We start from the raw sequence: 72,089 nt of genomic DNA, 5'->3' as shown, positions 1-72,089 counted from the left end.
ACTCATACGAGACGAAGTAGACTCCGCTCGAGGATTCTTTTTCCTAGGCTGGACGGAAGGAGAAGCCATTATTCCCGGAAAACACCAAGGCTTAACGGCCGGAGCAGTACCGGAGACAGAAGTAGAAAGAGTTTGACTTCTGGTTGAACGGGTTTGATAACGATTACGCACCGAGTTACATAACCCAGCTAAATCGGAGCTAATTGTGTCCTCAGAGGGAGATGAATTTTCCGATGATAAAGTGGTCCAACTAAAATTAACTACAATTTCAGGAGAAGGGGTCGAATTAAAGAGTTCAGAGGTTGATCTAGAAGATGATGAAGAACTCCTAAACATTTAGAACAATTAGAGTAAGGAAAGATGAACTTACATGAAATCGTAAAACTTTGAACTCTGAAATTCCTAGAAAAAGCTTCGAGCAAATGAAAATGAAGACGGAATGGGGAAAAGAGGGAGAAGAAGAAGAAGGCGTCTTCTCTTTCCTTGAACAAAGCGCATGTTACACGTGTCACTTTACGATTGGCATCGAACAGAGTGCTCATTAATATAGGTAATCATGACGGCGCCCAGAAGTTCAAAAGCCCTAAAGGACTTTAAAGGAACTTTGGGGGGGGGGGGCTTCTGATAACATTGAGATATTATCCCGAGGACTTAAGGGGATATTCACCAAAGGAAACGCCGCGTATTGATGAGATCCGACTGGCGGATCACCGGATCTCCAAGGGCCCATTAAAAGAGATCCACCGGTGAACCTATGAGGCGAATCTCCTTGGATACTCATTCGCCATTATAACGGCTGAGCCGACCTGGCCATAAAGACCATTAATGAGCTATCAATTAGCTAACCGCCAGCTTAAGGATAACTTATAACCGCCATTAATGGGGCATTAATGGAGGCTTTCTAGTTTCTGAAGGTTACGACTTTCTAGCTATATATAGCCTACGTCTCAGGCTATCCAGGTACACACACACATATCCTTACCCTTTGTCACTTCAGCTTGCCTTTCTGTTCATCCTTACTGACTTTGGCATCGGCGCTTCCCCCCATCGAACCCAACGATGCCCCCACAGGGACGGAGGTTGATCGGAATTTCTCTACTTGTCATCAAACTATATCCTTTCGGTCAATTCCTTATAACCATGGAACGTGTCAAGGTTACATATAACGAAGAGTCCGGTTTTACTTGTACAGGTTGAATTCACTCTGAAAGATAAGTTAAGTGAACTGTTTATTTCTACTCTTAACTGTATCACCTTGCAAGGATTTCAGTCAATTCACCACAAGCGGCCCTTTGGATATATCTCCCATTTATCGGGAGTGACGAATGCTCAATCTGACATTAACCATTATGTAATTACTTCGCGTGACACCCAACCCTGCTCTCACACACCCTAGGCTCTCACCTATTGGATCGTGCTCGCACAGAATCAAAGTATCAGACTTCCAGAATTACTAATTAATGAATGTTTGAGTCTGAGGATTAGTTATACCTACTAATACCGATGAGATGAACAGTTGACACATTAGATAAATCATTCCATTCTGTTATCTCAAGTCGGGTCCCAATCCTAATGAACTCCTTCATCAGATCCATGTAACTGTCTAGATATCAGAATATCTAAAGCTTGTGAGATCAGCTTTCTGTCTCGACAGAAAACACTGTTACATGCAAGTCTCAACAGCAATATGCCAATCCCTATAACATATTACTTGACTTGGGTTTACTTTAAGTCTATCAGTCTATTATAAAGTATAGTCTCACTTCATGCTTGTATGAACACTTTATAACTACTTGAATAAACTTAGGATTACTTCCTTTGCGAAAGATTCGTGCCTTTATATATAGTTACATATTAATGCTATATATCTGATTAAACAAATGACCAAATAAACAATTTATTCATTAATATTATATCCAAAACAATTGTATTTAGGACACTAAATTCCAACATTCTCCCACTTGGACTAAAGCCAATTGTTTCTGAAACTAATACCAGAAGAACTAAGATGTTTATCGTGAGCTCTTTGTGGTAATGGCTTGGTCAATGGATCTGCAACGTTGTCCTCAGTGGGCACCTTTTCTATTCTCACATCTCCTCTAGCTATGATCTCCCTAATGAGATGATATCGCTTGAGATAATGTTTGGATGCATTATGAGACCGTGGTTCCTTTGCTTGTGCAATGGCTCCATTGTTATCACAGTACAAAGTAATGGGATTTACAATGTCAGGCACAACTCCTAGTTTTGTTATGAACTTTTTAATCCAAACAGCTTCCTTTGATGCTTCTGCAGCTGCGATGTACTCTGATTCAGTCGACGAGAAAGCTACACTTCCTTGTTTGGAACTCTTCCAACTAACTGAACCTCCATTCAGGATAAACTGGTATCCTGATTAGGATCTGTAATTATTTTCATCAGTCAGATGACTAGCATCTGAATTTTCAATTCTCTTTGTCCATATATGAGGAACATGTCTTTAGTTCTTCTAAGATACTTAAGAATGTTTTTGACAGCAATCCAGTGATCAAATCCTGGATTCCCTTGATATCGGCTCGTCATACTTAATGCGAATGCCACATCAGGTCTAGTGCATAGCATAGCATACATGATCGAACCAACCGCGCTGGAGTAAGCATTTGATATAATATTGTGTCAATTGAACTAAAAATGTAAGAATTATTTTTATTATTAGATAATACTAATTCTTATTTGCCGTCAAAATATTTAATTTTCATATTATGTGGTATTTGCAAGGACCCTCTAATTAGATGGTTTAGAATAAAGATATAGAAATGGTAAATAAGTAAATTTTAGAATTATAAATAAAAGAGTTGAATTGTTTGATACAAAAATCAATATCTGAATTTGTATATTGTATTGGTGAGCATCGATCCATTAAAGTGAAATATGAGATGCTTTATTATTAGATAAACAAAAATAACATTTAGATTAGTTAGTGTATTTAAGAATGTTGGTGCTTCTTGGACAATGAAGAATCAGAAACAACTTGAATGTCAATCAATTCATTTTCGTTTTGAGTTGGAACAAGTTTAGCTTTTTCCTTCATCTCCTTGCATTGGCCCCATAGGACCATGTATAATCCACACACTATCAGTGCTGCTCCAACTACACTTCCGAGGTGAAGTTGTTCTTGTAGAAGCAAAGAAGCAATAATGGCAATGAGAACAAGAGACAGAGGACTAAAACTTGCCACAAACACAGCTCCTCTCATGTATACGCACCACGCTATAAAGGTCAGCACTAATCCTGAATTTATGATTCCCGAATAGAAAACAGTAAGCAGCCTAACATTCCATCCCAATTTCCAGTGGCTCCAATTTCTTTGACTGCAAACTGAAAAAACAACACACTGAATGGATGCCATTATAGAGGTCAATGCTGCGTTTGTGTAATGAAGTGGGTATATTTTGCTCATCTTTGTCTGAATCATCAACCAGACTGCATAACATACGCAGCTGCCAAACGCAGTCACAAACCCAACAATATAATTGCTCGAAACGTGGCCGTTTTGCGCTGATGCCTTTGCTTTAAGAAGATGTACATTTGTCGACCATAATTTCAGCTCTACACCTCTATACAATGTAATAAGCATTGCTCCACCTATTCCTATTAATGTTCCTAACGTCTTTGCCTTCCCTACTCCTGTTTTCAATCCCAACTTTTCATACCTACACATTCATAACCGTTACAACTAATTTAAAGAGGAAGAAGAGGATAATCAATTAATAAAATTAAATTACCCAAGAAAGACTGCAAGTATTAATGTTACTGCCGGAGTAAGATTAGCTATAGCTGCAGCAAATGTTGCTGATGTTACTATCAAGCTTTCCACGTACAAATTTTGGCTCAACGTTCCCCTATCAATCATCCATTTATCATGTATCATACATTTTTTACATGTAAAAAAGATATATACCCAAAACAAAACATATCATACCCAAAAAGGCCACTTAGAAAAGCTAACCAAAGTAAACCCCAACTGAAGTTTGGTCTGTTCTTCCTGAAACCACAAACTTATCAATCAGATTCAGATACAAAGACAAAAACAATAATATTGTATTGTATAAATCCAGAAACTAACCTTTCAATAAAAAGAGCAAGAGGAATAGTAAAAGCAGAGGCAAAAATCCAACGGTAAGCTACAAGAATCCTCATGTTCATACCATCATTTGCAGCCAATTTGTAAAACACATTCATCCCTGTATATATTATTTGTACCAAAATCATCAGAATAACTGGCCTTAACCCATGCAATACTTCTATAACATGCCTCATTTTCTCCTCTCTACACACAACTGTCAAAATTCCCTATTTATTTATTTATTTTTTAATAGTTTACATCTGTTTTCCATACCAAAAAAAAAAAAAGAGAGAGGGTTACATCTGTGAATGTTATGTAGTGTACGTATGTGTTTAATTATATGGGGAAAGTAAGAAAGAAAATCAAAACAAGTACAGAATTCAGTTGCACGTGGAATTCATCTTTAGGTCTTATTTTACACTTGTGGATCACAGACAGTAAATATGTGGCTTCTTAGTGCTATCACACCTCCACCTTCCTAAATTCTTTTCTTATTTTTTTATTTATTTATATCAGAGTGCATGTCTCAACGTAAACTTTGACAATCAACTCAAGTGAGGAGAGAGATTGAGACACTTTCAGTACGTATTTTTAAGTTTTTACTGTAGATAAAACACCTGTTTACCCTTCAAGTCCGACTCCAGTCCAGATGGCACCACATCGTTCTTGTGGCTCATTGGGTTGGAGCAAATGGGCTTCCACCCTCTTTCTAAATGGACCTTCAAGCTTTTAGGCTCATTTTTCACATCAACAAGTCCAAGCCCCCCTTTTGACTGGGGGCTATTTGATACGAGTTGTCCTATCGTTGTTGCGGAGGAGGAGGAAACAATGAGAGATGAGCCAACTATTAAAGAAAAAGAAAGATTCGAAACCTAAACCTAATCTGTCGCGACCCAATGGTGTAGTGCGAGAGAAATTGTGCTCGGTGTCCATTACCCTACCAGAGGTGTATATGGGAGTAAAGTCGAAAAAGCTTGAAGATGCATACAACATCATAATTGTTGGAGATCTGGGGGCCATCTTGACCATGTACAAGATAGGTAGGCCACTATGATTGTCATCCATATTTCAGGCTAAGAGGGAGGATGACCCTATTAATCGAAATGAAATGGTGATACTGTTGGATCAAATAAATAAACTTTCATAGGTAACAGAGGAAGAGTATAATTGATAGAAGAAAAATCTCTTACCTTACTACTTTGTATTGATAGGTATTTATAGATTACAAACATGACTCTTAGTAAACCACATTAACTCACTATAAATACGGATACAGACACAGGTACAGAAATGACTCTTGTATAATACACTGAACCAAATTAAAGACTATTAATTATAAGTTCATTATTTCAACACACCCCCTTAAACTTATAATTTTTTTTATCCCTTAGTAACACCAAGAACAGCTCTCAATCTGCTGAAATCTTCCAACTTCAAAGCTTTAGTAAAAATATCAGCAACTTGATCTTTGGATGGTACATGCTTGAGTTGAATTTCTTTCCTTCCAATGCATTCTCTAATAAAGTGATACTTGGTGTCAATGTGTTTGCTTCTATCATGAAAGATCGGATTTTTAGCCAACGCAATAGCTGACTTATTATCAACAAAAACATCAGTTGCTCCATCTAGAGCAAACTTCAAACTTTTTAACATCCGTCTCAACCATATTGCATGACAAACACAAGAAGCTGCTGCAACATACTCTGCTTCACATGTTGAAAGTGTAACAATTGCTTGTTTTTTAGAACTCCAAGCAAAAACAGCAGTTCCCATAAAAAACACAAAACCAGTTGTGCTTTTTCTATCATCAACATCTCCTCCCCAATCACTATCACTGAATCCATACAATCTGAAATTGTTCTGGGAAGAGTAAAATAAACCATAATCCAGTGTACCTTTGATGTATCGAAGTATTCGTTTTGCTGCCTCCATATGAGTTAAAGTTGGAACCTCCATGTAACGACTAATGAGTCCAACTCCATATAAGATATCTGGCCTTGTACATGTCAAAAATCTCAGCCTTCCAACCAACCTTCTAAACAAAGTTGGATTCACCTTTTCTTCATCATCATGCTTTGACAATTTATTTCGACAATCCACTGGCGTAGAAGCTGAATTGCATTTATCCATCTTGAATTCTTTTAAAATAGCTTCTGCATATGACTTCTGAGACAAAAAGACACCTTCATCACTTTGCTTAACTTCAATGCCCAAATAATATGACATCAGCCCCAAATCCGTCATCTCATAATTATTTGTCATCAACTTCTTAAATTCTTCAATCATCTTTTGATCAGATCCTGTGAAAATTAAATCATCAACATACAAGCATACATACATTATTTTTCCATCCTCATTCTCCTTGATATACAAAGCATGCTCATATGGACATCTTGTGAAGCCATTCTTCTGGAAATAGTCATCGATGCAAGAATACCAAGCCCTTGGAGCTTGCTTAAGGCCATACAAAGCCTTTTTTAACTTCAACACCTTATCTTCTTGCCCTTTCACAGTATAACCCAATGGTTGATTGACATAAACTTCTTCTTCAAGAGTTCCATTTAAAAATGCTGATTTGACATCCATTTGGTGAATTTTCCATCCTTGTTGAGCTGCCAAAGAAATAACTAATCGAATTGTCTCAATTCGAGCCACCGGAGCAAAAACTTCTTCATAATCAATTCCGACCTTTTGAGAAAAACCTTTTGCAACAAGGCGAGCTTTATACTTCTCCACTTTTCCTTTGGCATTTTTCTTTATTTTAAAAATCCACTTCACTGCTACAGCTTTTTTTCCCTTTGGCAGTGTTGCCAATTCCCAAGTGTCATTCTTCCTTATGGAATTTATTTCTTCATCCATTGCTTGTCTCCATTTCTTTTCCTGAACAGCTTCTTCAAATTGTACAGGTTCTGTATCAGCAAACAAACAGAATAACGTAGCGTTATCTACTTCTTCAGTTTCTGCATAAATCTCACTCAAGCTTCTCATTCGAGGCTGTCTCTCTGATGAACTTTCTGGGGATGAGTCTGTCACATTTGTCTGAGATGTGGAAGGTGAGTTTGGTGGTGTGATAATTACATCTTCATTTTGACCTGCAAAATCATCATCATATACAGGAAGAAAATCATAATTTTCATCTTCTGGAATCTTCCAATTCCAAGAGCTTTCTTCTTGAAATTCTGCATCTCTGCTTATCACAACTTTTCCATTCCGAGGATTATAAAATTTATAACCTTTGGAATTTTTTGCATAGCCAATAAACACCATCTTCTCACTTTTATCATCCAATTTGCTTCTCAATTCGTCAGCAACATGAACATAACCAAGACAACCAAATACTTTTACATGAGAAATATTTGGTTTCTTTCCACACCATGCTTCATTGGGGGTCTTTTACAAAAGCTTCTTTGAAGGACTTCTATTATTCAAATAGACTGCACATGTTACTGCTTCTGCCCAAAATTCTTTTGGCATACCTTTGCACTTCATCATGCTTCGGGTCATGTTAAGAATGGTTCTATTTTTCCGTTCCACGACACCATTTTGTTGAGGAGATCTTGGAACAGTAAGCAATCGACGAACACCATTATAATCACAGAACTGATTGAATTTCTCAGATGTGAATTCTCCTCCTCGATCGGTTCGCAATGCTTGAATCTTCAAACCGCTTTCATTCTCAACTAGTGCTTTAAATTTTTTAAACACTTCAAATGCTTCAGATTTTGCCTTCAAAAAATAAACCCATGTTTTCCGAGTATAATCATCAATAAATAATAAGAAATACCGGCTTCCTCCATGTGAACTCGGATTAATGGGACCACAAATATCTGCATGCACCAATTCAAGTGGTTTTGATGTGCTTGACAAAGACTCCTTTGGAAAACTCCTTCTGAATTGCTTCCCGTACATACACCCTTCACAAATCTGATTGGGATGATTTATGGAAGGTAATCCATACACCATTTGTTGCTTGCACATTTGCTCCAGTCCACCAAAATTCAAGTGACCCATTCTGAGATGCCACAGCCATGCAGAATCTGATGAGGCTTTCAAACACATAGGACGATCACTGTTGATTTTTAATTTGAACATCTTGTTTGCAGACATAGGAACTTTTGCAATCATTTTTTTCTTTCCATCTTTCATAACCAGCCCATTCCTGTTCATCTCCACTTCATAACCTTTCTCCAAAAGTTGTCCAATACTCAAAATATTGGATTTCAAAGCTGGAACATAATAAACATGAGAAATAAATTGATGATCTCCATTCTTCAGTTTGATAAGAATGTCACCACTTCCCACAATTGGAACTTTTGTTTTGTCACCGAAAGAAATACTTCCTTTCTTAGATTCATCAAGCTTATAAAAAAGTTCTTTATTTCCCGTCATATGATTGCTTGCTCCCGAGTCTAGATACCAAGACTCCTTGCTCCTTGCTTCTTCATCTTCGCTACATGTCAGTAACAAAGTTGATTCTTCATCTTCCTCCTCGGCAAAATTGGCATGTTCGTCTTTAAAAGGTTCAGATTTACACTCAGCAGCATAATGCCCAAATTCTTGACAATTGTAACATTGCACACGAGATTTATCACAACCATGCCAATTATTTCCACGGCCTTGGAAATTATTGCCTCTACCACGTCCTCTTGTATTCCATTGCTGATTATTTGTGGCTTCATTATTGTGGAAATTTCTGCCACCTCTACCTCTTCCATTATATCCACGATTCCAGCCACGGCCACGGCCTCTACCTCTTGATCTTCCTCTTCCTCTTCATCTTCCATATCCACCTTCAAATTGCTTCTTTTCTTCTTTATCATTCAAATCTAGTTTCGCCTGCAACACCTGAGCGACAGATTCTTCTCTATTTTTTAATCTCTCCTCATGGGCTTGTAACGAACCCAAGAGTTGATCTACAGACATAGTCTCCAGATCTTTTGATTCTTCAATGGCAGTCACCACGTAATCAAATTTCTGAGTCAAAGAACGAAGGATTTTTTCTATCACAAGAACATCCTCCATTTTTTCTCCATATCTCTTCAACTGATTGACAATTACCAAAGTTCTATTAAAGAACTCATCAATTTTCTCTGACTCTTTCATCTTGAGTTTCTCATACTCACTTCTCAAGGTTTGCAAACGCACCTTGACTACTTTATCTTTCCCCTTAAAGGAATTTTCGAGAATCTCCCATGCCTCCTTGGCTGTTGTTGCAGTCGAAATTTTCACGAACATATTCTCATCCAGACACATGTGGATTAGAGAGAGTGCTTGTTGGTCTTTCTTCCTTTTCACTTTTTGAGCATTCGTCAATTCCTCCTCATTCTCTGGCTGCTCAAATCCAGTTTCTACCATTTCCCATACATCTTGGGAACCCAACAAAGCCTTCATTCTAATACACCAATTATCATAATTTTCCTTTGATAATTGTGGATATTTGTATGGAATCATTCCATTCAACATTGTAGAGAATTTTTGCTGGCTCTGATACCAATTTGTTGGATCAAATAAATAAACTTTCACATGTAACAGAGGAAGAGTATAATTGATGGAAGAAAATCTCTTACCTTACTACTTTGTATTGATAGGTATTTATAGATTACAAACATGACTCTTAGTAAACCACATTAACTCACTATAAATACGGATACAGACACAGGTACAGAAATGACTCTTGCATAATACACTGAACCAAATTAAAGACTATTAATTATAAGTTCGTTATTTCAACAGATACATATATGATAACCAACTAGATCCGGGGATGGAGTTCCCCTTTTTCCCTTCTTTGTGGAGAGTTTGAAAGAGTTTAATTACTTTGGCTACAGGGAAGATTACACGTAATGGTTGGAGAATGATAGTAGGGACGTACTCCTCATGTCGGGAGGTTGGAACCTTAATCTCGAAAAAGTGCATCTTGCAACTAAGGCAAGTGCACCTTATCGTAGCAAGTAATAGAGAGTAAATAGAGTATCGAGCCTATAACTATTGACTTTAAATGAAATTCATATGATCCAAGCAACATAAAATAAATTGTTTGTGTTTGAAAACTAAGTAATCCAAAATTATAAACGAAAAAACGAGTAACTAAAGGTTTAATTCAAAAGATAAAGACACTAGATCTTGGCTTCCACTAATATTCGTTTTATAACTCACTAACAATCCTATCCAAGTTCATTTAGTAAAATCTAGAGACGATGATTATTCCCTAAGTGATTAGTCTAGCTTTAATTTGTCCAGTCAAAACTAACCTAATTATTGTATAATTATATTAGCTTTGGTTCAGTCAACAATGAAGATACAAGTTCTCGTGAAATAACCTCGAAGTTGAAGTCCTAAAACTAAACCCCTAAAAACCGAATAGCATCGACACGAGTGTAAACTATGTTCTCCATTAATTATTCTAGTGTCAGTCAACCAGAATTATTAACTATAACTAGCTACATATCGGCCTAATATCCAACTAGTAAATAATTCTTATAGTTTAATTCTCCTAATTTGTACCTAATTCTTATAGATTACCAAGGTCTTACTGTACGGGGTGCGTAGATGAGGGTTAACCAAGACAAACTCTTTAGTTGGTCCTTTCTATTTCTTTGTTTGGAGAAATCATCTAAATATGTGGGTGCCTATTCCTTAATAGTTGTATCTCACCTTGGTATCAAGGGCGTTTAGTTCATCTCTATGAAGGGTTGATTCCTGCTAGTGTGCGGTTCCATCTTATTAGGGGCTCGATCTTGTTCCTAAGCCTTGTAAGAGAATTTTCTCGACTTCCCTCGAGAAGTTTTTGCATTCATCTATGTTTTGTCCATTTTGTTTGCGGAACTTGCAATAATTTTCCTTTCCCAGTCTAGATTTCAGATGCTGATTGTTGGGCGAATAATAAAAGATATCGATCCCACAGAGAACGTTATGATAAAAATTATTGATCTGATTAAACTCGTTTTCTCGAGGTTTATAAGAAAATCGTTTATGGTTTAAATGGTTTCTAATTCTAATTGTAGTTACAGTTAAAACTACAATTTACAGAAATTATATTTAGATTAAAGCTTATTTCAAGAGTAAATTACACCAAAGGTACCTGAACTATACATCAACTCACACTTTGGTACCTAAATTACATTTTGTCCTAAAAATATACCCTAAGTATGGGTGACCGGACATTTAAATGCATTTCTCCGGTAAATGGTTGGCCAATGACTGTTTGACCACTTTTACACAAATAATGGGTCCCATTTTACACTTACAATCATACATTTAAATGAATTAAAAAAATCTATCTCATTTGAATCTTTCTCTCTTTCTCTCTCTTTGTGTTTCTCTCTCCTCCTCATTCATGGCTATCATGGATTATTAATTTTCAAATTCTAATTCTCATCCATGATTATTAATTCCCAATAGAAAATTTATGAAAACACCAATTGTGGGCAAATGCTTTCTTTCTCTTTTCTCTCTTTTCTCTATCTCTCTCATTGTCACTGTTCTTCTTCCACTTTTTATCAATCAACAAAGCTTCCTTTTGTCCTTGCTCTATGGAGTTCTTCCACTGAGTGAAGAAAAAAGTTGACCATCTACATTGAAAATATATGGAGATGAAGTGACAAACAACTTGTAAATTAAACGGATCCATTAACTGGATCAGTTTTGTAAAACTGGCTCATTTGATGTTACTTCGGGTATCTCCTCTTCTGTATCTGCAATGTCTGCTGCTGAATTCTCAAGAGTTGCAAAATTTGTATTGATAGGTTCAGGAACTAAACTATCTTCTGTGTTGCTGATATCCTCCAACTCACCTGCACTAAGATCATCATTAACAATTGCATTCTCTGCACTTGAAATGACTATGGACTCAGAAACAGGAGATGCATCATCATATGTACACTCAGTTCCTGCTGTATATCCTCCATTATCTTGAGGAGCTGTCAAAACAAAAGATTTATTACAGAAAATGAAGTCTGTTTCAATGAAATGTACATCTCTTGATACACATATTTTATGTGTTTTCAAGTTGTACAATTTCCACCCTTTCTGACCTGGTGATTCTCCTAGGTAAATGCATCGAAATGCTCTATCATCAAACTTCCCTTTCTTATCATTTGTATTCAATGCATATGTTGCACAACCAAATACCTTCAATCTGTTGTATTTGGGTTTCTTCTGATACAGAATCTCACAAGGGGTGTTCCAATTTAATACTTTAAATGGATATAGGTTTATCAATGTGGTTGCATGAAGCATCGCTTCTCCCCAAAATTTCTATGGTAGATTGCTTTGCTTCATCAAAGCTCTTGCTACAGTTGTCAGACTCATGTGCCTCCTCTCAACTGTGTTATTCTGCTGTGGAGTATTCACACAAGATCTCTAAAGTATAATCCCCAAATTTCTGAATATCAACTGAGTTCTTTGGCTAGTGAATTCAGTTCCATTATCAATTCTTATAACCTTGATGGACGTTTCAAACTGATTTTTGACTAGTTTTGTAAAACTGTCAATCAAAGTTGATACTTGATCCTTAGATTTGAACAAAACAATCCACAAAGCTCTAGAAAAATCATCCACAATGGTTAATATGAATCTATCACCTGTTAAAGAAACTTTCTTGTAAGGCCCCCAAACATCCACGTGAACCAATTCAAACAACTTTATTGATTTAGTAGGGCTATTACAAAATGATTGTCTTACTGTTTTGCTTCTCAGGCATACATCACAATGCTCAAAATCTAAAGATTTACTCATCATATTATCTTGTATAGAACTCACATGCTTCATACTACTACTTGACAAATGTCCTAGCCTTTGATGCCAAACATTTGCATCCAAATCATGCTCCTTAGAAATCAAACTGCAATCTATATCTTTAGTTTGACTACAATAAGCCTTTATTATAGCTATATTAAAGGATCTTCTAGTGAGTAAGTATAATTCTTGCTCCATAAAACCCATAGCCAACACCTTCTTACTTGTTTGGTCCTACAAAACACAGTATTTAGCAAAGAATCTAATGTTAATATCCTGGTCTTGTAACAGCCTACCCACAGAAAGTAAGTTGTAATTGAATTCTAGTATATACAACACATTTCTTAACACAAAACTTTTCCCTATTTCAACATCTCCTTTTCTGGTTACCATTTGAGAAGCACATGTTGGCAGGAAAACGTTTTTGTGTTGTGTTGGCAACTTTTTTTTTTACCTGCAGAACTCATGCCAGTAAATGCAGAGAATTCATGACTTTTGCCATCAGAATGCCTTTTCCCTTTGTTCTTCAATGCTTTATGAACTTCTCTGACTATGGTCTGCATTGAATCTTCCTCATCACTTTCTAAATTAGACTCAATCAAAAGAGTTGACTCTTCTTTAGTCATGTGAGCCTGCTGTTTGTAGCTGTTTTTCCCTTCTCCCTTTTCCTTTTATACCATTCTGGATATCCCACAAGTTGGAAGTAGTCTGCTTTCTCATGTCTAGATTTTCTGCAATGCTTGCAGAACTTATCATCTTTATCACTCTTTTGATTCTTCTTGTTTCTATACTTATTCCCTGACTTGTTGCTTTGAGACTTTGACACGGTGACATTTACAAAATCATCTCTGGCCTTATTCTCTACATTTATCTGTCTCTCAATCCTCATCGACATGGAATATGCTTTGTTTACTACATGAAGTGGCTCCATCAAGAGAATCGATTATATCTTATCTGATCAAAATCACTATGCAAACCAGATAAGAATTGCATTAATTGCTCTTCTTCTAGTTGATCTTGAGCATGTTTCCTAGCTTCTCCACAAGTACAACTGAGTAAAGGCTTAATCTCAGCCAACTCATCCCCTTTCCTCTTAATCTTGTTAAAAAAATCCACCAGACTTAGACTCCCCTGATTCATACTGCTAATCTCTCTTCTTATTTGAAAAATCAGAGGACCATTACTCTCACCATACCTCTGCTCAATTTCTTTCCATAGAGAAAAATAAGATTTTGCAAATAAGAAGACATCGGCTAGTTCTTTAGTGAGAGAACTACGAATCCATGAGAAGACAATATCATCATCCTATTTCCACTTGATGTATTCTTCAGATCATTATCACTAGGCTCAGTATTTTCCTGAATGAACTTCAATTTGCGCTTTGCACTTAAAGCTAAAACCATAGATCTTTTCCAAGCTATGTAATTACTTCCATTCAGGAAATTACTGACTAAAAGCATGCTTGGATTATCGTTAGAACTGGTTACCTGTTGATTTGTTGAATTCTTAGTTGAATTCTGATTTTTTTGCTCTGAGTTGGTGTTTTGATTATGGCGAGTGTAATGAAGTATCTTCGGCCTCCGATCTGGATTCCGATCGGAAATGTCGTTGGAATTATCATCTGAATCTTCTGATTCAGAATGTGATATTGAAGCACTTACAATTTCTGCAAAACTCTTTGATTTCGATGTTCCTGGACGCATTCCTTCCAGAAATCGATCGAAGAGTTATCCCATGCAATTATGTCTGCTCTGATACCATGATAATCGGAAAGATTGAGAAAAATGTATCATTCATCTCTTGATCTGAAGAAGATACAAGCAGCTTATATAGAGTTGTTACAAGGGTAAAATGGGAAAGAAACAATTACAGATGTTGACAGCTGTGTAACAGACTAACAGACTAACAACTAACTATTTTTCCCGCCAACTATTAGTTGACTAGTCAATTACAAAACTAATTATTTCTTACAAATACATTTGTGAATATACTTCAACACACATATTTTCCCAGCCTCCCATCACACCCCTACTCACCCGCGCCTCTTCCTGCAACCGATATCCCGACTTCGATGAGTAAATGTGGTCCTTTGTAAAATGCCATAACAACCAATTTTCCTTTAATGTTTTTGGGAGAGCCATATTTAGAACATCTCTAGCTTCCTCTTCATCAACCACCGACTCTCTATTCCAACATCTATTTTCTTCATTAATCAGATCTGATACCTTCAACAATTCATTAGCTGTTGCACATATTGAGGTGGTATGAAAATTAGAGTTCCTACTAATCCAAGGGTCACTCTAAACCCATATCTTATTTAATATTCGTAAATTTCACCAAAAAAAGTTTAATATTCGTAAATATGTATCATTTCATTTTAATATGTAACTTATTCATTCTTTATATATATATAAGGAGTGATAAATGTTATTGTTTATGGTCATTTTAATTGGTGCAAGACAGATTATGGAAATCAATGTACTGTTTCTAAGTGACCAAACTCTCATATTTCTCATATTTTATTGATGAGTTTGCGATGGAAAAGGCATTGCTTTATGAGAATATAATCAGGTAGATTAAACATGCCATTGCGCCCATTTGGATTCCCAAATTAAAGCTTATCAATTCAGATCTTAAACTATCAAAATCATCAATCAGATTTCTGAATTAAGCAAAAAAAATCAGAAATTGAGTAACCATTCTATTCTAAAATTAGAAACTGTGACTATAATAATCTCTGTATTGGTTCAAAATGAGTTTGAGGAAAATGATCTGAAGCTGCTCAATGAAGCTGCTCAACAGAATGATTTTTGATGAATCTTAATTAATGATTTTTATTTAAAAGAAGACTCAATTGATAATTTTTTATTAGTTTAGAGATGTGATTTTGATAGTTTAAATTTGTAATTGATTTAAAGCCTTAGTTTATAGAGTAAACTGGTTATTATGCCATTAAACATCGAGTATTACTATTTTACTATTAGAGGTTCAGTTCAGTACCTTACAGCTGGCCACCAAATTTTTCTCATTAACATATATATATATATGTATATATTCAACAACAACAATGTAGATTGAATTCCCTTATATGATGGAGTCATACGAATTATTCTGCCTTTAGGGATACATAAAATTTTGGGGGAATTCATGTGTGTGAGTGTATTCACATATAATATTATTTGATATGGTATGTAATCTTGTTTAACCAAGTAACTGATAGATAGTTCTAAGAACTTTCCTCGGTTTGAAAATATCTTCTGTAATTAAATTCACCTTATAAAAAGTAAGGATTATCTTACAAAGGATTTATACACATACAATCCCTATCTATTTCTTAAGGCAAGGAAAGGCGAATTCACATCACTATCCGAATATAAATATAGATAATCGAGTTATCTCCCGTAGCACATATTACTATTAAGTTGATGCAATAGAGGAAACGAACCATGACCTCGTATTATCGTTTAGACAACTCATACGACAAAATTATTCGAGAGGAGAAGCGATAAATCAATGATCTAATAGTGCAATCATTTTGAGAGAGAGGCGACGTAGAGTAGGGAGAGAAAGGGAGACAACTTTTGGCTCTCTACTGTGTTATGTCTAGGTTAGGATTAATGTGGTATAGCTATGTATTTACAGCTTGTAATTATGCCAAATCCTAAATACCCACCTAACCATGATCCGACCATCCAAGTTACGGACGAATTATGTTCGACCCGAATATATTTCTACATTTCACACTTGCACGTAATTGAACATACTTCTTATCTCGTCTGATTCATATTTGCAAATAGTTCATACGACCGACATACCAGCAAGAGTTTTTGTGTTATACACTCGTTGAAGACATATAGCCTCTCAATTGACATGTATCAAATCTAGTACTATACACTCGTTGGAGATATATGATCTTTTGATTGAACGCGTATCATAAAAGGTTGTATGTTTTATCTTAGATTTCATATCACATCCATTATAAAAAAATTTATTTCTATAGTTTTCTATTTTCAAAATTACGTACATGCGCATAACTTTCCAGATAGTGAAAGATAGAAAATTTAATATGTCAACAAATGGAAATCTTTCGTTTTTACTATATTCATTCTATCATAATCTAACTCAGTTGTCTGCTTTGTGCCTTCTAGACCAAATCAATCATGGCTCTTATAGAGCATCCTTCCAAGATAGCAACAATAAATTATATATACTTTCAGAATAAATGAAGAGTCATGAAGATAAAATTTTAAAAACCCTTAGTTTTACGAAGCGAGTATCACACTAAGAAATGTTGAGATCCTTCTATTTCCATCTCATGGTTGCTAAGTACACATAGTATGAAATCATGTATTATTGTTGTAGACATTGGAGTCGGGGAACACATGATCAAAACATTCTTAAAAAGTCAATAGACGTAACAACTAAAAATGATTGAATTATTTACGCTCAAAAATAAAAGTAATAAATAACAAATAATAAATAAAGAGAAAACTAGGTTTCGCACATTAGCATTGCCTAAGCGAAGGCTGGACCGTGCTTGAGCGCACGCCAATTTTTGGATATCTATACTAAACTTGCACTTGTGCTGAAACTAGTCACCTTTGTTGAAACACCTTTCCACATGATTTTGATTTGACAAAATTATTTAAATTAATCCATGATTAAGAGGCAATTAAATTTAAGTGCTTTGATTTAATTATACTAATATGTTTGTTCAATGTTGAGTATAAATATAGATAAAAAGTAAGACATGACACAGTCAGCACAAACAGCACAGCACGAGCTGAGTAAAGAGCAACTCAACAACGTAGAAGATAAGTCACCTTCAGAACAGAAGTCTGAAGATAAAGCTAGATAAAGAAGCTGAGTGGAACGCAACTCAGTATCAAAAGAATTAAAGTCTTCTATACAAATAAGGCATGCAGACCAAGCTGACCACGAAAGTTGAGTAAAGGCAACTCAGAAAGAAAGAACAAGAAACTACGACAGAGTCAAGCTGAGTGTTCTTCAGAACATCATGATTTGTCCGTTTACTAAAGGACAAATCCTGACATCTGTCTGCACCAATAATAGAAACTTTGGAACCTTGCAAGGTAACGGTTTCGAGAGACATGGGTCAACTGCCCGATTGCTAAAAGACAAACTGCCACTAGAAGACATACCTGTAGAAAAAGACAAACCTGACATCTGCCTGATTCAGACGACAAGATTGGCCTGCACAGTGAAGCTGACCAGAACGTTGTCTGAAGATAGAGCCGTTTGGATTCAACGGAAAGATCCAAATTCAAATCATTTGAACCTCTGATCTCAACTATAAAAGGACGAAGATCACTCTTGGATCAAATGCACAAGTACAATAGACAGCCGATCATAGAAAGCCAAAAAGAGCTAAAGCCAAAGCACACAAATACAAAAGAGAGATCTTACACCAACTTTCTTATTCTGTGTAAAAGCTAGAGTGAATTTGTATTCATCTAAAGTGTTCTTCTTCTAGAAAGAACAGTTTTTGTATCAATTGTTAAGATTGAGAGAGTCAAGCTGAGTGCTCGGTTTTTGTACTCAGTGGTAGAGAAAATCTGAGTGTTCGGTTATAACATTCAGTAGGATTGAGTAGACGAATAGAGGACGGTACTCTTGCATACTCAATTGCTTGTAAAGGGTTTGTGCTCTACCTTAAAGAGCTCAGTATTGGATTCTAAAAGCCCGGAGAAGTTTGGGGACTAGACGTAGGCGAAGAGGCCGAACCAGGATAAGTCATACTGAGTAATTTCTAACTCTCTTAATATATATATATATATATGTGTGTGTGTGTGTGTGTGTGTGTGTGCTTGTGTTGCTTGTTATATTTACTCAGCATATAAACTGTTTAAAGCTGACACTGAGTAAATTAGAGTGCTGAGTTGGAAGCTGACTACAAAAGTGTCAATTCCCAACTCACAAGTGAAACAGTCTTAGTCAACATCTGACTAAAGCTGTCTTACACTAAGATCGGCCAAGCTGACCAAAGCTGAGTTGATAAACTCACTAAAATTATCAAGTCAGCAAGATTAGTTAACGAAAAAGTTACATTAGTTCCTAACCCCCCCCCTTGGAACTAATCACACGGGACCAACAAGTGGTATCAGAGCCATAATAGCTCACTAACTCAAAGATCTAACAATCTTGAGCTGATCCCGAATAAATGGCTGAGAACAGCACTCGTTTCCTTCCCGGGAATCAAACAACACAGATACTCCCTGAGGGATTATCAATTAGTCGGCCTCCCCTATTCTTTGGATCTAATTATACATTCTGGAAGAATAGGATGAAGAACTTTATCCAAGCCACAAACATGAGTGCATGGCTTGCAATAGTTCAAGGCCCATACGTGCCATATAAAACTATTAGCAATGAGAAAGTTGTTAAGAGTGAAACTGAGTGGTCAAAAGATGACCTTAGAAAACTTCAAAACAATGCTTCGGCTATCAATATGCTTCACTGTGCTTTAGATGCTGCAGAATACAATAAGATTTCAGGTTGCGAGTCAGCACAGGAGATTTGGAAAAAGCTTGAAGTAACCTACGAAGGCACAAGCAAGGTCAAGGAATCAAAAGTAAATCAGTATATGAGATTATATGAGTTGTTCGAGATGAATGATAATGAGGACATCTCGGGAATGAATGCTAGATTTACCAACATTATAAATGAGCTGAAAAGACTTGGAAAGAACTTCACCGAGGAAGAACAGGTGAAGAAGATCTTGAGAAGTCTTCCCAAAAGCTGGCAGGCCAAAAAGACTACAGTGGAGGAAGCTCAGGATCTGACTATGTATAAGTACGATGAGCTGATCGGATCGTTGCTGACTCATGAGATATCAATGAAAAACTTTAAAGAAAAAGAGAAGTCAGAAGACAAGAAACAAAAATCACTTGTCATGAAAGCTGACTCCACCGAAGCTGACTCATCTGATGATGAGGAAATGGCAATGTTCACCAGGAAGATGAAGAAGCTGTTCAGGAAGAATGATAGGAACAGCAAAAGGTCATTCAGAAGAAATGACAAATACAAAGCTGAGCCCAGCGACAACAAATATAAGGAGGACAGCTGAAAGCCTGTCACATGTTTCGAGTGCCACCAAATTGGGCACATCAAGTCAAGCTGTCCCATGCTGAAGAAAGACAATAAGGGTAGCAGAAAGGCTATGGTAGCCACATGGAGTGATAGTGATGAGTCAACCTCATCAGAAGCTGATGCAAATGAAACAGCAAATATATGCTTCATGGCCGATGATGCTGACCGCACTTATTCTGAGCAAGCTGACCTCTCTGATGAAACTGACCAGGAGGAACACAATAATGAGGTAACATCCTTACTTTTGCTTAGAAATGAGATGATAAACGCCCTGAGTGATTTATATGCACTAGCTAAAAAGTGCAATAAGAAAGTAAAGGCACTCAGCAGGCGGTGTGATGAGATTGAAGAGGTCAAGCTCAGTGACCTCCGATATCTTCTCCAAGACAATTCAACTTTGCACAATAACATAGAACTTATGCATAAGTTTGTCTCGGAGGTCCAATCAGATTCAAAGAAACTGAAAAAGGATGTCACTACCGTACAGAGCCAAATAAGAGGCTCAAATAAAAATAAATCCCATGTTGAGTACTCAAGTACTAGTCAGCATAAACAGTTCACGCAGTGTGACTGTTGCGGGAAAAAGGGGCACACAAGAGAAGTGTGTTGGTACAATAAGCAGATTGTCCAATGTGACTTCTGCGGAAAGAAAGGACATACTACTAAGGTATGTTGGCATGCTCAGCACAATAATGCTGACCACACTCAACATCACCCTCAAAGGGTAATTCACTGTGACTTCTGTGGTAAAAGTGGCCATACTATAAAAGTATGTCGTCACAAATTAAAATATGACTTTGCACCTATTTATGCTAACAAACGAGGACCCAAAAAGAATTGGGTACCGAAAGATGAATAGTCTAAAATGCAGGTGAGCCTGAGATGCGTGGAGAAATCAAAACTATGGTATATAGACAGCGCATGCTCGAGGCACATGACTGGTGATGAAACTCAATTCATCACACTAGAGCTTAAACGAGGTGGAAGTGTAAGCTTTGGAGACAATAAGATAGTCGGCTCAGGTACTATCGGAAGTAACCCTACTATTGAGTCAGTCTCCTTAGTTAAAGGTCTCAAATACAATCTGCTGAGTGTAGCTCAGCTTTGCAAGAGCGGCAGAAAGGTTGTATTTGATGATACTTGATATTTCCATATTTCATAGATGTTTAGGTGCATTTCATTCACTGTTCTTAGTTATTCTCAACTGTTTTGTTTATTGTTTTCGTGTTTTAGGTCGGTTTTATGTTTCCTTTACCTTATGGTATGATTAGTGTCTTTCAGGACTTTTTGGACCTCCTCGGAGCTCTAGGAAGCAATCAGGCATCAACCGAAAGAACGAGGAGCTGAAGCGGACCCGGCCACATGCTGTCTCGCCGAGACAGCCACTGTCTCGCCGAGACAACTACTGTCTCGCCGAGACAGCCACTGTCTCGCCGAGACAACTTCTGTCTCGCCGAGACAGAACGCGAATCAGCAACGCAAGTCCGGCTCTTTTTGCTAAATTGGCCCTATGAAGACCTGGAAATGCCCATTTTTATTCCTGTAATTTACCTTTTTGCCCTTTTAGCTTTTGTTGTGACTATAAAAGGGAATTAGGTTATCTTCTTCAGGGATCATCTTCTCTTTCTGAAACATTTGAGCAGCCATTGTTATAGCAAACCACATTTTAGAAGCTAGGCTCATTTATAACAATTGGGATTTTCAATTACTTTCATTCCATTTTCTGGCGAATTTCAATCGAGGATTCATCGACGATCACTAGAGTGACAGTCTAGTTTTCTTCTCCTTTGTACTCTTTTATTGAATTTCAATGTATATTTATGGATTTCATCTTTATCATTATGATTGTGTTGATTTACATATCTATGAGCTAATCTCCATCCGATCTGGGATGGAGGTGAATTTGGTGTGAATGATTATATTTGGGTTTAGAGTTAGGGTATGATTTGATTGTCAACTGTAATCTGATTGTCTGTATAAACCTATCCCAATTCTATATATCCAAAAAAACTTGATGCTCCTTGGATATATAGCAAAATTAAGGTCAAGTATAAACCTATGGCAACAAGTAATAAAGTGTGCAAGCACAGGTCAAACCCACAGGGAGACAGGATTGCAGAGCCACTAAGTCTAATCAAACGTCCAAATGTCAAGACAAATAGAATTGGGATGGAATTGGCATTAACTAAACATGCAATTAATTATAAAGAACTGAAAATTAATGCTAGGGATAACAATTGGTGAGATTAATGGATGAGAAATCTGGGATTTCGGATCCTTTGGTTGAATCATATATCTAGGTCGAGAGTTAAGAGTTGCTAAATCATGTCGGAATATAACGGCAACCATTCTAGAGAAGGTATGAATGTGATCAGTATTCTAAAACCCCTATTCACATGTGTTCAAACAATAGCTTGGTTAGGCAATATGTTCTACAACGTGTAAAGCATTACTAAGTCCTGTTTGGTTGAACTCTAAGCCGTAGCCCGAGTAAGAACCGCACTCCTAGTGTCCTAGCGAGGTCTGACTGTATGGGTTCAGTATAGATTCTATCCTCTCGGTCTCGAATCTATCTAAAATTCTATTTTCTTTCGGATCAAGACATTAAGTACAGACAATCAGATTACAGTTGACAATCAAATCATACCCTAACTCTAAACCCAAATATAATCATTCACACCAAATTCACCTCCATCCCAGATCGGATGGAGATTAGCTCATAGATATGTAAATCAACACAATCATAATGATAAAGATGAAATCCATAAACATATATTGAAATTCAATAGAAGAGTACAAAGGAGAAGAAAACTAGACTGTCACTCTAGTGATCGTCGATGAATCTTCGATTGACTCAGTGTCAAATACTCGAGGGAAAACAAACAAATTGATTTTAACTGCCCCTCATGTAGACAATGTATACATGCTGAGTTTAGAAAAACAGTTTTCTAAAAATATATGCTTAGTGTCTAAAGAGGATAACTCCTAGCTATGGCATAGAAGACTTGGTCATATAAGCATGGACCTTCTTGCCAAATTAGCTAGAAAGCAACTAGTTGAGGGATTGCCTAAACTTAAATTTAAAAAAGATCAATTGTGCAATGCTTGTCAGCAAGGTAAACAAACTAAGAAGTCATTTCAAAGTAAAAATATTGTCTCAACCAAGAGACCATTGGAATTACTACACTTGGATCTTTTCGGACCTGTCCAGCCACTCAGCTTGGGAGGTAAGAAATTTTCCTTAGTCATTGTAGACGATTTCTCTCGGTACACTTGGATCATCTTGCTGAGTAGCAAGGATGAAACATTTGAGATGTTCGCAACATTGATTAAGAAACTTGAAAATGACAAAGACCTAAAAGTAGCTCATATTAGAAGTGACAATGGTGGAGAATTCAAAAACCAACAGTTTGATGAATTCTGTGAAGCCAGTGGTATTGACAACAATTTCTCTGCTCCTAGAACACCACAACAAAATGGGGTTGTTGAAAGGAAGAACAGAACAATTGTCGAAATTTCTAGGACAATGCTGAGTGAAAATAGGCTTCCTAAGTATTTATGGGGTGAAGTTGTCCACACAGCATGCTACATTCTCAATAGGGCTTTAGTTAGACCTATTCTTAAGAAAACCCCATATGAACTTTGGAAAGGACGAAATCCCAACATTGGCTACTTTCGTGCTTTTGGGTGTAAATGTTTCATACTCAACACAAAAGATAATCTTGCAAAATTTGATGCTAAAGCTGACGAAACGATCTTTTTAGGGTACTCAACTAACAGCAAAGCATATAGGGTGTATAATAAACGAACTCAGGTTGTAGAAGAGTCTGTCCATATTGAGTTCGATGAAGCTAACCCTGTAGGAAAGTCAACTCAGCTCGATGAAGATGAACCAAGCTCAGCTTCCGCTGATCAAAATGAAGTCTCTGAGTCATCAGTATAAGGGCTGACCAAAGGTAAGCAATAAATTGAAATAACCTTTGCTGACCAATCTATTCCTGCAGAGATTGTAGAAACACCTGTTCCAAACAACTCAACATTGCCCAAAGAAATAAAAATCCCAAGAGGACATTCGGAGAAGTCCATTCTTGATGCTGCTGACAACAAGCTGATGACGAGAGATCAGCTTAGGAAGTATCTCAGCAATGTTGCCTTCGTCTCAATGCATGAGCCAAAGAATTTTGCTGATGCCGAGCATGATGAATATTGGATCAACGCTATGCAAGAAGAGCTTGATCAATTCACAAGAAATGAGGTATAGGATTTAGTACCTAAATCTAGGAATCAAAAGACCATAGGAACTAAGTGGGTCTTTAGAAATAAATTAGATGAGCAAGGCAATGTAGTCAGAAATAAAGCCCGACTTGTAGCCCAAGGTTATAGTCAGCAAGAGGGCATTGACTACGGTGAAACCTTTGCACCCGTTGCTAGGTTAGAAGCTATATGTATACTGTGTGCCTATGCTAGTTTTATGAACTTTAAATTATATCAAATGGATGTTAAGAGTGCATTTCTTAATGGCTTTATAAACGAAGAGGTATATGTTAGTCAGCCTCCAGGGTTTGAAGATCCAAAATTTCCAAACCACGTTTATAAACTCAAAAAGGCCCTATATGGCCTAAAGCAAGCTCCAAGAGCTTAGTATGAGAGGTTGACCAACTTTATGCTGACCAGGAATTATGTCAGAGGCAAAGCTGACACAACCTTGTTCATTAAGAAAAAGGGTAAAAATACCCTACTTGCACAAATTTACGTAGATGACATAATTTTTGGTGCTACTGACGATTCTATGTGCAAAGAGTTCAGTAAACATATGCAAACTGAGTTCGAAATGTCTATGATGGGCGAACTCAACTTCTTCCTTGGACTTCAAATCAAGCAAGGTAAGAATGGAATCTTCATTAGTCAGTCTAAGTACGCCAAAGAAATGCTAAAGAAGTTTGATATGGAAGAATGTAAACTCATATCAACCCTAATGGGTACTGACAATGTCCTTTGTGCTGACGAAAAAGGTAAGTCTGTAGATAGCAAATTATATCGAGGTATGATAGGCTCTCTACTCTATCTTACTGCTAGTAGACCTGACATTTAGTACTCAGTATGTTATTGCGCAAGATATCAAGCTGACCCCAGGGAATCTCACTTAATAGCTGTAAAAAGAATTTTCAGATATTTGCAGAGCTCAGTTAATGCAGGTTTATGGTATCCAAATACAAGTGACTTCACACTGATTGGATATACTGATGCTGACTATGGGCGAGATAAGCTAGAACGAAAAAGCATTTCAGGAGGATGTCATTTCCTAGGAAGCTGTCTGGTTTCGTGGTTTAGTAAGAAGTAGTCATCAGTGGCCTTGTCTACAACTGAAGCTGAGTACATTGCTGATGGAAGCTGTGTGGCCCAAGTCCTATGGATTAAGCAACAGCTTGAGGATTATGGAGTCAAAACAGAAACAATAGAGGTCAAATGTGACAACAAGAGTGCCATTGACTTATCTAAGAATCCAATCCAACACAGCAGGATGAAGCATGTCAATATAAGGCATCACTTCATCAGAGATCATGTACTCAAGGGTGAGATCAAGCTGACCTACGTATCAACAAATAAACAGCTTGCGGATATCTTTACGAAACCCTTGGCTCGTGAGCAATTTAACATATTAAGGGAAGCTATCGGTATGTCTAATCCTCTTCAATAATTCTATGTGCTTAATTGAATGTTGAGTGATTACCATGCTGAGTGATTTATGCTAAATTAGTAATCATTGCATGCTGAGTCAAAATCACCCTATGCTGAGTAGACATACATACGAGTGATTATTCCTATGCTGTGTTACTAAGCACGCTGAACAATTCATCCACACAAAACTGACTACTCAAAGTTCCAAAACGTTTGATATTCTAAATGCTGAGTAAAGTTTCGTTGCGTAATTAATGCTAGCACGTGTATTGAATATCCACCTAGGATGATGTAAGCATAATTATTGGAAAGATACATACGCCGTATGTGTCATAAATATCAGAATGATTGTCGATTTATCATCTCGAGGAAAAACGGCCAATTCAACGAATCAGATCTCCTCAGTAATAATATAAATAGTGGAAGAATCCCCATTTCCTACTCTTTACGCTCAAAAATTTCTGGCATTCTATTTCCAACTCTCAAATATCCCAGATCCTTCAAAAACTCTTAAGAAAATGTCTGACTCCCAAAATCTCTCCGGAGCTAATTACGATCAAAATCACTCCGATGAAAATCCTTCATCTTCTACTCAGGAGGAATATGAAGAAACATCAATAGAATCCCAAGAAGGTGGTCAGCTTGACCAAACTCAGGTCAGCACCGTCGCCAAAAACCCCAAAGCTGACCAAGCTGGCTCGTCGAAAGAGACTCAGAAGGAGAAAGGCAAGAAACCTAGAACCTACTCACTAGTATACAACCACGTTAAGGGGGACAAGATTGATCATTCACGTTGGTTCTCAAAAGGGTTTGTGGAAGCAGAGAAACCCTTCTGCGAGTGGATATCTAAGAATGACTGGAAAGGACTATTCTTCATTCGTGAGGCAACTTATCCTGAACTGGTTAAGGAGTTCTACACCAACCTGAAAGTAGCCAACGATAATAGGGATTACTTGGTCACTGAGGTCCGGGGAAAGGAGATTTTCATCAATCCTCCCTATCTGGCTAAGTTGCTGAAGCTAAAGAACAAAGGGACAGAACTTCGAACCACAAACGACCATGGTAAGATTAAATTCTCAGCTGAATTCTGTAGACCTCCCGGTTACGTAGGAGAAGTATCTAGTACTTGCATGGGTCGAGACCAAAAGATGGCCCATTACATCCTGACCAATTTTATCTTTCCAAAAGTCAACTGTGCCTCCTCAGCAACGAATTTCGAGTAGTGCTTCATCTGGCACATGCTGACATACCAGCCTCTGAACATGCACGTCTTTCTCATTGGAGGATTTCTACGAAGTTCTAGTACGCTTAGGTTAGGATCCCTCATCACCAAAATCCTCAAGGATTATCAAGTCAGTTTGGTTGAAGAGATCGAAGTCTGGGGAACTGAGATCACTGCTGGTATCCTGTTTGGTTTGGCTTTTGACCAACCAACAAAGTTGAAAAAGGGAAAGAAGGTAGTAGGTGAAGCTGAGGAAGACACGGGTATGCTGACCAGGAAGGGAAAGCAAGTGAAAAAGGTTGATGCTGACCGAAAAAGGAAAGCTCTGCAAACCTGTTCAAAAGATGTGCTTGATGTCCCAAAGAAGTTTAGAATTGTGTCAAGGTCAAAGCAAGTTGCTGCAGAGGAAGGTCAGGAAACACCTAAGTCAGCAGGCAAACTCAAAAGGCAAGCTGAACCTGAAGAAGAGAGTCAAGATACTCCTGAGATGCCCCTGAAGAAGAAGAAGAAGTCCTCTGAACCCAAACCGATCGAAGCACTTCCTACTGACTTCGTCATACCTGAAGACTCATACTTTGTGAGAAGTCAGGAGGACAATGTTGAAAAATCATCTACTGACCAATGTGATGACTTTGAAAATCTTGGCGGTCAGTTTAATGATGATGCTGACGCAGAGAACGAAGTTGATGCTGAGCCAACTAATAAAGCTGATGCTGATCTGGTTGAGGACACTAATCAAGTTGGGGATGCTAATCCCGTAGGTGATGCTGAGCAAGTTAGGAACACTGAGAAGGTTGAAGAGGTTGAGCAAAGTGAGGATATTGAGACAATTGCCACTGATCCCTCTCCTCCAAAGAACCGTAAAAGAAGAAGACTCAAGGAAAAGGCTCAAAAGTCTTCTGTAGAGGATATCCTGGATGACTCTCCACCAGAAATCCAACTTGCTGATCTGACCAATTTCTTCAACAAACCATGTCCTGAAAAGCCAAAGGAAAAGCCAGTCTTTTTCATTATTGCTGAGGAACAAGCTGCTCCCAAAACCCATGCCGAGCAAATACTCGATGATTCTGCTATTCCAGCTAAGGAACCTCCTACTCAGGTCAGTTCTAAACCGTCTGGTCAGCTTCAGACTGATCCTGAGTTAGTGAATACTTCTGTTAATCATCCGCTTCCAAATCCATCCACACAGCCTGAAATCCAGTCAGTTCCTGCTGGTAATCAAAATACAAGTCCAGTTGCTGACCATGCTGGCAACTCCAACTCTGACCAGCTCCAAACCACTCCGGCCGCTGATCAAAATCCTCCCACTTTCACCTACTTGAATGCAACTGCATCTGGGCGAGGAATCATTGACTCTGCTCAATCCTTGCTTCAGGATCTGAATCAGACTTATACTGAAGCTGCTGGATCAAGTCGTGCTGAGCCAAACCAAGTCTCATCTGTCACACAGCTTTTAGCTGAAATCAAAGGACTGAAAGATCTTCTAAGTGTCGTGACAACCTTCCAAGCTCAGCAGTCCAAGCAAGAATCTGTTGAAAAGCTGGCAGAACTTCAACTCAAGATGGTGCAGCACATGGATTCCCTTCAAGGGCAAATCAACAATCTTCCTGCTGCCCACTCAGCATATACAACCTCTGCTGAGATTCATCAACTCTTCAGCCAGCTCAGTTCTGAATAGAAACGGACCAGTGAGTTAATCTCCTCCACCTCCCAATGTTCCATTGAACAGATAAGTGAAGCTGTCTGCATACTCAACCTGAATAAAGCAGAAATGGACACTGACCAACTGAAGACCATTGAGCTTCTGCGATACACCCAAGCTGTTTGGAAACATGTTCGGCACACTAACGGACAACGTCAGTATTATGATGCAAACTTACTCAGGATGTTTCATAAATCTTTCGCCATGCTGACAGATTCTATGTCTTGGGTGAGCAAATCTTAGGAATATTTGCTGAATATGATCAGTGCCGCTATCAGAATACCAAGTGCAACTGTCGATGATGGTGTAGCCATTTTTGATGGTCTTCGGGAGAGTATTTATCAGTTGAAAGAGTATTCCTCTAGACTGACTCATGCCGTTCAAACCAATACCTTTATTCCTCCTCCACCCGATGCTGGCAAAACGGGGGAGAGACAAACGCAAGCTGATGGAACTCAGTATATGGGAGGAGCATCTGGCTCAAGAAGTCAGCAACAAGGGAATGCCAAAGGCAAAGGAATTCCTTCTCATCATGCACAAGTCAATAGGAAGAAATAGTGTTATCTGTTTTACTTGACTTGTAATCTATTTTGGCATGTCTATCTTATTGTGCTGACTATCTATACACTTGTTTGGCATCTTTCACTCCAACTTTTATATCTTATGTGATGCTTACTGTACTTTAAGCTGATCTGTCTTAAGATACTCAAACAAGAAGTTGCTCTGATACATTACAATGAATAAACAAAAAGTTAAAATGCTCAGTATGCACTATCATTTTTAGCTCTAATACATCCTTAGGTTATCTCTGATACCTAAACTGACTAAGTATCAAAACTGAGTAAACAAATAAACTCTTCTGAAAGCTAACCTAGACTCATCTAAATTAGATCTTGGAAGGTCTAAAATTGAACTAAGTCAGCATAAGCATGTCTTAATTTTATTCGATTAAATCTTGAAAGTTTTAGAATTAAGTTAAGTAAACAGATGCAACCCTTACGGGGGAGTAACTTCAGAAGAATGAAATTCAATCATGGGGAATCTCAAAACTGAGTTCCATTAAACTTAATTAAATATTTTGCCAACATCAAAATGGGGGAGTTTGTTGAAACACCTTTCCACATGATTTTGATTTGACAAAATTATTTAAATTAATCCATGATTAAGAGGCAATTAAATTTAAGTGCTTTGATTTAATTGTACTAATATGTTTGTTCAATGTTGAGTATAAATATAGATAAAAAGTAAGACATGACACAGTCAGCACAAACAGCACAGCACGAGCTGAGTAAAGAGCAACTCAGCAACGTAGAAGATAAGTCACCTTCAGAACAGAAGTCTGAAGATAAAGCTAGATAAAGAAGCCGAGTGGAACACAACTCAGTATCAAAAGAATTAAAGTCTTCTATACAAATAAGGCCTGCAGACCAAGCTGACCACGGAAGTTGAGTAAAGGCAACTCAGAAAGAAAGAACAAGAAACTACGACAGAGTCAAGCTGAGTGTTCTTCAGAACAGCATGATTTGTCCGTTTACTAAAGGACAAATCCTGACATCTGTCTGCACCAATAATAGAAACTTTGGAACCTTGCAAAGTAACGGTTTCGAGACACATGGGTCAACTGGCCGGTTGCTAAAAGACAAACTGCCACTAGAAGACATACCTGCAGAAAAAGACAAGCCTGACATCTGCCTGATTCAGACGACAAGATTGGCCTGCATAGTGAAGCTGACCAGAACGTTGTCTGAAGATAGAGCCGTTTGGATTCAATGGAAAGATCCAAATTCAAATCATTTGAACCTCTGATCTCAACTATAAAAGGACGAAGATCACTCTTGGATCAAATGCACAAGTACAATAGACAGCCGATCATAGAAAGCCAAAAAGAGCTAAAGCCAAAGCACACAAATACAAAAGAGAGATCTTACACCAACTTTCTTATTCTGTGTAAAAGCTAGAGTAAATTTGTATTCATCTAAAGTGTTCTTCTTCTAGAAAGAACAGTTTTTGTATCAATTGTTAAGATTGAGAGAGTCAAGCTGAGTGCTCGGTTTTTGTACTCAGTGGTAGAGAAAATCTGAGTGTTCGGTTATAACATTCAGTAGGATTGAGTAGACGAATAGAGGACGGTACTCTTGCATACTCAATTGCTTGTAAATGGTTTGTGCTCTACCTTAAAGAGCTCAGTATTGGATTCTAAAATCCCGGAGAAGTCTGGGGACTGGACGTAGGCGAAGAGGCCGAACCAGGATAAGTCATACTGAGTAATTTCTAACTCTCTTAATATATATATATATATATGTGCTTGTGTTGCTTGTTATATTTACTCAGCATATAAACTGTTTAAAGCTGACACTAAGTAAATTAGAGTGCTGAGTTGGAAGCTGACTACAAAAGTGCCAATTCCCAACTCACAAGTGAAACAGTCTTAGTCAACATCTGACTAAAGCTGTCTTACACTAAGATCAGCCAAGCTGACCAAAGCTGAGTTGATAAACTCACTAAAATTATCAAGTCAGCAAGATTAGTTAACGAAAAAGTTACATTAGTTCCTAACCCCTCCCCCCTTGGAACTAATCACACGGGACCAAAAACCTTGACTTGCACTTGCACTACTTGCACTCGGAATGGTCACCATGACTTGCTCTTGCACTGAACCTAGTTACCTTGACTTGCACTTGCACTAAAACTAGTCACATTGACTTGCACTGCATCTTTATCTCGAAAATTGTGCTTATAAAGGCCTTCAATTTTCGGGGACTTTTGGGAGAGGCAAAAAAACGAAACACAATGGAAACACCAAAACAAATTGATCCCGAACTTTATTTCAGTCGTTTTTAGTCCCCTTTTTTTTACCAGATTTGCAACTTTAAAGGTAAAGTTTATGAGGAAAATTGCTCGTGTTCATCTTTTTATATATATATTTTTGCACTTTCTAATCACTTTAATTATGTTTTCTATTTAAATCTTCATTTCCTTTATTACGTTTTTCTTTTATTCTTTCTTTTACATATTTTAATTTCCTACGATGAGCAATGATGCAACCTAGCTAGCTCGGGAAATAACATTTATAAAAAATGAATACCATTCTTAAATCTTGTCATATGAACAATGATTCGATAAGGATAAGTTCGAGATTAAATGTGCATGGTTATATTAATTTCGAAGTGTTTTGAGCTTTTTAGTGATAAAAAAGGTTGTTGGAAATTACCTATAGAAACTTCATGTGAACAGAGGTTCTGTGATGAAACTATTTCGTCAGAAATGGACAAAAATGAGATTATGTCGGTACATAGTGTTATGTGACGAATATATTCCTAAAACTACTGGAAATTGATCTTGGCCTCTATGACGAAACTGTTTCATCAGAAATCGTCAGAAAATGAGAATCATTCAGTAAATAGTGTTCTGTGTCGAATCTGGTCTGTCTATAAAGATGTTGGAAATTGGTTTTGGCCTATTTTAAGGCATTTATGGATAGTTGGACATAGTCTAAGCTCTTTGCTCATTAAATAGGATTGTGTGGGGGCCTTCGGGTGTACCCGGAGGCATATTTGTTAATATTTGGTATAGTTTGGGGTATTTGACTTTGCTTTGGCTTTAATGTGACTTGTTTTTTTTATTAAATTGGGTTTTAAAAGTAGTAAATAACGGTTAACAAACAAATTTCAAACCCAAAAGGACACGTAATTAGACCATTTAGTACTTAGTAGTGTTGAGTAGGAGATCGATGGTTCACCAAGCTTTTTTAGGGTGTCTAGCCATTTTCTTTGTGAAAACTTTAGTCTTCTTATAATGTACTCAATTTTCCGTATCCAATCGATCTCCCACAAGGAATCTGGTTACATTTTCCCAATTATTTGGGTAGCAACTTTACTAATCTCTAAAAATCGGTCCCATTGAATTTTTTGATTCCCGTATTGAACTTAGTTTCAATAATAGTTAGCCCGCCAACGGTTTCATCCCTTCGGGTCTTCCAATAAGGCTTGATTCCTACAATTGTGTTTGATCCTTTCCTTTTGAAAAAATCGATCTCATGTCTCTTATTAATACCATATGAAAGAATTGATTTAGATGTTCCTAAACATCTAACCTTAGCCAACTTCTTTTAAGGACTACTTTCGACAATAAGGATCAAATGCTTAAAGTTACTCTTAACTTGCCTTTTACATTACATGTAATCTCTTTTATGCATGTTCTCTTTTGCATGTATATGATCATTTTGCACTTTAATGAAATCATTTTTATAATGTAGGCAAAGCGGCTTCTATTATTGAACAAGCTCGCAATTGTTCAAAAATACTATCATCATAATCCTTGTTACCATGTGACAAAATAAGGGTAGACAATCGTTTGAGTGAGTTGCTTCGAAGTATGACATGCATAAAAATATAACAGAAAATATCAACAAATAACATTCTCAATTGTGTATTGGAAAATTCAAAACTTTATTGAATAATCATGTTAAAAAAATATATGAAAGAGAAGTATGTACAGATCGGACAGAAACCTTAGGAGCTAACATGTTTATATAAATATTTCTTGTGACAGGTTTAGTAAGGGGATGTCTTACCATATTATAAGTGGATACATACTTGATACTAACTTCTTTGCGTGTAATTATATCTTTAACAAAATGATTTTAATCTCTATGTGCTTTGTTTGCTATAAAATATTTAATCTTTAGCAAAATAATAGTTGATTGGTTATCACTGTTTATTACTACAATAGTATATGAGGTAGTGATAATATAAGTGAAATTAGAGATTCGACCTTAGAGTGAACTGAATCCTCCCCTCTCGCTAGTTGGATGATACATCTGAGCTTCTACAAGTACCATTTCATATCCTGCCGAAATAAGGAATTCTCTCTTAATTGGGATTCTATGCAGCACGTAGAGATAACACCACCCAATAAAGAATGTTGATTTTTTCAATTTCCTTTTATTATTGGACAGAGTCAGGTTTCCCCTATTTAGACTAGGAGTCTCTGTTTCTATATAAATGGGTAAAACTCCCTTCACTAATGTAGGATATAATATATCTCTAATATATTGCTCTTTTTATATTCACTTCCTCTCTAGATCAGAACTTACTTAAACGCTAGAGTAGCCCACCGAGGATCCGGCCAAGGTTTATTTTACAGGACTTAGACAAGGATGATAGAATGAATCGGACATCTGATAAGTCAAACACCCAGAATTCCAACCTTAAGAACGCTATCTGAATCCTCTTATCTTGTTGCCTGAATCCTTAATAGTAGAATTTCCTACTAAGTTATCGTCACTTTAGTTAGCATGGACCTTTGAACTTTCATTGGAGTTCGGACAGGTCTCTCTTGGTAGAAACAAAAATAAAAACAGTAAACCTGTGATGAACACGAAGAATATGGATTCGAACATCAGCCCCAACCCTGAAATCTAATAAAATCAGCTTCGATGTCTCAAATCCAATAAAAAACATATATGATTTGTTTTAATAAACCTTTTCACAACAGAAAAACAATAAATCAAACACAAACATATATACAACAAATCTAAGTTTTAAAACTTTTAATCAGAGGTCAAAACATCCAGTCTAATAAACCTTGTTCTGATACCACTGTTGGAGATTAATCATCGAAAATCAACGAAGCGCAGCGGAATGCTACTGTTAAAATTTTCTATAATCCAATTAAGAACTGTGTTAGACTGCCACAGATTGAACCTCAAAACCAAAATTAAAACGAAGATAGAAACTCTCAGGTTATGTCTCTTCTAGAGACGGCTGCATGAATCCACAAGTCGAGTGAATCTCCAAAGTTTCATGTACCAACCGTTTAGGAACTGAATTGGTGCTAGATGAAATCACTACGGAATGTCAAGAACGCGAAGAACACTGGTGTAGGGATAGAGGGCCGAAATTTGTAAGGAAAAGGAGACTAGGTTAATTAATTCTTTTAATTGCTCCAAATTGTTTCGTTTTAGGGTAAATAGTCACAACAATAATTTTTTTACAGAATAACTGAGTTCGTAAACAACATAAAACACAAAACTCTTGTTTGCAAACTTTTAAACCACGTGACTATTTTACAAATCGGCTAAATCACAATATTTATTTTTATACATTTTCTAAATATAATTTTCACATGATTTTTTAATCACCGATTGAAACTCGATTGAACCTTTAACTTTGGCCCTTTATCTTTTCTAGTCCGGTTTTGACAACCATAATTAGGATTAAAATTGCTACTCACACCTTATCTTTTTGTTTGGAGGAATTGTAAATTTTATTAATTAAGCAAATCTATGCTCCACAAACTAATATCAATTGCATTCTTGGCATTTTTCATATTTTTGGTTTGAAACAGTAAAATTTCTAATAGGATAGCAGAATTTAATCTAAATATAAAATAATTTTATTATTTATTTCTTAAATGGAATTTAATTAAGATTCTTTTTTTTTTTTTTTTTTTTTTTTTGAAAGGAATTTAAGTAAGCTTTTTCATAACTAAAGAACTTCGCACACTTCATCTTTTATCAGTACAAAAACTGTAAGCAATAGCAAAGCAACCATGGATTTCACTCCCCTCTCTGAAGCATTGGCCTCTAAATCGTACGATAAAATTTCTGATGTCTGCGATCAACTCATGCTCAAGGCAATTGTTTTCTTTCACCTTACCTATCTTCTGTTTTATCCTTTTTCCCCCTCATCCTCAATCGATTTCTAACTCGGCGATACTTGTCGCTTGATAATCCTTGGTTTTATTCTACCCTTTTTGTTATTTGTGTCGCTGATCGAAACCCTAATTTTTTTCTCAGTTCGCTGCAGAGGGTGTTCCGTTTCAGGACGAATGGCCTTATGCAATTCATCTTCTAGGCCACATTTATGTTAATGATATGTAAGTTATTAGTAATTTTAAGACTTTAACTTTCTCTCCCTGTTAGTTTACGAAATTTTCTGTGAATTCCATATTTTGTATTTTTAATCTTCCTTGCTGGCTCCCTTTCTCTCACTCTTTTAGCCGGTGATTAAATACTGGATTAGGGTTATGAAATTTGATGTTTATCCTCAATTACTTGATGTGAAGGGAGACTGCCAAGGAGTTTTTGCAATTTATATTTTGCTAATTAATTACTATTCTTGCAATTGTTTGTTGTTTTGAAGAGTGAGGATTTTAGGTTGGAGTCCAATGTGTTGTATTTTCTGTATACTTTATTTTATAGGGTTTTAGTGCAGTTAGGGGTCTCACATGTCGGAGTGATTATCATGCAGTAACAGTGCTCGATTCCTCTGGAAATCAGTACCTTCAGCTGTGAAAGAAAACCAACCAGAAGTGGTGGCAACATGGAGGATTGGTCAGAGATTGTGGACACGTGATTATGCTGGTGTACATGAGGCAATTCATGGTTTTGATTGGAGTCAAGAAACTGGGGTGGTTGTTGCTGCATTCTCAGGCAAGTTTTCCATGTCTGTCTCTAACAATTTGATTCTACTTTCTTTTAGTTTTAGGTGCTGAACAGTTTTTGAGTGTTCACTGTGTTGGATTCCATGAATGTTAATATAACAAATTAATGTTTATATTCAAATCCAACTTTGTAATTTCTAATTCATGCCTTGACCTTTTGCCTTTCTCTCCACCTTACCACCACTCAATTCACCTCCTTTTTCATTCTAGTGTTCACCTATGGCCTATATGTTGATGAACTTATCAACTTGAAAGCTTAAGTAGTGTAATGAAGATATTGTCGGCAATGAGGCGGAAAGCTAACCAGTGTGTGGGCCTACTTGTTTCTTGTTAAAGAGCTGGATGTGCTACCTCAACTCTGAGCATGGAATCTTCAAATTTGTTCTCTAGTGAACCATGACTTTAGGCAATCTGATGGCGTTTTTAGAGTTTCAAACTCAACTGATCAAGATGCCCCATTAGAACTAGGAGCTTAGATTTGAACAATGGAAACATCTTTCTTGCAATGTAAGGAAATTGCTGTTTAAGATGTAATTGTTCCTAGAGCCTGAATGCATAAATTCCTCTCTATGGGAATGTTGTTCTTACTTTGACAAAAACAGCTCAACTTCTTCATTTACCACGTACTAGAAAATGGCCACAAGAGAATAATAGTTATGGAAGTTTTCAATGATTCGGCCAAGTTGACTTGGATTATCAACTTAAAGTTTTGGCCGACTTTCATATGCTATTATCAATATGGGACTATTGTGGGACTATTTTCTTGGCATATTTTTCTTAGTTCATTTATTTATTTGTTTCAATTAGGAATGAACTATATTCTATTCTAGTTACAAATTTATTTAATAGACGTGGTGTAGGAATTATAACCCTGGCAGGATTATTTTCCTAGCTTTCTCTCTCTCTATACGAGCTTTCTAGTAAGTTTAATTCTATTTTCATGTTTTCTGATTTAGTAACTTGTTAGAGATAATTTTTTCTAGTGTTTCTTCCCAATTATCCATATTCTTGTGTGAACCAATGATTGTTTGAAATATGTCAAGTGGTATTTTGTTGAGTCGACACTTCTTGGTAGGAGCATGCTACCGTAATTTTCAGGATCAACATAGTTTACTTATTTATGTTTATATATGCTTACACTATGCCGCATCATACTCTTCTGGGAGAAAGCTGAACTTCTATTTCAAATTCACCAATCATTGCTATTTCAAATTCATTATCACTTTGTTCAAAGTGTTTTCATTTCCTCCATCTTTGGAAGGCATGTACTTTTAGTATCAATTGATGGATGTATACTTGAATATAATATATATTTTTTTTTTTTTGAGACAGTTGTGATGAGTTCATCATGTGCACCAAAACGGACAGAAACTAATTATTTCTGCAAATATCCATGAGCCATAGATTTGAATGGAGAAATTACGTGGTTGGACTGTTAGAGGATCAAGTAGAGCTTTTTCTTGCTAGAGGAAGCAATGAAATAAAGAATGTGAGCATATCATGCATGCTAGTAAATTTATTCAAAGCTAATGAGGGTTGGTCTGAGTTATAAGAGTTGGAACCCCTGAGGTTTTTGGTTCAATTCCTCCCTCCATCAAAATTTAGCCCTCTTTGGTAGGCGATGTGAAAACATTGTAAACCCTTATCGAGGCTTGTCATTTTTTTTTTTTGGCAACCTACCCTTACCTAGACTTTTTCTTATAAAAAGAAGTATATTAATTCAAAAGAACAAAAGTTTGAAGAGAGAAATTCCTTATTCAAGGCTGAAGATATGAAGCTTCTAGTAAATTTTTATTTTTTCTGCACAACCAAATATGATTTTGTTTTGGCTTGCCCTGTATCAGTACACCATCTTCACTCGCTTCTCTTGTTTATTTTTTATTTATTTAAAATCTTTTTGTTTATTGTCTGTCTTCTTCTCTGCTCACCCTTTTTCCTCACCAAGTGAACAGCCTCATATAAAAAATTTATTGTTTTATATTTTCAAAGTTTGGTCTTAGATTTATTTTTTGGCACCTCATTTATGCTCATATTTGTGCTTTGCATGTAGACTTCTAGGACCCCTTCATTTGATAATGAATTTTTTCTTTTAGTTTCTACAAGCTCGTGGTTGTTATCGAGTAGTTAGATCTGCAACCAACTGTGCTATGTGCAGTATTGTTAAAGACAATAGAGGTGCTGGCTTGGGTGCCCAGGTAGGGCGAGGCATCTCTGTTGAGGCACTGACAGTGCCTAGGGGAGGGCCTCAGCCAAGGTGCTAGGCAAAAAAGGCCACACGTTGGGTATATTTTAGCTCCTTTGAAATTTTAAATGCTATTTCTGAAAGGAAGCACAAAGTTGAAAATAAATATTTGGTTTCTGAAAAAAAATTAAACCTATTCAAGAAGATGCAGATTGCAGAATATATGGAGCACTGGACAGCTTTTATGGGAAAAATAGAGATGTATTAGTCTCTTTAAAAGAAAAGAGACTGCACTGCAGAATACCTTGCAAGCTTCAAGACTGCCCCTGGTGCCCGAGAGAGGCTTAGAAAATAAGATAAGAAAAACCAGCTTTTGTAAGAAAAAGAAGATTAACGATGGAAGAATGATTAATTGGAGAACAATTTTCTCGAGAAAATAAAACCAGTTTTTTAGTGAAAAGAAGAAGACTAACAATGGTGAAAGATTAATTGGAGAAGAATTCTACTGGAAAATTGTAGTTTATATGCTTCTATGTTTCATTGTATGAAACTTCGATGCTTCTTTTGTACTCCCTCCGTTCCATTATATAAGTCATTCTAGGGTATTTCACACAAATTAAGAAATATATTGGTTAACTAAAAAAAATTCTCTCTCATGTCACTATTGGGCAATAAGCATTGAAATATTAAAAAACACATGTACCAATACAAAAAATAATTCTCTCTCATGTCACTATTGGGCAATAAGCATTGGAATCCTAGAATGACTTATATTTAGGGAAAAAACTAATTTGCTAGAATGACCTATATAATGGAATGGAGGGAGTATTTGTTAAAGTATATATATATTTTTTAAGTAGCTTCTCACTTTGCTCGGGCAGATATGGGGTAATGCATAACACTTAGCACTCAGCAATACATGAAACAAGCTGTGGCACAATGCATTGTTTCCAGATTAAATTCGTCTTTCCATCCCCATTGTTCTACAAAACATAAACTATTTTGCTGTTTGGCGCTCAGATATTGGACCATAACATTGTCAGGCATTCTTTGTGTGCAGAACTTTACACCAAGAGGATGTTTCAGCTATTGCTATCTGCCTATTCCACAATAACCATTCATGACACGGCTCTTTTTCTGGGAATGAACGAGGAGGATGCTTCAAATTGTAAGATTTTGCTGCTCCTCTATCTATGCTGCACTTGTTCCATTAAGCATCTGAGATAATAGCAACACTTATAAAATCATCCGGAAATAATTGATTCCCGGCTCCTATATTTTCTTGCTAGACTTGTTTATTTTAGATCTTCATGATAGACACACATACACTTGCTTGCACTTGTAAAAGTAGACATATATTTTCTTTTAACATGTCTAAATTACATAAAATCTTGTGTGAATTGGAGCCTTGGATATAATGATATATTTTATTGGTGATGTCTAAAACAATTGTTGTTTACGTTTGCAGTAGTAATGAGAAATTGGTTTAACATATGCAGATGTAGTACAGCAAGGTTGGATTGTTGATCGGGCATCTCGAACGCTAAGTGTGAAGAAGCAAGCAGTTGTGACAGAAGAGAAACTGGACTCTAGTAAACTACAGCGTTTGACAGAATATGTGTTCTACCTTGAGCATTAATGATACCGTGAGTGGCTATGTTGAAAATGCAGAAAGCAAGCCTGTTTATAACAAATATATGTGATTTTGAATAGCCTAGGCTTTGCATATTTCAAAGACAGACTTGATGAATCCTCAGAGATTATGAATTATAGGAAGAATGAGCCTTTTCTCTTATATTTTCCACAAAAAGTGGCCCATCTCTCTTAACAGCTGATGCATGTGATAACATTCAGTTTAGGACATGCTTTCCAAATAAAATTATTCTCATTTTAATAAGGGACAACTATTTCATATTTTATACTACAAGAGAAATGATACTTAATATTTATTTTATTTTTCTTACAAAATGGGTTTCATTAAAAACATGTTCTCAAAGAAAATTATTTTTCACGATATAAATATTTAACTTTATTTGTTTTTCAACAACTTGATTTTTACTAGGGTAAATAATTTATTAGTCCATAAGTTTGTGCAATTTTACCTCTTAATAATGCAGCCAAGAGCAATTTTATTTTTAACATTGTCAAATTTGGTCAATTTCAAACATTATTTGTTAAATTGAAAGATTTTTGAAGTGTTTGGGTCAATTTCAGATATTATTTGTTAAATTAAATGGATTTTAGTGTCCGTTCAATTCTCATTTTCCCAGTTATTTTTTTATATTTCAAACAGTAGAATAGAAACGTTTGATTATAATTGAAAAATGACTTTATAATTTACTAAAAAAAAATAACTAACAACAATAACAAATAATTTTAGTTAGGTGTAGTAATTTCAATTTCCATTTTTTATTTGTCTTAATTATTTCATTATTTGGATGAGAAACTCTTGGGGCAATTGACATTACAAAATAAACTGGAAATGTATATACTTGATTTTGGAATGACAATATATGTGTTGAGTTGAGAGATGCCATGGATTGTCCAACCAGTTTTGAATTTTAATAAATATCATATCATATTCATGAAATCAATCCATTTTTTAGTTTATTTTCCAAGTGAAAACAAATTTGAGTTTAGAATTAATTTGATCATTTTCTACTGTCTATTTTTAGGATACATAGGAAAAATAGTTAATTTGTTAGATATAATCATACAGAATAATGCAGTTTTTCTGACTTGGTCTTGTAGCAGTGGATGGAGTAGACTTGTAAATTTGATCCATTAGTTTGAATCTCTTTATTCTTCTCCTTCTCTTTGGATTGGATTGATCCTTCTTCTTCTTCGCAACGTCCAATTCCCACTCAGAGAAACTCATATTCTTCTTCTTCTTCTTCATCTTCATGTCTGATATCATTTTTGTCATTTTGATGAATGTTGTTGTTATATATAAAGAAAGACATAATTACCGTGTCCTTGTAGGTTTTGGATATGGGTTTCAGGCTATACTTTGAATTCGATATTTTTTCTACTTTTATACGACGACGCCGTACTACTTGGATTAACTTCTACCTTCCTTCACTTCTCTCTTCAATTTTAGATATCTCTCCTTTCATTTCAATATTACAAACTCGCATCTCCTCTTAACTAGATCTTCCTCTTTCATTTTCCATCGTTTTTTCCTAATCTTATTTTAATTAGGATTGTGTGACACTCACTCATCTTTAAGGATTTTTCTAAATAAACTAACCTCAATTTGTTCCTATTTAAAATTGCACTCATTCATATAATAAAAAGGTACACTTTGACTTCTGTTGCTTCTTACGTCGTGGTTTTATTATTTTATTTAGGTTAGAACTAGTATGAGAGTTGGAGAATTTCTCATTAGGATCCTACTAGTCTAGTATGTACCTTTGTCTTGCAGGAACGCGAAAGGAACACATAACTAAATCTTCTAGGAAGCCATCAGTATCATTAGGAGGACTTTTCCACTTACGCTATCATTGATACTGTGAGTGTGGATCTGATAAGCCCTAGGGAGTATCAGGATGAATCCTTTTGGGTGGAAGGAAACTAAACAACCAACTTTTCTCAACTTTTAGAGAATAGCAAATTAGATTGATCAATTTTTGATGATCTAAAGTTTAACAAAGCAAAGGTTTAAATAGGGCAAAAGTAATTGTAATCTAACTAGGTAAAGGAATTGGAAATCTAATTATAAATAGATAATAAAAGCCTAATCCTAAACAGAATTGGAAATCTAATCCTAAATAGATAATAACAGTCTATTCCTAAACATATAAATAAACATAATTAATCCTAAAAAACAAGGAAAACTAATTAACCCTAACTAGTAACTTCTATTTAATGTAATCAGGCCCCAGATAACGAGATAGTTTCACGCTTCTCTTGGATCGTCGAATCCCCTTATTAATCGCAGCTTCGTCTGTATCATTCGTCGCTGCATCAGAAAACACCTTGTCCTCAAGGTGGTAAGTAGGGAAAGCAGTATGGACATGGTCTCAATCCTCCCATTCGGCATCATTGACTGTTCGTCCAGTCCATTGAATCAATACTTGTCGTACGGGTACTCCTTCCTGAGAAACGGTTCGCATTCCACAAATGGCCACAAGGGTAGAAACCGGTACTTCAGAGTCGAAGGAAGCGAGAGGTGGAATGGTATCCGGAGGGGTGCCTTTGAATTCTTTTAATAAGGCTACATGGAAAACATTATGAATCTGTGACTCATCCGGCAATTTAGGCTCATAAGCCACTGCACCCACTCGTTTTTGCACTTGATATGGACCAAAATAACATGGTGAGAGTTTAAAGCATTGGCGACGGGTGACTGATTGTTGTCGATAGTGGTGTAATTTGACCCATACCCAGTCTCCCACGGTAAACTCAACCTCACAACGTTTTCGTTCGGCCTTTTGTTTCATGCGGTTCTGAGATGCGGACAGATTTTGCTTAAGTGTTCGTAACAAGTTATCTCGCTCTCTTAATACCTCATCAAGGGTGGGAACTTTGGAAGAGCCAGGAACATATACGGGGATGGCGGAATGTTCTCATCCGTATAGAGCCTTGAAAGGAGTCATTTGAATGTTGTCATTAAAGTGTGTGTTATAACTATATTCTGCCCAGCTTAAACTTGAAACCCATCCTGAGGGCTTGTCACCACACAAAGTGTGTAAATATTGCTCTAACCACCGATTGACGACTTCTGTTTGACCGTCAGTCTGAGGATGGTAAGAAGAACTGTGCTTCAACTGTGTTCCACTAAGTTCGTGTAACGTTTTCCAGAAGGTACTCATAAATACCGGGTCACGATCGGAAACGATAGATCTCGGGATCCCATGGAGTCTAACAATAGAATCTATAAATAAGTGTGTTACTGATGCCGCGATGAATTGCTTGGGCAAAGGTACGAAATGAGCATATTTAGTAAGTCGATCGACTACTACCATAATAACAGTGTGGCCTTTGGAAATGGGTAACCCGACTATGAAATCCATGGTAAACTCCTCCCAAACATATGATGGTATAGGTAATGGTTGTAGTAGTCCGGCTGGGGCTTGGGTCGAGTATTTCATTTGTTGACAAATAGTGCAATTTTCCACATAGTTCTTAACGTCAGTAGCCATACCAGGCCAATAGAAAAGTTGTGATAAACGCATAAGCGTCCGTTTAATTCCCCCATGACCCGATGTCAGTGTGTTGTGAAACTCAGTCAATAATGGAGTTTTAAGTGCTGAAGCGGATCCTAAATAAAAGCGTTGTTTATGGAATATAATGCCACTCCGGAGCTCCAGATGCGCAATCAACTTCCCGCCTGCCAATTGTTGATGAAGAGCCACTAAATCTGGTAATGTCTGGTTTTCGGCTCGTATCTGTATGAGGATATCCGAAATTGGTTGGGTAATGAGAAATAAATTTGTAGGAGTCATGTGTTTGTCCTTCGTATGGGTTTCTCTAATGTCTCCCTCTATTCGGGATAGGGCATCCATAGCCAGATTGCTAACCCCTGGCTTATATTCGATAGTGAAATCAAAGCCTAAAAGTTCGCGTACAAAGAATTGTTGCTCGGATGTTTGTATCACTTGCCAGAATAGATCTTTTAGGCTCCTCTGATCTATTCGGATTATAAAGTGGCACCCGAGTAGATATTGTCGCCATTTTTAGACTGCTTCCATGACAGCGAATAGCTCTTATACATAAGCCGGTTTGCCTTGCATTCGAGGTCCCATTTTTTTGCTATAGTATGCAATGGGTCGCGTTTCTTGCATGAGGACTGCACCAATGTCGGTCTTTGATGCATCGGTTTCCCCAATAAATGGAAGGTTGAAGTCAGGCAAATGGAGTACAGGTGTGGAAGTCATGGCAGTTTTGAGTTGCTAAAAAACTAGCTTGGCTGTTTCTGCCCAACTCAAAGAGTCTTTTTTAAGTAAGGCGGTCAATGGAGCGGTAATAGTGGCATAATGTCGAATGAATCGTCGGTAATAGCTTGTTAAGCCCAAAAATCCTCATAACTGTTTAACTGTAGCTCGACGCGGCCAATTGACCATGGCTGCTACTTTCTCTGGGTCAGCTAAAACTCCTTGTTGCGATACTAGATGACCGAGGTAATCGATGGTTGTTTTCCCAAACAAACATTTGGAAAACTTAAGGAAAAAAGAGTGAGCCTCCAGACATTGAAATACATGTTTAAGGTGAGAAGTATGTGCTTGAATGTCGGTACTATAAACCAGTATGTCATCAAAAAATACTATCACAAATTTGCATAGATACTTGGCAAACAACAAGTTCATAGTAACCTGGAATGTGGAAGGGGCGTTTGTTAAACCAAATGGCATGACCAAGAACTCGTAGTGTCCCTCGTGAGTACGAAAGGCCGTTTTATAGACATCCCTCTCGTGAACCCTGATCTGATGGAATCCGGCACGTAAATCGAGTTTTGTGAATATAGTTGTGTGACCCAATTCATCAAATAACTCATCAATGGTAGGTATTGGAAAATTGTCCTTGATAGTAACTGCGTTCAAGGATCGATAATCAACATAGAAGCAATAAGAGTCGTCCTTCTTTTTAACTAATAAGACATGTGATGAAAAAAGGCTTTGAGATGGTCGTATTAACCCTTGGCGAAGCATATCAGTCACGAGACGTTCCATTTCATTCTTTTGGAAGTGGGGGTAATGGTAGGGTCAGACATTAACCGGTTTAGTGTTGGGTAGAAGATGGATATGGTGATCGTTGCAGCGTTTAGGTGGAAGTGTGACTGGTGGTGCGAATAATCCTTAGAATTCTCGCAGCAGTCCATGCATTGCTGTTGGGATGGTTGGTAGGAGTGTAAGAATGTCATTGTCAATAGATGTATCTCGGGCAGGGTCTAGGTGGTGTAGCTCATAAATGTGGGACACCTCATCAGAACCCATAAGTGCTTGAAGATGAGCAAAGCTGATGTGTTGTGGCTCCTCTGGACCATCCCCTTGTAATTGAACTGTTTTCCCCTCCCAAGTGAATCGCATCAACACACGGCTATAGTCGTGTGTTACCTTTCCTAATTGTTGAAGCAATTGGACACCAAAAATGATATTTTGCCCTTTGATTGGTAGCACGTGAAGATCAACCGTGTAAATTCAACTCCTTGGATTTTTAAGGGAACACAAGGGCATAATTTTGAGCATGTGAGTGTATCGCCATTCCCCACATAGACGTAAAAAAGTGTGATGGATGTTCCTTGAAGATGTAGTTGATTGACGATCTGGGGTTGAATGAAATTGGGCGTAGAGCCGCTATCGATGAGGATAGAGACCTCCATGCCATTTTACTTGCCTCGGATTTTAAGTGACCATGGATTTGTCTGACCTGTCAATGAATGAAGGCTTGAAATATCCCCCGAAAGAAGCAGGTCTTGGGTGCCTTTGGCCAAGTTGTATGGAATTTGGTTTGAGTCAAGTGTGGGTTCCTCATCGTTGTCGTCACCAATTAACATTAGGAATCGTCCTTTGCATTTATAGGTTGGTGAAAAACGTTCGTCGCAGTTAAAACAGAGTCCTTGGGAGCGACGTTCCTGTTGTTGTTTCCATGTCAGCTTTCGAAAGGGTAAAGATGACTTTAGAGTGTATGGACTGGCTTGATGTCTTTGTCATTGCTCAGATTGGACTTAGGGGGATCAGTGTTGGTGACCCATGGTTTACTGTTAAGCTGAAGCTTCCAGTTGGTTCGGTTAGTACTGAGGTGTTCTTAACGGAGCTCATCTACGCGATCGATGTATTCTTTGGCGAGATCAATGGCCTCAAGTAAATTGGCAGGTTTAGCCATACGGACTTCTCTGCTCAGTGTGGGTTTCAAGCCGAGGATAAAACACGAAAGCAGTTGTGCTTCGGTAATTCGGTAACTTGGTTCATTAATTTCTCGAATTGTGCTATAAAGTCGTCTAAGGTGCCAGTTTGCATGAGTTTGAATAGACATCCTTGGGGGTCTTCGAATTGAGAAGGGCCAAATCGGCATCGTATTTTGTCATATAAATCTGCCCAGCCGGTGAAAAGGGAATTTGCTTTCATCCACCGAACCCATTCTAGGGCGATTCCGTCCATGTAGAGTGCGATGATTTTAACGCGGTTATCGGGGGGAGTTTCGTAGAAGTCGAAGTATTCCTCGATCTTAAAAATCCAGCTGGTGGGGTCGATATCGGAGAACCGTGGGGCTTTAGGTTCCATACGAGATGTGAGCGAATGTTGGAAGGAGGAGGAGCCATGTGGTTTCTCGAAATGTCAAATTTTGGCTTTGAGATCCTTGAGGCTTTGTTCTAATGTGTTTTGGATGGATAGTTCGAGGGCGAGGCGTAGTTCATGAAATTTGGATTCGGTAGTACGTGGAGTAGACATAATGAAAACACCAGTTGATACGCCCTAGGGAGTATCAGGATGAATCCTTTTGGGTGGAAGGAAACTAAACACCAACTTTTCTCAACTTTTAGAGAATAGCAAATTAGATTGATCAATTTTTGATGATCTAAAGTTTAACAAAGCAAAGGTTTAAATAGGGCAAAAATAATTGTAATCTAACTAGGTAAAGGAATTGGAAATCTAATCCTAAATAGATAATAAAATCCTAATCCTAAATAGATAATAAAAGTCTAATTCTAAACATATAAGTAAACATAATTAATCCTAAAAAAACAAGGAAAACTAATTAACCCTAACTAGTAACTCCTATTTAATGTAATCAGGCCCCAAATAACGAGATGGTTTCATGCTCCTCTTGGATCATCGAATCCCCTTGTTAATCACAGCTTCATCTGTATCAAGATCTGAGAAATCATTTTGAGTTGGTCAACTCTATTTTCAAAACAGAACACTACCATTCCAGAGGCATAAAGAGATTTTCGTTGGAATAAAATAAAGTTTATGCGGATCGAGAATCCCAAGATCCAACTAAGGAGGGTAAAATGTTGAAGGGTAAAGAGATCATTTTATAAATGGTATGATTCTCTAAACCAGTCATTTTCATCTCTTAATTCTAATTACAAATGCTTTGAATGGAAGAGAATCCTAATAGACAATGAGAGTTCAAATATGTCATATGAAAGCTGAAGACCAAATCCTCTACAAATGCATGTTGTGGGATTAGACAGTTAGAGAGTGCTTGTGTTGTGTTAACTTGAGTTGTGAATTTAGTGATAGAGTGGACATGACTCTTATTTATAATATTAGAGTGGGTAGACCATTCTTATCAGAATCAGAAGCAACATTTCACCTTTAAAATCCTAATAGAGAAAGGAGTGGAAGTGTCTATAAATAGGCAATCCAAGAAGCTTACGCAACTATTCCAAAGAAGGAAGAAGAATAGCCCCCAGCTCGAAGCCTGTGAGTGTGGGAGAGGGACGATTTCCTGAATAGCCAAAAACTTAGAACGAAAGATGAAGAAGAGATCACTCACATATTGAGAAAAGATCATCAACTCTTTTCCCCGAAAACTAAGGATATTGAATGACTAGAACCTAAACTCATCACTCACAAACTAACTAGGGATGCAACTGGGGCGGGGAATATCCGTACCCGTCGGGACCCCGCCCCGACGGGGCGGGGATTCCCCATCCCGTTTTTTAGCGGGGACGGGGACGGGGACCAATATGGTCCCCGTAGGTGGGTACGGGGCGGGGACGGGAAATGGTATCCCCGCCCCACGGGGATCCCCGTACCCGTATAGCCCCAACTCTGGAGATCTTTTTCCCCTAAATTCCATGTTATAAATTTCATGTTTCTATGTTGCCATTGGACCATATAATTTTCAGGGATGTGATGAAGTTTTTGATGTGTTTATATGGGCCTATTATTTATTGTTCCTACAAAAGTTAGTTTCCATTTTGGATTTTGCTTGAAAACTCTATTTTTGCAGTAATTAATTCATAAACTGGTTGTGGTTCTTATTTGAAGGTTATTGTTAACCAATAAAAAATCAAGTTATTTTCCAACAAATTAATTCTTGAGATGATGGAATTCTCTCTGAGTGAGTTCTATACAATAATTTTGGGTGATTTAGAATTTAATATAATTGATAATTTTGTATTAAATGGGTAAACGGGGATTCCCCGTACCCGTGGTTTCCCCGTGGGGGCGGGGACGGGAACAGTTTTTGTCCCCGTTTACACTACAAGAAAATAACAGTTTACCAATGACAATTTACCAACGACGTATATGTCGTGGTTAGTACCAACGACATACCTACGACTTACGTACAAAATCATTCTACCAATATTATAAACGAATATACCTATAAAATGCAAATGACTTACCAACGACATATATTACAAACGACTTTTGCCGTTGGAAATTTTAACGACAGTATGTGTCAATGCCATGTCGTTGGTATTAGAGAGAACATACTAACGACATAGCTCCAAAAATTCCAAAACTATATTAAAAAAATAAAATTAATGGTTAAAATAGTCTTTAAATTTGGTAAGAATGATCAATTTAGTCAAAATCAAAGTTAGGTATCAATTTAGTCCTCAAATTTGTAATTTTTGACAAATTGACCTAGGTATAATTAATTTTGATACCAACTTTTTTTATAAAATTTAGACTAATTTATCAAAATTAACAACTTAAGGGTTTTTTTTTGTTGAACTAATCCATATACTTAAATTTGAGCTAAATTTATCTTGGCAACTAAGTTTAAGGGTTATTTTAACTTTTAATTCTAAAAAATACCAACAACTTAGTAATGACATGAAAAAATTACTTTGTTTTCCCACTCATTTTCTAAAGTTTTCTCTGTTTTATTTTACTTTTCCCTCTAATTTTTTCACTTCCCTCTTTACATAAAAACTTCCCTCTTAATTTTTTTACCATTTACTCCTTTACCCTCTCTCTTTCCCTCAAACCAAAACCCTCTCTCTCTCTCACGGCACAGATGAGTTCCCCCAATTTCTAAATCCATCCTAGGGCAAACACCAAGCATCTGTCGTTTGATTAATTTCTCAATTTCTCTGGTTATCAGTTCTCTAAAACTTATTTTGGGTGGTGTTGGATGGGATTCGGATTCTGCTCTGAGTGCTCTCGGATTCGGATTATATGATTATAGAGTTTTGGATCCTGTAGATACATTTTGCTAGGTCATCTCAACTTTGTTTCTCGTTTAGATATCGCCGCTTTGCTCTTTGGGCTTCTCAGGTAGCTTTACTTTTTGTCTTTATTGAGATCTGCTTTCTTACTTTTATTCCCTGTATTTCCATTTACTTCTTCGCTTCTGTTTGGCACCATAGAAAATTGAGGTACAGGATTTTAAGAACTTCTTTTACTGTAATCTCTGTTTTCTTGTATTTTTCTTTGCTCTCAGGTTTTTTAACCTTTTATTATGCTGATTAGCGATTCTAGAGTATCTGAGCTTTCCTTTGTTGTTACTTAAAAGCAATTATAACAGAGAAATTTTAGCTTATTTTCATATTCGTACTCACATCTGGATATCATATTTGATAGCTCTATGATGCTGTGATTTTTACTTGCCGTAGTTTTTTTTCTTGCTGTGATATAGAGCTGCCTTTTTTTCATTATATTTAATGGCTTGATCCTTTTTTGTTATGTGAAATTTTCAGCAGTTGTTACTAATAGAATGTAGATGCATGCTAGAGGATCATGAGCTTTATCATATGCAGGGACGACCTGATTAGCATGGCTAAATCTGATCAGATGAGGATAAGGAAAACGAAAACTGCAGGAAATTAAGATTGTAGATATAAAAAGAATAAAGAGACGACTAGTGTTGCTACGCTGCAACTGTGTTGTATCCTATGGCTGTTCTCTATTTTGTATTGAGCCAATTGGAAAATTGACATTAACTCCTTGTCATAAATCATAAGATAATTTTATCAAGGTTAGCTATTATTTCAATGGCATTAGACTTTTTTTTTTAATATGAAAATGGATTATAATGTTTTTTCTTATATTGTACTATTGAATGTGAACTCCTAATTAAATGATTTTGGTAGTGAATCTGATGATATTAATTGAAAGCTTTACACAATTTATCGTGTTTGATTATAATGGATGAAACATTGTATCAGAAATTTGGGATAAGGCTTAGAGTTATCAATTATAGTGAAGTCATTTTTTATTATCATCAACCAATTTGAGTCAAAAGTTTTAATCATGCTTGTCCAATGATTATATGATAAAAGACACAAAAAGTGCTGAAAGATTTCATGTAAATTAATGTCAGTGACAATTTAGAGAAGTTATAAACATTTTAATTTCTCTTTAGCTTGGTGTGTACTTTATTTCTATGGGCTAATCTTTACCTGGTCAGTGGCTAATAGAGTTGGTTTGAATTGTCATTATAAAATTAGAATTTTAAAGTGAAAATTATTTTACATGAAGTTTTCCATTCTGGAATTTTAATAACCGAACTCAATTTAGGATATACTGAACATTACCATTATTTTTATTATGGTACTACATGCATATACATTTAAATAGAATGATGCAGCTTACATGGTTCCATTTTTCTGTATCCATTGATCTATAACATCTATATTAGGCAAGTGTCATTTCAGATTCTTGTTTGGGTTGATGGGCTTTCTTTGAATGAGAACGATTGTGTTTTTCCTTCAATTTCTTCATGAATTTGATTTATAATGCTTATTAATGTTTTGTGATACAATTTTGGGTGTTTTTATCTTGTTGGTGTAGGTCCCAGATCTGGACTTGCTCGGAAGACCAGGAATGGAAGTCGCATACTTGGTAAACCTTTTCAAAAACTTGATCTCTGTCTCTATGCTGGAATGGATTGATCATATATTCCAGTCTGTACATTGAATGACAGCAACTTGATCGCTATGATCATGTGGCTGCTATGGTGCAGACGTAATATGTTATTGGATGATGGAAAAGGCTGGGGACTGTGTAGAGTTAATCCAGAAGGCCTATGACCTGTCTAGTGAATACTTTCACGCCAAGTGATAACCAAAAGGTCTGTACATTTGAATGTGTGGATAGCTACTGCGTGTAAGGGATAGGCTGAAGACCTATTCAAGGTCAAGGTCTCACTTCCTTGGACTGCTTTTTTCCATGGGTCATTCACTCTAATGATCAAAAGGAGCTCAGTAAGGAATGGGGATTGTCAAAAGTGAGATTTCAATTCTCACTTACAAAAGGAAATTCATTCACTTGCAAGGTAAAATCCCTGTAAAACGCAAACATTTATTTGGTGTCCATTGCCTGGAAATTAAGTTTTCATTTTGTTTTTAAAAATTAAAATTTCTTTTTCATTTTTGATTGTGTATTTTAGCTGACCAAGTTATCTTATATGGCCTCATTGGTGTTCCCTCTTCAAATGGTGATATTCCACAATCTCCAGTGCATACAAAAATCTTAGCTACCTTGAAGCATCAGGTAATTGTCAGTTCCCCCTAAAACTGAAGTTGACATGATTCTGATTTTAATATCTCTGCAATTCTAGGACTATGTTTGCTATTAATATCTAAATTCTTGATTATTTGCTTGATATTGAAATTATGAGGTACGGGGAATCTTACCCTTATATTGACATGTCTGACACAAAAACTAGGTTAAAACCTAGTCATTATGTTAAACCATACAAGATAGAACCCAGAGTTTTCAAAACCACTTAGTTGTAATTATGAAACAACTAGATTCATTTCTTTTAATAATTCCACTCATTGTTAGAAATCATACTTTTTGAAGATCATGATTCAGTGCTCAGTGGGCTAACTGAATGCCGCTTGTTAGTTCTAGAATTCCTTAACTGAGCAATCATAAATTTTTAACAGGTGATGTGTGACGCTTATACCCATGCCGGCGTGCCAATTCCCACAAACAAGAGACACGCAACTGCTGAGGTATCTGGTGAGTTCTCTGCCTTGAACTGATGAAAGTAGTTGCTGCTGTCCTATTAAAATTTCATCGCGAATTATAAAGTATTCAATCTTGCATGCATTAAATGAACATCACACCTATTATATGCCTGTGAATCCTGAAATAATTTTTTTAAATTAAAAAGTAAATCATAATAATAAGGGGTTTTGATGATTCAGAGAAGGTGAGTGGAAGATGGAGAGGATTCAATGGCCGATTTCTGATTATTTGGAAACAACCTTGCCTAAGCCCTGTAAGTTTTCTAACATAATTTCCATTTCTATTAAACTATTTCATTCATTATTTCATCATATTTACAAGTTTAGGTTTAAGAATTAATTTGACGAGTAAAACAGATTTGGCAAGAGCGTTGATAGCTCCTGTTATAGAACATCCAAATGGAATTCAAGGCCATGACCATAATGATATAAGTGTTCTTCAACAGCATGTCGCCTTTTTCGATCAAGATAACAATGGAATTGTTTACCCTTGGGAGACCTTTAAAGGTATATTTTTTTTATTATAGAACTTGAATAAAGTAATTAAATTCTAAATAAGTTATATTATAGGATGTCGTCAACTTGGTTTTAATGTAATTGTGGCTCTTATTCTGGCAATTGCTTTCCATGTTTTTTTTTCAGTATTCCTACCGAATCTGTAAGTAACTTCTTAATTTGTTTTAATGGAAATATTATGTTTCTTTTGGTTGTGTTTCTTAATTATTTTTGTCGAGATGTAGCTGGAGCGTTTTCCTTGCCTCCTTTTGCTCATCTACATACTCAACATGCATTTAGGCAAACATGGCAATGATACTGGAGTCTATGACACCGAAGGATGGTAATTCACCCACTAGTCTGACACGACATTACGATTTATATAGACAATCTGTGCAATATGCTTGTCTAGTTGGACATCTTATAAACTTTTCTGCTTCCAAGTTCAGGGTAGTAGCTAAACTTTTCTTCAACTACTTAGTCCTCTTTTTTAGATGTGGTATTTTGAATTGAATCTCTGGGTGGTCACTGAAACTATTGTTCATTTTCTTCACAGGAGGGAAGAAAATGTGTACCGCTGTTGACACTTTGACATAACGTGAAACCCGACTCAATGCTGGTGGGCAGCCAATCTGGGCAGCACCTCCAAACCCAAGCATTAGACCATGGTTGAAGTCTCTTTTGACACTTTGTATAATTGTTGCTGAACATAACATATCCCCTGAATTTGAGGAATGTGCAAGTCTCTTTTGTTTTTGTTTATCTAAGTTTAAGATGGAAATGTGAATGTAAAAGACTTTTTCATCTGTGTTGTTGCCTTGTATGTATTCGGCATATATACATTATCAATGACATATTCGGCGATTATATTTTCAAAATTTATACATTTCTAGTGACATATTGATGATTATATTTTGTGCCAAAAATATAATATCTAATATTTATATAATTGCCAATGATATTACCAATGACAATAATTTCATGCCAAAATATAGCCTCAAAAATTACCAACGACGTACTGACTAAGCGCCAATTTATTGGTACCATATTATGGTTAAACTTTACTGATGACTTACCGACGATTTCAGGTTACCGACGACTTACAAATGGCAGTAGGCATTAGTAAATGTGAGAAGTATCAAATTCTTAGATTCTTTTCATAGAAGTTACCGACGACATTGTCGTCGTAAATGCCAATGACAATGGCTTTGTCGATGGTAATTTTTTTACCAACGGAGGAATTGCCTTGAACGCCTGTTTGGACGGTAAGTCGTCGGTAATGACTTTTACTGACGAAAAAAATGCTAAATACCAACGACATGAAGTCGTTGGTAAACTGTTTTTTTCTTGTAGTGTTAATTGGAGGGGACAGGGACGGGGATGGGAAACCAAATCCCCGCCCCGCCCCGTTTACATCCCTAAAATTAACATAGATCCTCATATCAAGCCGATGGTACAAAAAGAAAAAAAATATCTCGATATGGTGCAAAAATACATCTAATATTCATGTTCATTTTATTTCGACTGATGGTCAAGTGGTCGATATTTTGACAAATTTGTTATCAGTACACACCTTCCTTTACGTCGGTCTCGTCTCACAATGTGTTTTTGGCATTGGCAGTGTTAGCATATTATTTGATATTAGATAATTATCTTGCTTAGCTCTTATCTTTATCGTCTCCAACCTGAATCCTCATTTTTCTATGATTTATTCATATCTTAATCACTTAGGTGTTGTTTGGTTCATGAAATGGAATATAATATGTATTACTAAGGAATATATGAGATAGAATAGAATAAATATTTTTTTAGAAACAACTATTTTTTATGGAATAGAATAAGATGGAATATCTAGTTTTGTATTTCAAAAGACAACTTTATTTTTCGGTGTAATTTTTTATTTATTTTAAAATTTTAATTATTACCATTAATTATTCAAATATTTAATATAAATTATTTAAGAAAAAACATGAAAATGGTAAAAACGGAAAAAATGAAAAAATGTGGAAAAAGTAAAAAACATGAAAACAATTAAAACACAAAAAAAATGTGAAAACGGTAAAAACACAAAAAAAAATGCAAATAATGGAAAAATGTGAACACGTGAAATGTGAATTTTAATTATTACCATCAAATCTTCATGTTTTTTCAATTTATTACATTTTTCCTTTTTACCATTTTTCTTGTATTTACTATTTTCGTCTTTTTTGGTTTTTCCGTTTTCATGTTTTTGCGCTTTTCTTCTTTTACCGATTTTTGCATTTTTTCCGTTTTTTACATTTTTATATTTTTGTTTTCATTTTTCATCTTTTTACTGTTTTTCATGTGAGTTGTGAAACAAAAAAAAAATAATAGATATGAGGGGTAATTTTAGAATTGAAAAAAAGATATTAGTTATGGAATAGATATTCCTAGTTTAAGTTAATGACTCTTTATTCCATCAATTGTGGAATACAAATTCTATAAATAGTTATTCTAGGGAAAAAAAAATTAAAGTAGTGGAATAAAGATTCTCTAGGAATAGATATAATATTCCTCATTTATTCCATGAACCAAACATGTCCTTACAATTTGAATAGTTTGAGTAGGACTCTCTTTCTTGTATGTTATACATACATGTTGTAATTATAATGAATCAATACAAACAATATTTTATAAACCCTTAAACTCTATTATTCTCCACGATACAATAGGGCTCATCAGAGGAAAAAGAATTGGCACTAAGGTTTCGGAGACTAGGTTTTCACTGTAGATCGTAGATTTAGAGGACTTGAGAGAAAGAGATAGAAGGCGAGAGAAATGGGAGTGACGAAATTGCATTGATTGGTAAACATTAGACTTAATAGTATATTATTTTGTATGTTGAGGTTAATTTCGCTCTCCCTCAATCATAGAACTAAATTTGTACCTTATCCTTCAAACTGATTATATTAATTTACCTCTGATCAATTATAAATATTATTGATTAAAACTTTTACCTTTTAAATGAATATTAAGCTCTTGGTTAATTATTTTTTCACACGTTAATTTCATGTTGAACATCCAATTTATGTATATAGTTAACACATTAATCTGTCACGACATATAATATTCTCTAACAATATTGACATGTCAACCTCCTATAACCTCACTACATCAACTCCCAAGCTAACTTTCCAAACCTCCTAAAAGTAAAACAACCAAACTCATTTAATTTAATTGTTTTACATTAAATATACAAGAACGTGTTTGTAGTTTCACGTGCAATAAACAAAGTTTCGATCATAAACATAATTGAGTCATCCAAGAATAACTTAATGCGTTCAAAAAATAATTGATTGATGGCTTAATATATTTTTAAGAGATTAGGGGTTTAATATATTCATAATTGATTGATCAAAGGTTTAATGTATTCATTTAAACGATTAGACATTAATCAGTAAAAGTCAGATTGATCAATTGCTTAAATATGTTTTTGCCAAAATTATATTTTAGGTCTAATTTTTAGTTCTTTTAGATACCATGAATTTGATTCAGGGTAAATTGCATCGATGTCATTGAAGTATAGGGTAAGTTCCACAAAGGTCTCAATAAAATCATTTTAGACAGAAAAGATTACTAGAATAGTAACGTGAAAACCATGCTGGAAATAAACTGTTACGTGTGATGAATGGACCTGTGTAAGCCTCTACAAGTAAGCCACCAAGAGAAATAACTCATCTTATGTACAATAACACTTATAGGTTATATATATTTAAGCCATATATCATAGCACACCTACAGTACAATCATATAGCCAGCCATCATATCCACATACAATTATAGGCAACGCATAAAGGACGCATGGGTGAATAACACGCGGGTGATCTCATTAATATATAAACAACAAGGATACATCCAAGAGGTCCCATCTCATAGTAGTAGGGGGAAACTACTAAAGATGGTAGAACACAAGTAAACCTATTGACAAGTTTAAAAGTAACAAGTCACCCCTCTATAGTTTTCTTATACCAAGTCGAGGTCTAGAGGCAACGACCATTATAATGTTTCATACAATACTATAGTCACTCCCCCCCATTACATAATATGATTATAAGAATTATCCCCCCTTACACTCCCTCACTCAAAGGTTCAATGTCCTCATTGAACAGGCTTGATGAAGTCTTCAATCTTGGTCTCAAAAGGCTTTAGATCTATGGCTTTCTCCCAGCTGGTTTTTTCTTCTCCTTGGGATCTCCACTTGACAAGGTACTCTTTATAAGAGCATCGCAATGTTGATGTTGTTTTTTCCGTTAGTATTTCTTCAACTTCTTTATTGGTTGGTGCTTTCTTTGTGATTGGAGGTCTTGTAGAGTTGTTGCATTGATCATCTGTTATATCTAGGCTGCACTACTTCAAGTTGCTGACATATAGAAAATGGGATGGACTAACATCCATGTGGTAGTTCTAGTTTGTAAGACATTAGTCCCACATTTGCCTCAGTTGGAAGTGGTCCCCCGTACTTTCTCACCAATCTTATATCTATGTTACGTAGAAATCAAAGTTGTTTTGCAAGTAGTTTCACCATTACTAGGTCTACAACTTGGAAGTCTTAAGGACGACGACTCGTATCTACCCATTTCTTCATTCTCTTTGATGCTTTCTCCAAGTCGCTTTATCAATGTCCTCATTTTGTTTCCACTTTTTTATGAAAATGTATGCTTTTGGATTTTCCATTATATGGCATGTCAATCGAATGAGGCACCAACGGCTATTGACATGTAACAATTTTATAAGGTGTTCTATTAGTAGCAAAACTTTTTTAGCTATTAAAACAAAATTATGCCACATCTAATATGGGAGTCCAATTTCGTTGACTGACATTGATAAAGTGGCAGACGTACTTTTCCAACATGCTATTGAATCTTTCTGTTTGGCCATCAGTCTGTGGATGGTAGCTAGTGGACATGTCTAGGTTTGACACTAGAAGCCTGAATAGTTTAGACCAGAAACTTCCCACAAATCGGCCATTCCTATCGCTGAGAATACTAGGGAAGAGAAACTGGCTACAAGTGGCAGGAGGTGGGCCTCCAAACAATAAAATTGGGCCCATCCTTAAGTATGCGGATAATTCAAGCTGAAGCCCTAAAGAGCTTCGAGTAGCGAACTCTAAACAGGGGGACATATGATATCATACTAAAAAGAGTTATAAGAAGATGGACACGTGAACCAATGAGGTGCCTTATGTGAAAAGCATAACCGCTAGGACACGTGTCCCATTCACATGGCCGGATCCCAAATATACACTCCTAATACCTAAAAAGCATCGTGGTTTACGATATAGGAGACAGACACAAAATCATATGGAATATGAGTCAACCGAACATTGACACGTGGAGAACTAATCATTAGTAGGTACCTTTCATTTACATTTAGAAATAGTCATTCCTAAAAAGGCATAAGGTACGCAATTAGTTGACTTCACTCTGCTTTCTAAGTCATTTCTTAGAGTAAATTACACAAATACCTGAACTTTACCCTAGTTCACATTTTGATATCTAGATTACATTTTGTCTTAAAAATATACTTGAAGTAACAATGACCGGATAATTTAGTATATTTTACCGGTCAGTGGCCAGTCAATACGAGTTTGACTAGTAAATTACACTGATGGTACCTGAACTTTACCCTAATTCACACTTTGGTTCCTAGATTTCATTTTCTCCAAAAATACACATCAAGTAAAGGTGACCCAATATTTTAGTACATTTGACCAATTAGTAATCAGTCAATGCAAGTTTTGAAGGAAAATAGACAAGCCTAGGCGTAGCGGAATAATAAAATTTTATCAATTTTATCTATTTCCCTTTTTCCAAGATCTGTTAATTGTTATTTCATATAAAGAGGGGTAGAATGAAATACCTTTTCTGAAGAACTATCTACAGTTGCAAACGAAGTGCCCACAACTCTTAATCCGTGTATCACGAACAACAAAAGAAACAACACAGAAAGAATAACTAATCAGTAATCAACCTTAATAATAGCAATCGCAATGATTGCCTCTAACAGAAATCGATACGAGATCAAAGAGAGAGTAAAAAATAATGTAAATTAGCCGAGACGAAGACGGAACGGTTCCTCCTCCTTTCTAATTGTGTTGGTCGAAATTCATGGGTTAGGGAGTCTATTTATAGACTTCTCTAAACCCTAATCCCAGTTGTGTTAGGTAATTAAATAATCAGAATCTTATTCAGAATAGGATTACTAATTAGATAATTAAATAAACACTTTAATATTATTTAAACAATAATTAATTATATCTAGATAATTATTATTAATCAAATTAATTATTTAATTATTGTTAGGGATAATTAATTAGAGTTTCAATCACATAAAAACTTCTAATTAATATTATCAGATAATCCTTTAATTTAATTTATAACCATAATCTAATTATAATTATTAAATCAAATTAATATCCCTATTTAATATATAAATTTCAGCCCATGCACTATGTCTCACTAATTTACATTTTCGTCCTCCGATTCCAAGTCCCATATGCGACCCATTAGGTTCTTTATTGCCACTAGCCGTATATATCCTTTGAAATTATTCATCATGATTAATTCCAACATATATATAACGGAATACCGTCGCGAGCTGTTACTAGCAGAACCTATGATATTCCCCCAGAGCAATTAAGAAGTCAGGTTGATAACTGACGTTAATCTTTCTGTATTAGGTACAGTATAATACGATCCTTCATCAACTATATCTTGTCGGTCAATTCCTTATAACCATGGAATGTGTCAAGGTTACATATAACGAAGAGTCCGGTTTTACTTGTACAAGTTGAATTCACTCTGAAAAGATAAGTTAAGTGAAATGTTCATTTCTACTCTTAACTGTATCATCTTGCAAAGGATTTCAGTCAATTCACCACAAGCGGCCATTTGGATATATCTCCCACTTATCGGGAGTGAAGAATGCTCAATCTGACTTTAACTATTCTGCAATTACTTTGTGTGATACCCAACCCTGCTCTCACACACCCTAGGCTCTCACCTATTGGATCGTGCTCGCACAGAATCAAAGTATCAGATCTCATAATCCAGAATCACTAATTAACGAATGTTTGAGTCTGAGGATTAGTTATACCTACTAATACCAATGAGATGAACAGTTGACACATTAGATAAATCAATCCATTCTGTTATCTCAAGACGGGTCCCAATCCTAATGAACTCCTTCACCGGATCCATGTAACTGTCTAGATATCTGAATATCTAAAGCTTGTGAGATCAGCTTTCTGTCTCGACAGAAAACACTGTTACATGCAAGTCTCAACAGTAATATGCCAACCCCTATAACATATTACTTGACTTGGATTTACTTTAAGTCTATTGGTTCTATTATAAAGTACAGTCTCACTTCATGCTTGTATGAACACTTTATAACTACTTAAATAAACTTAGGGTTACTTTCTTTATGAAAGATTTGTGCCTTTATATATAGTTACATTTTAATGCTATATATCTGATTAAACAAATGATCAAATAAAGAATTTATTCATTAATATTAATATCCTAAAACAATTGTCTTTTGGACACTAAACTCCAACATTCTCCCACTTGGACTAAAGCCAATTGTTCCTGAAACTAATACCAGAAGAACTAAGATGTCTATCGTGAGCTCTTTGTGGTAATGGCTTGGTCAACGGATCCGCAACGTTGTCCTCTATGGGCACCTTTTCTATTCTCACATCTCCCCTGGCTATGATCTCCCTAATGAGATGATATCGCTTGAGATAATGTTTGGATGCATTATAAGACCGTGGTTCCTTTGCTTGTGCAATGGCTCCATTGTTATCACAGTACAGAGTAATGGGATTCACAATGTCAGGTACCACTCCTAGTTCTGTTATGAACTTCCTAAACTAAACAGCCTCCTTTGCTGCTTCTGCAGCTGCGATGTACTCTGATTCAGTTGACGAGAACGCAACACTTCCTTGCTTGGAACTCTTCCAACTAACTGAACCTCCATTCAGGATAAACTGGTATCCTGATTGGGATCTATAATCATTTTCATTAGTCAGATGACTAGCATCTGAATATCCTTCAATTTTCAATTCTCCTTGTCCATATACGAGGAACATGTCTTTAGTTCTTCTAAGATACTTAAGAATGTTCTTGACAGCAATCCAGTGATCAAATCCTGGATTCCCTTGATATCGGCTCGTCATACTCAATGCGAACGCCACATCAGGTCTAGTGCAAAGCATAGCATACATGATCGAACCAACTGCGCTGGAGTAAGGAATTACAGCCATGCGATTCTTGTCACTGTCCATTTTAGGACATTGACCATTTGATAACTTGACACCATGGACCATTGGTAAGTTGTCTCTTTTCGATTCATGCATGTCAAAACACTTTAGGACTTTGTCAATATATGTAGACTAGGATAGCCCGAGTAGTCTCTTTGATCTATCCCGATAGATCTTAATCCCTAAGATGTAGGCTGCTTCTCCCAAGTCTTTCATGGAGAAATTACTGTTGGTCCCGTGTGATTAGTTCTAAGGGGGGGTTAGGAACTAATATAACTTTTTCGTTTTAATTATGCTGACTTAGTATAATTCTTTGAGTTTCACAACTCAGTTTTGGTCAGCACGGCCGAGTGAGTCCTAAGACGGCTTTAGTCAGATACTGACTAGAGCTGTTTTACTTGCGAGTTGGGAAATGACACTTTTGTGGTCAGCTTCCAACTCAGCACTCTGATTTACTCAGTGTCAGTTTAAACAATTTATATACTCAGTAAATATAGCAAGCAACACATACAAATATATATTGAGAGAGAGTTAGAAATTACTCAGCACGACTTATCCTGGTTCGGCCTCTCCGCCTACGTCCAGTCCCTAGAATCCCTCCAGGCTTTTTTCAATCCACTACTGAGCTCTTTAAAGGTAGAGCACAAACCGTTTACAAGGTAGTTGAATATGCAAGAGTACCTTCCTCTATTCGTCTATTCAACTCCTACTAAGTGCTTTAACCGAACACCTAGATTTCTCTACCACTGAGTACTTAAAACCGAGTACTCAGCACAACTCTCTCAATTTTACAATTGATACAAACTTGTTCTTTTTCACACAAAGAACACTTTAGATGATTACAGAATCAAACTAGCTTTTACACAGAGATAGAAATTTGGTGTAAGATCTTTTTCTTATTTTGATGTGCTTTGTATGTATGTTCTTTTTCTCTTGTATTTCGGCAAAGGATCCAAGAAGTGTACTTGTCCTTTTATAGATGAAATCTGAAGATAAAATGATTTGAATCCGGAATTTTCCGTTGGATTCAAACGGCTTTCTTTTACGACATGTTCTGGTCAGCTTCAGATTTGCAGGCCAATCCTGTTGTCTGAATTCGGCAGGCGCCAGGCTTGTCTTCTTCTCGCAGGTTTGTCTTCTTGTGCGAGTTTCGTCTTTTAGCTAACAGACAGTTGACCCATGCGTCTCGAAATTGTATCCACGCATGATTCCAAAGCTTCTGAATTGGTGCAGATCACTGTCGGATCTTGTCTTATAGCAAACGGATCATTGGTGTTGTCCTTAAGATCATTCAGCATGACTTTGATAGCCGTTGTCTTTGATTGTTGCCAATTCCGATACTGAGTTGCCTTTCACTCAGCTTCCACGGTCAGCTTCGTTCTGCAAGATATAGTTCCGAAGAAGACTTCTCTTCTTTTATGCTGAATTTCTTTTCACTCAGCTTCTATGGTCAGCTTCGTTCTGTAAGCTTCAGTCCTGAAGAAGACTTTCCTTCTTTCGTACTGAGTCATTCTTTACTCAGCCCGTGCTATGTTGTTATGCTGACTATGTTCTGTCTTAATTTGATTCCTATTCTTATAAATATTCTTATACTCAACATTGAACAAACGCATTAGTACAATTAAATCAAAGCACTTAAATTTAATTGTCTTAATCATGGATTAACTTAAATAATTTTGTCAAATCAAAATCATGTTGGAAAGGTTTTTCAACAAACTCCCCCATTTTGATGTTGGCAAAATATTTAGTTATGGAACTCAGTTTTGAATTCAATTTAACTCTAAACCTTCCAAGATTTAATTGAGAAAAATCAAAGTATGCTTGTACTGACTAAGTTCAATTCTAGACCTTCTAAGATCTAATTCAGGTGAGCCTAGGTCAGCATTTAGAAGAGGTCAATATGTTGGAACATATGTTTACTCAGTTTGATACACGGTCAGTTTTAGGTATCAGAGAGATTATATCGCAAAATTTATTCATGTATCAGAGTAAATGTGTGTTGAGAGTTTCATGCATGTTCCTTTTTAAGTTCGATTGTTTATTCATTTAAGACAGTTCAGCATATAGCACATTTAAGTAAGCATCATATGTAGATAAGTCAGTTTAAATAAAAGATGCTTTTTAAAATAGATAGTTTGGTCAGCAAACAAACAGATAGAATGCGCCAGACAAATACTACAAGTTAAATTCTAAGATTAACTAATCTATTTCTTCCTGTTGACTTGGGCTTGATGGGCAGGATTAACTTTGCCTTTTCCCTTGGCGTTTCTTTGTTGCTGCTGACTACCAGATGCTTCTCCTGCTTCCCCTGATTTGTGTTGAGTTCCATCAGCTTGTTCTTTCTCCCCCGTTTTGCCAGCATCGGGTGGAGGAGGAATAAAAGTGTCATTGAGAGCAGCACGAGTTAATCTCACTGAGTATGCCTTAAGCTGTTTCGTGCTTTCCCTGAGACCATCGAAAACAGGAACGCCATCATCTATAATGGATCCGGGGACTCGAATAGATGCACTAAGCATACTGAGAATATATTCCTACGATTTCCCAATCCAGTTCAGTGTGTCAGTCAGCCTAGCATAAGCTTGATGATACATTTTGAGTAAGGTCGAATCATAGAACTGACGTTGAGCATTAGTATGGCGCACATGTTTGAAGGTGGCTTGGGAGTATTGCAGGATTTCATTTGTTTTCACTAAGTCAGTGTCCATCTCTTCCTTACTCAAGTTGAGTAGACGGACAGCTTCGCTAATTTGCTCGATCGAACACTGGGAAGAGGAGCAAATTAGCCCACGAGTATCGGTCAGCTCAGAGTGTAGCTTGGTGAAGTGGTGGTCAACCTCAGCAGAAGTAGCATATCCCGTGTTTACTGCAGACAGAGCATTTATTTGGCCTTGGAGGGAATCCATGTGATTCACCATCATTAACTGCAGTTCATCCAGCTTCACTATGGAGTCTTGCTTGGGCTGTTGAGATTGAACAGTTGTCATGACACTCACAAGGTCTTTGAGACCCTTGATCTCATTCAGGAGCTGAGTGACATAAGAAAGTTGTGTTGACTCAACATTAACGAACCCAGCAGCATCGGCATGAGAGGAAGTCAAATCCTGGAGAATGGATTGAGCTGAGTCAATGATTCGACGCCCAGACTCAGTAGCATTTAGGTAGGCATAAGTTGCCTAAAGAGTTCGCTCAGCAGCCGGTCTTTGAGTAGGTTGCTTTTTAGTACCAGATGGGCCAGTATGATCAACAACTGGACTTTTGTTCAAGTCAGCACCAGGAACTTACTGTTCAACATTCTACGATGCTGGGTTAGGAAGAGGAGGATCGGCAGAGATGTTGACCTGCTCAACATTGGTTTGAAATTGAGTTGGTGCAGGAGGAGGTACGTCAGAACTTACATGATTTTCCTTTGCTCGCTCACCCTCTTGAGCAGCTTGAACTTCGAGCTCTTGCTCGGCAGAGATTGGATTTTCAGGGGTCTTGGCTTGTTCCTCAGTATGAGTAACAGAGGCTTTCTTTTATGTGAATTGATCTGGAGTTGGCTCGATGATGGAGGAGAAGAATTCATACTGTAGTCCGGTTAGGTCAGTAATTGGTTCTCTAAGTGGAGAATCAGCCAGTAGGTCTAGAGAGTTGGACTTGTGAGCTTTGCGTTTGAAACGCTTTTCAGAACTGACCTTGTTGGTTAGAGGTGAGGGGTCAGCAGCAATTGAGTCAAGAGACTCAGATGAATAATTGATCCCTAGGACATCATTAAAGTTCCTCACAGCATGAACACTTACAGTTGGGTCAGCTTGTGGTTCAATTGGCTCAGTATCAACTGACTTAGTTTGCTCAGCAGCATCCTTATCTTGCTCATCATTAGCTGTTCGTTCAGCTTCAAACTGGCCTCCAAAATCTCCCAAATCATCTTCCTGTTCAGAGGGTGTTTTCTCAAGATCAATCTTTTGACTTCTCATAAAGTGGGAATCGTCGGAGACGACAAAGTCAAGAGGGGCAGCATTAATGGGACTCAGATCAGATGTTCTTCTCTTCTTCATTAGAGGTGTCTCTGGAGTTTCCTCTTTCTCTTCTTCCTCAGGCTCAGCGGGCCTTTTTCCTGCTGACTTAGCTTGCTCAGCAGCAGCTTTCTGCACGCTAGAGACAATCCGAAGTTTCTTTGGGACAATATTGATGTCTTTAGCGGCTTGGTCAGCTTTTCGCTTTTTATCTTGCCGAGTTCGGTCAGTATGGGATTTCATCACCGCTTTCTTTCCCTTCTTGGTCGGCATAGCTTGTGCTTCTTCAACCGCCGCTCCTTTTCCTTTCTTTGGTACAATTGGTTAATCATAAGCCAAGCCGAATAGAATACCTGCAGAAATCTCCGTACCCCATACTTGAATTTCTTCTGCTAAGCTTACTCTGTGATCTTGAAGGATCTTTGTAATAATGGACCCCAACCTGAGTGTCCCTGTGCTCCGCTGAAATCCGCCGATAAAGAATACAGGCATGTTGAGTGGCTGGTAGGTCAGTATGTGCCATATGAAGCACTGCTCGAAGTTAGATGCAGAGGATTGGGCATTGATTTTTGGATAGATGAAGTTGGTCAGTATGTAGTGAGCCATCTTTTGATTTTGACCCATACACGTACTGGCTATTTCTCCCTTGTGATCTTTTGGTTTACAGAACTCCACGGGATAGTCAATTTTGGTGGAATCATTTATGGTTCTGAGTTCGGCTCCTTCGTTCTTTAGGTTTAGTAGTGTAGCGAGATAAGGAGGGTTAACAAAGATCCTCTTCCCCTTGACCTCAGTGACCATGTAGTCACTATCATCGTTAGCAGCTCGCAAGTTGGCATAGAATTCCCTTACTAACTCAGGATAGGTGGCTTCCCGGACAGAGAACAACCCAGTCCAGCCATTCTTAGAGATCCATTTGCAGAAAGGCTTTTCAGCTTCGACAAACCCTTTAGAGAACCAGCGGGAGCGATCAATTTTCCATCCCCTAACGCTGCCGAAAACTGGAGAATAGGTTCTTTCTGGTTCTTTCTTTTCCTTCTTCTTCTTTTTCGAAGAGGTTGCAAGGTCAGCTTGGGGGATCTTGCTTGGGGTTTGGTCATATTGACCGTGTCCTTGAGACTTGGTGGGAGTCTCGACATATTCCTGCTAAGCAGGAGATGGAGGGTTTTCATCGGAGTGATTTCCGTCATAATCAGCTCCGGAGATGTTTTGGGAATCCGACATGATTTTTAGGGATTCTTTGAGAGTATTTTGAAGAATGGGGATTTAGATAGAAATCAATTTTCCAGAGATTTCAAAGTGTAAAGAGATGTGAGTAGGAATTCGTCCACTATTTATAGAGGGTCGAGTTGATCTGGAACGTTGGAGTAGCCGTTTTACCTCGAGATGATCAAACGACAATAATCTGGCATTTATGACATGTTCGGCGCAATTGTTTTCTTAATTATTGCGATTACGTCATCCTATGTAGCTATTTATGGCGCGTGTGCTAGCTTTTAATGTTAAACGGATTTTACTCAGTATTTGGAATTCTAAGCGTTTGAAACGCTCAGTTTTACGTAGAAGAATTTTCAAGCAAAAGTAACTCAACCTGTAGAAATCACTCAGCATGTATATCTAATCGGCATAGGGTGATTCTATGTTATTCAGTTTAGCTCAGTTTGAGTAAGTTACTTAGCATGCAATAACTACTCGGCTTATAGTATAATCACTCAATATTGATCAAGAATTTATTAGACAGGATTACACATACCGATAGCTTCCCTTAATATGTTGAATTGCTCACGAGCCAGAGGCTTAGTGAAGATATCCGCAAGCTGTTCATCTGTTGGTACGTAGGTCAGCTTCATCTCACCTTTGAGTACATGATCTCTAATGAAGTGATGCCTTATGCTGACATGCTTCATCCTGCTGTGTTGGATTGGATTTTTGGATAGGTCAATGACGCTTTCGTTATCGCACTTGACTTCAATTGTTTCTGTTTTGACTCTGTAATCCTCAAGCTGTTGCTTAATCCATAGGACTTGGGCGACACAGCTTCCAGCAGCAATGTACTCAGCTTCAGTTGTAGACAAGGCAACTGATGACTGCTTCTTGCTGAACCAAGACACTAGACAGCTTCTAAGGAAATGACATCCTCCAGAAGTACTCTTACACTCTAGCTTGTCCCGTCCATAGTCAGCATCAGTGTATCCAATGAGTGTGAAGTCATTTGAGTTTGGATACCACAAACCTGCATTAACTGAGCTCTACAAATATCTAAAAATTCTTTTCACAGCTATAAGGTGTGATTCTCTAGGGCCAGCTTGATATCTAGCGCAATAGCATACTGAGTACTGAATATCAGGTCTACTAGCAGTAAGATAGAGTAGAGAGCCAATCATACCTCGATATAAATTACTGTCTATTGACTTACCTTTCTCATCCGTGCACAGGACAGTGTCAGTACCCATTGGGGTTGATATGGGTTTACAATCCTCCATATCGAATTTCTTTAACATTTCCTTGGCGTACTTAGACTGACTAATGAAGATGCCATTCTTCCCTTGCTTGATTTGAAGTCCAAGGAAGAAGTTGAGTTCGCCCATCATAGACATTTCGAACTCAGTTTGCATCTGTTTACTAAATTCTTTGCACATAGATTCGTCAGTAGCACCAAATATTATATCATCTACGTAAATTTGTGCCAGCAGGGTATTTTTACCCTTCTTCTTAATGAATAAGGTTGTGTCAGCTTTGCCTCTGACATAGTTCCTGGTCAGCGGGAAATTGGTCAACCTCTCATACCAAGCACGAGGTGCTTGTTTCAGGCCGTACAAGGCCTTCTTGAGTTTATAAACATGGTTTGGAAATTTTGGATCTTCAAACCCAGGAGGCTGACTAACATATACCTCTTCGTTTATAAATCCATTAAGAAAGGCACTTTTAACATCCATTTGATATAGTTTGAAGTTCATGAAACTAGCATATGCACACAATATACGTATAGCCTCTAACCTAGCAACGGGAGCAAAGGTCTCACCATAGTCAATTCCCTATAGCCTTGGGCTACAAGTCGGGCTTTATTTCTAACTACATTGCCTTGCTCATCTAGCTTATTTCTAAAGACCCACTTAGTTCCTATGGTCTTTTGATTTCTAGGTTTTGGTACTAAATCCCATACCTCATTTCTTTTGAACTGATCAAGCTCCTATTGCATAGCATTGATCCAATATTCGTCGTGCTCAGCATCAGCGAAACTCTTTGGCTCATGTATTGAGACGAATGCAACATTGCTGAGATACTTTCTAAGCTGATCTCTCGTCATCAGCTTGTTGTCAGCAGCATCAAGAATGGACTTCTCCGAATTTCCTCTTGGAATTTTTATTTCTTTGGGTAATGTTGAGTTGTCTGGAATAGGTGTTTCTACAACATCTGCAGGAGTAGATTGGTTAGCAAAGGTAATTTCAGTTTTGTGCTTACCTTTGGCCAGTCCTTGTACTGATGACTCAGGGGCTCCATTTTGATCAGCGAAAACTGAGCTTGGTTCATCTTCAGCGGACTGAGTTATCTTTCCTGCTGATATTTCCATATTTCATAGATGTTTAGGTGCATTTCATTCACTGTTCTTAGTTATTTTCAACTGTTTTGTTTATTGTTTTCGTGTTTTAGGTCGGTTTTATGTTTCCTTTACCTTATGGCATGATTAGTGTCTTTCAGGACTTTTTGGACCTCCTCGGAGCTCTAGGAAGCAATCAGGCATCAACCGAGAGAATGAGGAGCTGAAGCGGACCCGGCCACATGCTGTCTCGCCGAGACAGCCACTGTCTCGCCGAGACAACAACTGTCTCGCCGAGACAGCCACTGTCTCGCCGAGACAACTTCTGTCTCGCCGAGACAGAACGCGAATCAGCAACGCAAGTCCGGCTCTTTTTGCTAAATTGGCCCTATGAAGACCTGGAAATGCCCATTTTTATTCCTGTAATTTACCTTTTTGCCCTTTTAGCTTTTGTTGTGACTATAAAAGGGAATTAGGTTATCTTCTTCATGGATCATCTTCTCTTTCTGAAACATTTGAGCAGCCATTGTTATAGCAAACCACATTTTAGAAGCTAGGCTTTGGCTCATTTATAACAATTGGGATTTTCAATTACTTTCATTCCATTTTCTGGCGAATTTCAATCGAGGATTCATCGACGATCACTAGAGTGACAGTCTAGTTTTCTTCTCCTTTGTACTTTTCTATTGAATTTCAATATATATTTATGGATTTCATCTTTATCATTATGATTGTGTTGATTTACATATCTATGAGCTAATCTCCATCCGATCTGGGATGGAGGTGAATTTGGTGTGAATGATTATATTTGGGTTTAGAGTTAGGGTATGATTTGATTGTCAACTGTAATCTGATTGTCTGTACTTAATGTCTTGATCCGAAAGGAAATAGAATTTTAGATAGATTCGAGACCGAGAGGAGAGAATCTATACTGAACCCATACAGTCAGACCTCGCTAGGACACTATGAGTGCGGTTCTTACTCGGGCTACGGCTTAGAGTTCAACCAAACAGGACTTAGTAATGCTTTACACGTTGTAGAACATATTGCCTAACCAAGCTATTGTTTGAACACATGTGAATAGGGGTTTTAGAATACTGATCACATTCATACCTTCTCTAGAATGGTTGCCGTTATATTCCGACATAATTTAGCAACTCTTAACTCTCGACCTAGATATATGATTCAACCAAAGGATCTGAAATCCCAGATTTCTCATCCATTAATCTCACCAATTGTTATCCCTAGCATTAATTTTCAGTTCTTTATAATTAATTGCATGTTTAGTTAATGCCAATTCCATCCCAATTCTATTTGTCTTGACATTTGGACGTTTGATTAGACTTAGTGGCTCTGCAAACCTGTCTCCATGTGGGTTCGACCTGTGCTTGCACACTTTATTACTTGTTGCGATAGGTTTATACTTGACCTTAATTTTGCTATATATCCAAGGAGCATCAAGTTTTTGGCGCCGTTGCCGGGGAGGCACGCGAGTGCACATTAAGTCAAAAAAATCGAAATTTGATCTTGACGCTATTTTGTTTTGTTTTGTTTTTAGTTTATGCACCGACGTTCTCGAAGTTATTCACCTTTGCATTTTGACCCTGACATTGATAAAACTACGTGCATGTTAAGGAAAGAACGCAGACAGCAGGTTAGGGTGGAAAAATTCGACATCCCCCCTGAAGAGGAAATCCCTCAGCCGGAAGAGATGGCCAATCCACCTTCTATCATGGAGCTTCTCAAGGCCACGAGGCCTACAGCTACCTCTAGCTTAGTACAGCCTGCCATTGCAGCAGCTTCTTTTGAGATCAAACCAGCGATGATCCAAATGATCCAAAATTTGGGACAATTCGGTGGAGAATACCATGAGGATCCCAATGCCCACTTGAATAAATTCACCCTTTATTGCAACACTTTCAAATATAATAATGTTACTACTGAAGATGTATACATGACATTATTTCATTTTTCTTTGAAGGATGAAGCAGCAGATTGGCTAGCCTCATTGGAACCAGGATCCCTAGCGGATTGGGATAGCACAGTCAGTGAATTTCTAGCCAAGTATTTCCCGCCATCCAAGACGGCATAGTTCAAGAGCGATATTAACTGTTTCAAACAGTTTGAGAGTGAAAATCTACACTTGGCTTGGGAACGATTCCAAAAGCTCCTGCGAAAGTGCCCACATCATGGGTTTGAAAAGCACCATTTGGTACAACTCTTTTACTCTGGTATTTCTTCTGCTAATAGAGCTTCTTTGGATGCAGCTGCAGGTGGTAATTTATTCAGTAAGACAGCGACAGTTGCTTATAGCCTTGTGAAGGAGCTAGCAGAGCGTAGTGCGCACTGGCAGATAGAGAAGCCGACCCCAAGACGTGGTGTATTTGCTGTGGAGGCCCCATCATCAAAGTCGGTAGGGACATCAGAGTCAGACTCTCAGGTAGCAGCTTTGGCAGAAAAGCTTGATCTTGTCTTGGCAGAGATGAAAAAGTCCGAACCAGCGCCCGCGCCAGTCTTCAAATGCGAAATCTGCGTGGGAGAGCACAGAAGCACAGAATGCCCCATAGTGCTAGAGCAAGTCAATTATATGAAGCATAATGGACCTTATCAGAATAATTACAACCCCGTTTGGAGACAAAATCACCCGGGATTCCGTTGGTCCAACAACCAAGCAGCTTTGGGACCACCCGGATTTTAGAATTCCAATCAAGGGACCTCTTCAGCACCACCTCAGCAAAATCAGAACCAATACCAAAAGAAAAAAGACACCCTGGAAGATAAGGTGGATGCCATGATAAAAGTATTGGGAGCGATAGACAGGAGAGTCTCAGGAATGGAAACTCGTATGGTACAGAATGAAGCTCACACGAAGCAGTTGGAGACGCAGTTGGGGCAAATGGCAAGGAATAACTCTGAACGTCCTGTGGGACAACTACCCCCAAAAAGTGAGCAAAATCCAAAGGAAAGGGTCCATGCCATCCAACTTAGAAGTGGCAATCAGGTAAGAAGCGGCTTAGGAGACTCGGTCGACGAAAATGCGATATCGCCCAAGTTGTCTCGGCGAGACACTATAGTGTCTCGGCGAGACATCCCGTCGTTGGAGGCGTCTCGGCGAGACAACCCCTCTGGATCGCATCTCGCCGACAAAATCTCCCCAGCCGCCCCCGCTCCAGCTCAGGTAAGTGACCCTAACCCTAAACTCTTTGCGGACCCAAATGTTCAGCCTACTAAGGTACCCCTGCCCTATCCAAGTCGCAAGACTAAATTAGATAAGGAATATGCAAAAATTTTAAATGTGTTTAAGAAAATTGAAATTAATCTTCCTTTTCTTGAACTACTTGAAAACATGCCTGTTTATGGGAAATTCCTTAAAGAGCTAATCACAAAAAAAACGGAAGTTAGGGGTGTTGGGGTTAGTGTCCTATAGTCAATTGTTGCAGGATACAAACTTAATGTAAATGAATTGTTCTTTATATCATTTGTTTTAATGAGATATATGTTTTATAACTATATAAAGGCAATCCCTTTTAAGCACTAAATAAAGTCTAATAAAAGGAAATCCGTAAGTTTGTTTAAAGTGATTATAAAGTGTTCATACAAGCATGAAGTGAGACAAAACTTTATAATAAACTAATAAACTTAAAACCACCCCAAGTCAAGTGATATGTTTAGGATTGATATATCACTGTTGAGACTTGTATGTAACAATGTCTTCT

General features: G+C 37.1%; 3 protein-coding genes across 26 annotated transcripts; 2 read left to right on the top strand and 1 right to left on the bottom strand.

The window, feature by feature from the left end:
* Positions 1-2,898: 2,898 nt before the first annotated feature.
* On the bottom strand, positions 2,899-4,400 carry LOC136227401 (WAT1-related protein At1g25270-like). The gene is made up of 4 exons (XM_066016050.1): positions 4,106-4,400; positions 3,962-4,024; positions 3,765-3,881; positions 2,899-3,692 (listed from the first exon to the last, which is right to left on the bottom strand). Exons 1-4 carry the CDS (start codon positions 4,297-4,299, stop codon positions 2,966-2,968), a joined length of 1,101 nt encoding a protein of 366 aa, XP_065872122.1. The 5' UTR covers positions 4,300-4,400; the 3' UTR covers positions 2,899-2,965.
* A 30,659-nt stretch (positions 4,401-35,059) lies between these two features.
* On the top strand, positions 35,060-39,977 carry LOC136227640 (COP9 signalosome complex subunit 8). The gene is made up of 5 exons (XM_066016353.1): positions 35,060-35,190; positions 35,354-35,433; positions 35,808-35,989; positions 39,243-39,350; positions 39,682-39,977. The coding sequence occupies exons 1-5, from the start codon at positions 35,107-35,109 to the stop codon at positions 39,819-39,821; spliced, it is 594 nt and encodes a 197-aa protein (XP_065872425.1). The 5' UTR covers positions 35,060-35,106; the 3' UTR covers positions 39,822-39,977.
* An 8,951-nt stretch (positions 39,978-48,928) lies between these two features.
* LOC136226739 (peroxygenase-like) lies at positions 48,929-53,438 on the top strand. Of its 24 annotated transcripts, none has more exons than XR_010687842.1 (9): positions 48,942-49,362; positions 50,878-51,361; positions 51,476-51,579; positions 51,978-52,053; positions 52,242-52,315; positions 52,419-52,568; positions 52,704-52,719; positions 52,857-52,899; positions 53,113-53,438. XR_010687842.1 is itself a non-coding variant. In XM_066015383.1 (8 exons), the coding sequence occupies exons 5-8, from the start codon at positions 52,258-52,260 to the stop codon at positions 52,854-52,856; spliced, it is 279 nt and encodes a 92-aa protein (XP_065871455.1). In that variant the 5' UTR covers positions 48,929-49,362; positions 50,878-51,361; positions 51,545-51,579; positions 51,978-52,053; positions 52,242-52,257; the 3' UTR covers positions 52,857-53,438. The 24 variants fall into 24 exon arrangements, 9 of the variants coding, with proteins under 9 accessions (XP_065871455.1, XP_065871450.1, XP_065871451.1 ...); XR_010687838.1 differs by having other exon boundaries at positions 52,802-52,899; XM_066015383.1 differs by having other exon boundaries at positions 48,929-49,362; positions 51,545-51,579; positions 52,802-53,438.
* Positions 53,439-72,089: the final 18,651 nt, after the last annotated feature.

The sequence above is a fragment of the Euphorbia lathyris genome, chromosome 4, assembly GCF_963576675.1.
Source record: "Euphorbia lathyris chromosome 4, ddEupLath1.1, whole genome shotgun sequence".
In the NCBI taxonomy this organism is placed as follows: domain Eukaryota; kingdom Viridiplantae; phylum Streptophyta; class Magnoliopsida; order Malpighiales; family Euphorbiaceae; genus Euphorbia; species Euphorbia lathyris.
This window is presented reverse-complemented; position numbering and strand designations above follow the sequence as displayed.

Bases quoted from the DNA above. Each gene is read 5' to 3' on its own strand.
- LOC136226739 (XM_066015380.1), top strand. From the start codon at position 51,298: ATGGGGATTGTCAAAAGTGAGATTTCAATTCTCACTTACAAAAGGAAA. The intron at 51,362-51,475 runs GTAAAATCCCTG...TGTGTATTTTAG, and splicing joins GAAATTCATTCACTTGCAAG to CTGACCAAGTTATCTTATAT. The intron at 51,580-51,977 runs GTAATTGTCAGT...AATTTTTAACAG, and splicing joins TAGCTACCTTGAAGCATCAG to GTGATGTGTGACGCTTATAC.
- LOC136227401 (XM_066016050.1), bottom strand. From the start codon at position 4,299: ATGAGGCATGTTATAGAAGTATTGCATGGGTTAAGGCCAGTTATTCTG. The intron at 3,882-3,961 runs GTATGATATGTT...GATGATTGATAG, and splicing joins TTTCTAAGTGGCCTTTTTGG to GGGAACGTTGAGCCAAAATT. The intron at 3,693-3,764 runs GTAATTTAATTT...ATGAATGTGTAG, and splicing joins ATACTTGCAGTCTTTCTTGG to GTATGAAAAGTTGGGATTGA.
- LOC136227640 (XM_066016353.1), top strand. From the start codon at position 35,107: ATGGATTTCACTCCCCTCTCTGAAGCATTGGCCTCTAAATCGTACGAT. The intron at 35,191-35,353 runs GCAATTGTTTTC...TTTTTTTCTCAG, and splicing joins GCGATCAACTCATGCTCAAG to TTCGCTGCAGAGGGTGTTCC. The intron at 35,434-35,807 runs GTAAGTTATTAG...ATTATCATGCAG, and splicing joins CACATTTATGTTAATGATAT to TAACAGTGCTCGATTCCTCT.